Source organism: Pituophis catenifer, unplaced genomic scaffold (genome assembly GCF_029215685.1).
Source record: "Pituophis catenifer annectens isolate HBS135680 unplaced genomic scaffold, rPitCat1.0.hap2 SCAF_1, whole genome shotgun sequence".
NCBI classification, from domain to species: domain Eukaryota; kingdom Metazoa; phylum Chordata; class Lepidosauria; order Squamata; family Colubridae; genus Pituophis; species Pituophis catenifer.
The window spans coordinates 60877607-60949695 of NW_027256881.1; the positions used below are offsets into that span (position 1 = coordinate 60877607).

The window sequence follows — 72089 nt, forward strand, 5'->3', positions numbered from 1 at the left end:
CTGTAAAATCTCCATTCCCACCTCACTCCAGGGGAAGGATATTGTAAAATCCCCATTTCCTCCTGATCATCTGGGACTCAGGAGGCAGAGAATAGACGGGGGTGGGGCCAGTCAGAGATGGTATTTACCGGTTCTCTGAACCACTCAAAATTTCCGCTACTGGTTCTCCAGAACTGGTCAGAACCTGCTGAAAACCACCTCTGTCTTTGAGGTTCTGAAAGCAAAATTAATCTGGGACTTCTTTCAAAAAACTTCATATGTAGAAGAAAATATCTGGAGAAATTTTAATTTTAACCAAAGTTTCCCAATTGTTCCCCCCCCCAAAAAAAGTTTGATAAAACGCATTTTAATAATGAGGTATAAAACTAATCCAATCAAGCCGCAGAAACAAAAAACGACAAAACTGTTTCATCAGCCAAAAAGGTTTAGCTTGGTACCTAAATAAAAATCAGGCGATGTCTCCTGAATCAGTCTAAGGTCATGCCAGAATGAAGGCGCCACCACTGAAAAGACCCATTCTATATTGAGTAAACCATGCTTCATATTCTCAAAATAAGCTATAACTTCCCTTGATCTTGTGTTTTACCTCCAATAACCTTCTATCCACCCCTTTCTTTTGAATTCAGCTCTTATTTTAAACATGCATAAGGTGACATGTAGAAACTTTTTTAGAAAACACTCATAAAAAAGAAGAAAATGCAAAGAAAGACCCAATGGAGAGCCGAAAATTACAGTGTCTGGGTCAGTATTTACAATAATTATAATTATTATAAAGTACAATAGAGTATAGTAACCCATAATTCTCATGGTACTTTCTGACTTTTAGATCTATCTTTAGAAAGCACATAGAAGAACAAGAGGCATAAAAAATATTATGGAATCACTTTACTCCATGTGCCAATGTTAATGGGAGTACCAGGGAAAAGAGAAAAGTTTATGTCTAAAGTGAGAAAATGAGGCCCAGTGCAGTCTTGAGGATGCAGAGCAGATAGGCAGGGCTTGGAGTTGGTTATCTGAACTCAGGCAACAGACTTTCTCACAGTGCTGGAACATTTTCCTGCATTTAGTCTCGTTTGACAATTGTCTGACAAAGACATTTCAGTCTTCTGCTATTTCTTTAACAGAAGGATCACAGACATGAAGGGGAAAAGTGGTACATCTTTTTATTATTATTATTCCAGAAACTTAACACCAACCAGAATTTATCTTCAGGAGCAGTGCACAGGCATTTTTCAGGCTCCTTCCGTGCATATTCTTCCAAGCCACTTGCTGAAACAATAGGTAAAAAAGTTCCTGCGGATTTTACTCTGCTAGTCATTGCCATCTATAGAAGGATGGTGCTCATCTCTGTTTCAAGGCCATTGAGACAGCAATGTCCAATAGACATGTGGCCAGCGTGACCTCACATAGCGCTGTTATTTTCTCACCAAAGTGATACCTATTTATCTACTCGCCTTTGCCTGCTTTCTAACTGGAAGGTTGGCAAGAGCCGGGGCAGGAACGGGAGCTCATTCCATTGCTCGACGCTCAGGTCTTGAACCTGGGCTGTTGGCTTTCCTGTTTTATTATTTCTACAATATCCCATTTTCTCTGACTCCACCAATCTTTGGGTTTTAGTTTTTGTCATATGATTGTATGGTTCATATAATTGTTGTTAGCCACCCAGAATTATTTTAAGATGGGTGGCCATACAAATCTAATAAAATAGATAGATGATAGATAGATAGATAGATAGATAGATAATTAAAAAATAAAAAAATCCCATTATTTTTTCAGCTTTCCGTCTGTTTATCCCATTATTGTTCTGAGGAAACTCGATTTTTTTTAAAAAAAATCTTTTTTCTGCATTGCTGCTTTACTCTTTTTCAGTGTGGGCAAGTGATCTGATGCTTTTAGTCTTGAGCAATGGTTGCGGCCTGAAGTATGTACCTGATTTATTGACTTTTTGTTCTTGAAGATCCTCTTACTTTTGTTAATTGGCAAGGTACTTGTAATCTGTGTCACATGTAACCTGATTTGCCCTCCTTTCCTCATCCCCCCCACATCCCCCTAGATTAAATCCTCCTATATATCAGTCTAGTCACTCTGATACATGAGCTGTAATTCACAAAAACTAATGCCTTTTAATACAAATTTTAGGGCAAAAAGGTGCTGCCAGAATCCTGGTTGTTTTTTTTTACCATCCTATTAGACATCCATCATCTCCTGACTATCTTCCACAACCTCAGATTTACACCTTATCACCCAGTTACAGATTTCTCTGCTGAAATCGTTCTATATTGGCAGGGTTCAATAATTCATTTTCTCATGTTGTAGGAAAGTTATTCAAAAGGTGCCCCTGGCTAGAAGTGATCTGTATCCACTCTACCACAGTATAAAGAGGGCACTCATGATGTATGGCTGCATATTAGGAAGTTTTCCACACCCATAATCCCCAGCCAGTGTTCTGTGCCTGCTCATACAATATGGTTTTGAGAGGAAGCAATCTCCTTCTCACCCTTTTCCCTACATTGAGAAATGCCCTGGGCTTGAACTCTATTCATGAGTTTCAGGATAATTAAATGGCAGAGCCAGTACAGTATCATATATTAAAAAGAGAAAAATGTCCTTCCCATTCTTCTGCATTGCAGGGAAAAGGAGCGAGGTTTTTTCCCCCCATTTCTGCTCCTAGTTTGTCATGTGCTATCAACAGAAACTTTTATTATGTAGAATTGCTTCATGCCAAGAGAAAATTTAACATGCCATTGATAGATGGGAGCAGGGAGTGGAATACAATTGCTCCCAGTTTAAACAGTAATGGAAGAATATTGTCCTGGATTCCAGTACACCCTCATATAGCACCTAATAAAACAGATATAATTTTCTCATTTGCTTGAACTAGAGGTTTTAGACCCACCAATGTCAATTGTATTGAAAGGGTCAAGATAGGGTATGCAGTGGGCACAGTCTATTTCACACATGATCATTTATAAGATCCGTGGTGTGGCACAGTGGTTAAAAGGCAGCACTGCAGGGCTAACTCACTGCTCACTCCAGCAGTTTGATTCTGAGTGGCTCAAGGTCGACTCAGCCTTCCATCCTTCCGAGGTTGGTAAAATGAGGACTCAGATTGTTGGGGGCAATAGGCTGACTCTGTAAACCGCTTAGAGAGGGCTGTAAAGCACTGTGAAGTGGTATATAAGTCTAACTGCTATTGCTAACATGTCTCCAAAATGAGAGAGAGAAAAGGAAGACAGACTTATCTGCAAAGTCAAAACTAGTTTTAAATAGTATTTCATGGCACATGATATTAACGTAAGGACTTGCTGACTCTGTAAACCGCTTAGAGAGGGCTGTAAAGCACTGTGAAGTGGTATATAAGTCTAAGTGCTAGTGCTATTATCCAGTTGGCCTCTCTCCTCCAATGCATGACAATAGAACAAAATAAGTTTTTCCTTTGTGTTTACTAAATGTGAATGCTGAGGTGTCAGTTATTTAAAACAATACATTGAGAAAAGGTGCATAACAGACTAATTATGTCCCTATACAACCGTGATGGCAAACCTATGGCATGTGTGACCAAAGTAGCACACGAAGCCTTGTCGCATGGCATACATGGCCTTGCCTGTTTGTCTTACGGATTTCTGGCGCACATGCGCACACGACGATCAGCTGTCCTTTGCACATGTGGCAGTGCCAAAAACCGGTATGTGCATGCACACCAGCCAGCTGATTGTCAGGTGCACATGCACACCAGAACCTAGAAGTTCGGCTTCTCCGGAGAATGATCCCTTTGCGCGCACGGCAGTGCCAAAAACCGGCCTGTGCATGCGCACCGGCCAGCTGATTGTGCTAGAACCCAGACATTCAGCTTTTCCAGAGTGTGGTCCTGATGAGCCCCCCTGCGTGCGCGTGCGACTTTTCCACCTGACCTTTTCAACACTTGGTGCCGAAAAGGTTTGCCATCACTGCTATATGACATTAAATGATCTACAGGTATACAGGTAGTCCTCAACTTACAACCACAATTGAGCCTAAAATTTAGGTTGCTAAGTGAGAAATTTGTTAAGTGAGTTTCCCCATTTTATGGCTTTTCTCTCCCCATTTGTTAAGTGAATCACGGCAGTTTTTAAATCAGTAACTTTAAGTGAATCTGGTTTCTCCAGTGACTTTGTTTGTCAGAAGGTCGCTAAAAAGGATCAGATGACTTGGAGACACTGCAACTGACTTAAATGTGAGTCAGTTGTCAAGGGTCTGAATGTAACTCACGTGACCATGGGGATGCTGCAACGGTCATAAGCAGAGGTGGGTTCTAGTTATCTTTACTACCGCTTTGCAACGGGATCGCACATGTGCGCTTTCTTTGCTCGCGTATGCACTGAGCTTCTGCGCATGCGCAGATCACCTATGATGACATCTGGGGCAGTGGGCGGAACCTCCCGCCGGTTTTACTACAGGTTCTTGTGAACCGGTCCGAACCGGAAGCAACCCACCACTGGTCATGTGAAAAATGGTCATAAGTCATTTTTTTCACTGCTGTTGTAACTTCAAACAGTCACTAAATGAACTGTTGTAAGACCTATACTTTACTGTTCGGTGGCTGCTCATGGTTGTAAATGGGGTAAGATTCTGTAATGTGCAGGAAAAGGGGGAGAGGTGCTACCTGACATTGCATCAGCAAATTTAGGGAGGCCTGCTATAGCTAATCTGATATCAAATCACAAATTGTGAATTAATTGCACTATTTGAACCTGCATTTCCTTCCTGATGCTTTCCACAACAGTCTAAGAACAGAGAAATTAAATGTCACTCTTTTTTGGAGACTAGTGATCACAGGGAATCACACTAAGAAAACTAAGGATACATTTCTTCTCTTAACCTTTAAATGTATAGTAGCAGTTATCCTGGGTAGAAACCTAATTACCTGTTCGGAGACACATTGCCACCTCTTTTGACAGAACCAATAAAGTTTAATTTTTCCATTTTTCCCCCTACCCCTGGTATAAAATGTGTTTTACAGATAGTCCTCAACTGGTTGCTCAGCTACCACTCAAAGTTATGACAAACCATCCAAAAGCTACTTAAAACCAAGTTCCAGGGTTATGACAGCCAGCCCCACCCCCTTCATGGTCACACAACTGCATTTCAGGCACTCAGCAACTGGTTTGCATTAACAGCCATTTGCAGCATCCCATGGGCATGTGACCGCTACTTACAACATTTTTGAAAACCAGCACTAACTTCCAGTTTTCAACAAAAATGGCCCATAGCAAACTATGAGTTTGCTTAACAACTGCGGTATTTGCTTGACAATTGCCACAAAAAAGTTGTAAAAATGGACCCAATCATGTGGTAAACCCACTTTAGAACCATAACAACCTATGACCATAATGGACAGGCTCCATTATGGTCATAAGTTAAGAACTATCTATATTTATTGCTCTCAATCTTCTTGGAAGCCTTCATTTGAAAAAGAAAAGAGAGGAAATAGAGTTTTGCCCAATCTCTCGCTCTCTGGGTTTACGTTGCTAATTCAGAAATGCTACTAGCATCTGACAGGCAGCCTATGGCCTACAGCCAAATTTCCTATACTCTTGACATTCCAGCTTCATTCCTGCTTTAGGAATTTTTAAAGCACTGATCTGCATTTTCACCGGCAGTTCCTTCTCCATTCCAGCAGGGAGAGCAATATTCTCAAAACGAATCAGTAAAATTCAATAGCTCCGGCCATTTCTTAGGGATAGTGAGGCTCCCATGGGACATTCTGGAAATAGGTTAACATTCCCAATACACTGGGGCAACTGTTATCCCTGTGTTTACCTGACATAAGAATAGATGAAGAGACTTGTAGGATAAAATCACAGCATCCAAAATCCCATTTCTCTTAAATAGATAGTCAGGGACTTCTAGGAAAATCACAGGTATGACATGAGGGCTATAGTCCTCCACTGAATGTTGGTGTTTAGCCATTCCATTTCCATGTCACAGATAATAGCTATGAACATATCTATCTTCTATGATTTTTTTTCCTGATCACATGTGCCATGAATGCACTGTGCAAATGCAAACCTGGATAGCCAATGTAATCATCTTCTCCAATCAGACATCTTCTGATTCTGAAGACTTCAACTCCCAGAATTCCTTGCCAAGGCATGAAAAATGTAGAGAGCTGAGATCTGTACAAGAAGAAAGGAAGTCTAGGTTAGGCAAGGGTATCTTAAACATTTAAAACTATTTTAGCAGTTTTGTAGCTCTAATGCATTTTCTTTTTAAATAATGTGATTTTTACAGACCATTTCTAGTCTTCTTTTTTTTCATAACTGTGTGGGGAAGGACACACATTCTTTTTTTCTAATTTCATTCTTTAGGAGAAATAAAAATACAATTTGCTTATGGTGGGAAAAAACTTTTAATTCTTTTTTAATAATTCATCTCTTCCTTCTGTCTCAAAGGTCAACATCATTTTCTGTTTCTCTCTCTCTTTCCACCCCACCCCCTGTTTCCAAGACCTTGGCTCCTTGTTTAAGGAGCTTGAAATCTCAACAACATCTACATTGTTTTGTTCATGTGTGAGAGAGTTGAAGGCACTTCATATAGCTAAATACTGGGGCAAAGGAGAAGACTAAAAGAACAGCAAAGTTCTACTTGGAGTAGTATATACCTCACTCAGCTACATTCACAGGCCTTACTTATTTATAGATTTCTAATATTTGGCCAGCATGAACTCATTTAGTAAGAGTTAATTAAAAGTGCTTCACCTCAAAGTAGATTGTAATTCTTAGCATTCATCCAGCAAACATTTAACATGCTTTCCTCCATTTGTGTGTGGCACAGATGCATGCCAACATTATTTGCTCTGCCTTTCCTCTAGTAGGGATTAAGCTGGCTCGTAGAGTTGTCCTTTAAAACTGCAATGAGGGACAAATTAAGGGAAGCTATTGGTGGCTGGCTTTCCCTCCCAGTGGCTTTCCTGTTTCATCACAGTGTGGGAAAACAAACAAACAAACCCTGACATTTGCTTTCCTTAATCTTGTGGTGGAGTGAAGTGGGTTTGCCTGATCTGAGAATCAGAGACCAGCCATTTAGCTATTCTTAAACAGAGGTCTAGTGCTTTCTTACAGAAGTGTGCTGAACACGCATTTTAAAAGAAGTCCAGTGCTGTTTTTCAAGAACAATGAATGCATGTTTATAAACAGCCTGCATAAAACTTGGCATTCTTTCAAAATTACCAGAGATTTTGTGAATGGTTCTTTGGGGAATCCAAATGCCATGACAGTCCATAGCACAAAGCAAAAATGGCCACAGAGTGCAGTGCCCAGGGGAGGAGCAAATACACTGTATCCCAAAGAACTAAGAACTAGCCATCGTCATCTTCCCTATGGTTATTGTTGAAGGGCAAGAAATAGCCAAGTTAGGATTGAAAGAGGATAGAAGACACCATTTTAACATTGGGTTATTTTTGCATGTGTGCCTTTGAGTCGGTTTTGGTTCCTGGTGACTGCCTGAACAAGATCTTGCAGTTTTCTTGACAAGGTTTTTGGAAGCTGACAGTGAGTGACTTGCCCAAGGACAGCCAGCTAGCTTCATACCTAAGGCGGGACTAGAAACTAGTTTTTAGTCTCCCAGTTTATAGCTGGTACCTTAATCATACACCAAACTGGCTTCTAACCTCTTAAGTGACTTAACAAAATAATATTTAAAAGGCACAACTCAGATGTAGCTGATTTTCTATTTTCTTCCAGAACCAACTCTATGTACAACCAAAACACTTCAATGTATTTTTTTCATACTGATCTCTCAACTTTTATATTCAATCCACATGCAATCTTGAACTCATCTCTTCTTCTCCTATCACACAAAAAACTTAATTTCCAGTGTAATCAAGTTACATTTACATTTCTCTTCAGATAATTTCACCAGGGGGAATGCGTCATGTATGTTTTTATGAGCTCATCATCATCTAACTGAGATGAATTGTCTAATATGATTCATCTGTAGGTGAGACGTCTACATTGAAACCAGTGTTTCTCCACTTCAGCAGCTTTAAGATATGTGGACTTCAGCTCCCAGAATTCCTGAGACAGCCATGTTGAAGTCAACATTTCCTAGAGTTGCTGAGGTTTGTTGTTAGTTGCGAAGTCATGTCCGACCCATCGCAACCCCATGGACAACATTCCTCCAGGCCTTCCTGTCCACTACCATCTTCTGGAGTCCATTTAAGTTCACACCTACTGCTTCAGTGACTCCATCCAGCCACCTTATTCTCTGTCGTCCCCTTCTTTTTCTTTTGCCCTCAATCTTTCCCAGCATTAGGCTCTTCTCCAGTGAGGTTAAGAACACTCATTTAAACAGATGCTTACATGGATGCCCATGGATGGGACAAATCGTGCAATTCTTCTCTTATGATACCCCTTCGTATAAACAGCACATGAAGGGGGCTTTTAAACTGGAATTTTGCCCACCTATTGTTATTTGGCACACCCCTGCTCAAAAAATCCCCTATTAGCGTTGTTACACATTTCTGAGAAACTATTTGGAATCAGAGCAAAAAAACTGATTATATCCTTTAGTATAGGGATGATTCATCCTTGAAATCTAACCAGATAAAGGGGGAAAAATACTGAAACACTTAGGAGAAATAATCTCATGATGTTGACATACTAATGTCTTCCACATAAAATACAGATTCCAGCCTTCAAGGGCTTTTACTTTCGCTACTTCTCAACACGGAAAGAGTCATGGCCAGAATGAATGATGATGCAAGTCAGTTGATGGGCTGCAAGCCTCTCATAAAAACTGTTAGGGAAATTACAGCAGAGGTCCTTTGAGATTCACCCCAGGAATTAATTATTGGGAAGGGTTGGCTATTTGACAACATTTAATACAGACTGCAATCATACACTGTATAAAGATTCCCTCTTTTTTCTTAAGCCTACCTTCTACCCGTTTTCTTGAATGAGTCAGTGTGTGGAGATTGAAAAACAAATGTATAATCATTTCCCCAATTATTCTCTCTGGACCTATCCCTCCCTCACCCATTTCCAGGAAATCATCTTTTTTTTCTCCACTTTTTTTGACTAATGATTCTGTAAACCCAGCAAATGGTATCTTGGCGCTAAACTGAATAACTAAAATGTTCAAAGCTCCGTGGTCTCATCTGAACCGCAAATGCCCAAATTAAATTCTTTCTTGAAAACTGGGGGTTTTAATAGACATGTAGGCCTAGGAAAATCATTCAGGAAAGCTTGTGAAACCAAACCGTCACTCAGGTAATGCAGAATAAGTAGTTTGCTAGTGACATTGATATAATTATTATAAATGAAGGTTATGCATCACTGAGAACTCAGTTTGCCAAAAATGCCCCTCTTGGGAACTATTATGATTGAAGAATATTGACAGAAAATGCAGCGTGATATTTTGTTCTCAGAAATAAAACCATGTTAAGTACAACTACATTAAAACTCATACAGAAGCCTTAGGGATAAAAGATTTCTCAAAGATCTGAGCTTTTTAAGGTTGAACAAATCTCTTTATTCATGTTACATTCGGCTATATATCTATTTGTAATTTTGTAATGGTCAAAATGTAAATATTCATTTTTGCATAACATTTAATCAAAGGTCTTAGTGTGCTACCCTGATTATACTGTATGTGTGTGTGTTTCCATTTTTGAGTCAACAAGTAGATCGCCAAATTTGAAATTATGCAGTCCAAGTATTAAGTAGGTTCCAATAACTGAAGCAAATATGAATAAGGCTCAATCCATTCACCCTAATATCCTCTCAAATCTCCCCGGATATTCCCTAATTTGTAACTTCATGGTTCTCTTCATGTACCTTTCTGGTTTGACAAATATTTAACAATTGTTTGACCTTTCTTGCACAATAAGATCACAGACCATGAATCTGAATCACCTCATCATGTCATAATATGCTTTCTGCTGTCATTTATTTATTTAATTTATATTTCATCCATTTCACAATAGAGTGGCTTTGGACAGCTGGTAAGATTTAATACATTAATATATTAATACAATATTAATGCATTTTAGAAGACATTTCATACCCAGTAAATCACAGCTGATTTTTCTATCCTTGATATTTTTTCATGTGGTCATTCAAGTAGAAATTGAACCATACCATAGACAAAAAGGAGCATCTCAAGGTGAAGACAACTGAAAGTGCCCATCCCACTGCTTCGGTCATGTGACATATGAGTAAAAGAGACATCTTTGATTATTCAAGAACACAAACAACAAACAAAAGCAGCCATATGTCAGACCAGTCTCTGACAACCTTCAATGCAGGGGTGGGCTGCTGGGGGTTCGCAGAGGTTCAGGAGAACCTCTTGCTAAGATTCTGTGCAGTTCAAAGAACCCCCAAATCCCATTCCTGGCTGGCCCCTCCCCCCCCACCTCTCCCAGGAGTCCCCATGCGGCCCATTTTGGATGCAGGTAAGTGCAAGGCGTGGGCGGAGGCTCGGGGAGGGTGGAGGCTCGGGGAGGCGTGGGCAGAGGCTCGGGAGACAGAGGCCTACTGGAAGTTCAGGAAGGCTGGAAATGGACCCAATTCTGGCCTCCAGAGGGCCTCCGGAACCTGGGGAGGCCATTTTTGCCCTCCCAGAGACTCAAGGAAAGCCTCCGGAGCCCAGGGAGGGCAATAACACCCCCCCTCACTGTGTGCAGGAGGCCGACTAGGCCACGCCCACCATGGCCATGCCCACCCAGCAACTGGGCAGGGAACCCCTCGTTACAATTTTTGAAGCCCAGCCCTGCTTCAATGTTGTAGATAAGTAGACAAGCAACTTTCCCATATGTTCATGTGAGATCCACCCATCCTTGAGCTGTGAAAAAAGGATGCCAGTGTAATATTTGCTGCCCCGAACAATGCAGTCCTTTTGACTCAGCGATCCACAGGTTAGAGGAGACTATCAAAGCTTCCAGAGCTGGGAAGAAGCAGAAATCAACCTTTTAATGCCTGTCATCAGGTCTATAAAACAGCTGATAAGTGGAAGGAAGGATGTTGCACAAGGGGCAGAGATTCCCACTTCACCACCTTACCTCTCTCAGTGATTGACAGTTGTTCTTCTGGCTATCTAAAATTTATTTTCCAATAAATAAACAAACAAACAAACAGATGAGAGGTCCAGGTGGCAGTCCCTCCATATATTTGGAAAGCTTCTTCTCATTTCAATGGCTGACAGGTGTCAGAGCACTTGTGAGATGAAGCAGGGAGGTGCTCTCTCCCACTATGACCCTCAATTGTTTTTCAAGCTACTTTGAAAAACAGTTTCCCCAATAAAGCTGAATTAAAACCATTTAGACAAGCTTAGTAGAAATCCAAAAAGCCATTTAGGAAGCCATCACCTAAAGACTTCCAGCAGTTGCTGGGATTCAAAAATAAGCCTTATATATACAGTAGAAACAATGTTCAACCCTTCTTCTATCTTTTTCCTTCCTATCCTATATAAAAGGCTACAAGAGCCCTTCTGGCCCGTTTCCATCTCTCCTTTGTTTTTGCAAAGGTCAGATTTGCTCTTATCTTGTTTTTTTACTGACTGCAAGAACTAACTCTCACAAATACCTTTAGAAACAGCTATAATACCTTGGCAAACAGCTAAGAAGAATGGGGGAGTACAGCTGCTACATACCATGGGCAACTTATTCTCACTTCAGTTCATACCTGCTTGTGTGAGCTGTTTTTCTAGCTACAGTATTTTGAAACATGGGTTTGGCTTTCTTCTGAAAAACCCATGCTTAAAAGCAGTCCAAGGAATAGCTGAAAAGCGCTGGGGGTGGGCATATTGTGAAAGTTTCTCTTCTACTTTAATTCACTATCTCTCCTTCCCGCTTATCAGCTGCTTAGGCTGTCAGCTCCCCAGAGAGAAATTGTATCATGCTCTCCTTCTATCCCTATCCACTCTTGTCAGGTGGGCTGATATAACATGCTGGGTTGGCTTCCCACTTATTCTTCTGGACTAAAGGATGTCTGGGAAACCCCACAATTTACAGTGCGTTCAGAAAGTATTCAGACCTCCTTGACTTTTCTCAATTTTGTTATGCTGCAACCTGATGCTACAGTTGTTGAAATTCATTTTTTTCATTAATCTACACTTAGTACCAGTGGTGGGTTGCTCCCGGGTCAGTCCGGTTCTATAGAACTGGTAGTAAAACTGGTGGAAGGCTCCGCCCACCCGCCACGACATCATCATGGGTGATCTGCTCATGCGCAGAAGCTCGTGAGCGCATGTGATCCTGCTGTGAACCGGTAGTAAAGGTAAGTGGAACCCACCCACACTTAGTAACCCATAATGACAAAGTGAGAACAGAAGTTTAGAAATGTCTGTAAATGTATTAAAAAGAAAAAGCTGAAATATCACATTGGCATAAGGCCCTTTGCCTCAAAACTTGAACTTTAGCTCAGGTGCCTCCCATTTCTCTTGATCCTTGCTTACTTGTTTTTACACCTTGATTGGAGCTGATCTGTGGTAAATTAAATTGGCTAGACATGATTTGGAAAGGCACATACCTCTGTATAGAAGGCCTCACAGTTGACAATGCATACTGTAGCAGAGCAAAAGCCATGAGGACAAAGGAACCGCCTGCAGCGCTCAGAGACAGGATTATTGCAAGGCATAGATCTGGGGAAGACTACAATAAAATTTCTGCTGCACTGAAGGGTCCTAAGAGCACAGTGGCCTCCATAATTCTCAAATGGAAGAACCAGGACTCTTCCAAGAGCTAGTTGCCTGGTCAAACTGAACAAAGCAGAATGGCAGAAAATCCCCCAATCCAGGTGTGCAAAGCTTGTTGCGTCATACCCAAAAAGACTCGAGGCTGTAATTGATGCCAAAGATGCTTCAAAGATGCTTCACTCAGTACAAAGTAGTGAGTGAAGCATCTGAACACTTATGCCAATGTGATATTTCAGCTTTTTTTTTTCTTTTTAATAAATTTACAGACATTTCTAAAATTCTGTTTTCACTTTGTCATTACAGGGTACTGAGCATAGATTACTGAGAAGCAATGAATTTCAACATCAGGCTGCAGCATAACAAAATTGACAAAAGTGAAGGGGGTCTGAATGCACTGTACCTGGCAGGCCTTCAAATGTGGCTGTCCTACTAGTCTCACCAGTAAGCAGGAGAGGTTCTTTCTGATTGTTTAGTAGATGGGTAAACTAGATTTCCTTCTTAATCTGCTTCTCCTGAAATCAGAGATTTGATGGAGAGTTTACCCCACATCCTGGGCTGGAGGGAAGGAGAAGCACAGTATTGACCTGCTGATGCCTCTCAGCCCACCCAAAAAATAGCTGTTATGTGATGGAAGGACAAGCGCAGTTTGAAAAGCCCAGGTTTTAAGAAAAGATTGGATAACCATTTGTCTGAAATTGTATAGGGTTTCCTGCTTGAGCAGGAGGTTGGACTAGAAGACTGCCAAGGTCACTTCCAACTCTATTATTCTGTTATTAGCTGGATACCCATGCTTCGCTACGAAATTATGTGATTGAGCTTGGTAAATCAACACTTACAGCTTGAAAATTAATGAGTAGTTATGATCGGCCTCCTCTCTCCTCTTCTCTCCCTCAGCCTTGCCCCACAGAACCCTATCCTATCCTATCCCCTTCTCTCCCTCAGCCTTGCTCCACAGATTCCAAACAGGCTGAAGTCTCCCACAGCCCAAAAGAGTGGCCAGACATTGAAGGAGAAGGAACCTGCTCATGGCAACCTGAAGTAGCCAGTGGAAACTAAATGATACCAAGCTCTATAAGCACCATCAAATCTATCCTCCATAAAAGATTCTAGATCTTGTCCATGGCAAACAGTTAAAACTGAGGAGTTGAAACTGCCTCAGCTGCGGCTGGCAATAGACAAAGGCAATGTCAGAACATTAAAACATGGTTAATGAGACATCTTTGGGTGGGTGAGCCCAAACTGAAAGCAGAAATGAAGCTCTTTTAAATTGCTGGTTGATCAGCAGAATTGGGGAAAAGGCATAAGAAAGTCAGAGAGTCACACAGGTAACCTTGTTGATGTGCTTGAATGATACAGAAGCTTTAAGAAAGGGTCTGTGTTCTCCAAGAAGCAACAATAGCTTTTAGTTCTTAAAAGTAACAATCCTATTAATCAAAATGGCAACGATTACATTTACCGTGTATATACTGTTTGCATTCTGTCTCTAGAATTGGCAATGAGTCTCATCTAATTCTCATTAACATAGTATATACCCTAAAAGACTGTGTTCTATTCCCACACTCTCCTTTTTAAAAAAATCACATTCCACTATTTTTTATCACACGATCAGCACAGTAGGTCATACCCAGTAGGTTCTGTCTATTCTGTTTCTATTTGATTTGTGTGAAGTCACATCAGCTTCTCTCTAACAACAATACAATTCCCAATGCAGGCCATTTTTCATTCCTACTGATCTTAATTAGACACTGTACAATACCCACAATTGAAAATGGACAAGAGTAAAGCCCAGAACAGGGATGTTTTCAAATAACGTTCAACAAAATTGTAAAATTAGCTGAAAAGGTAAAGTTTCAGCCATTTAACATTTGCAATATTACCTAATATGGATGTTCCTTCCCAAATTCTGCAATAGCTCATGCAAAGATATAGAAATTGCACAGGATTTATTTAAGGAAAGATTTGGGGATCTTGACATCTGACTGTGGACTCACTGTGATTATTTCCTTCTTCTCTGGATTAAGAATCCCTTTATACAACCCATAAACTGACTCTGTAAACCGCTTAGAAAGGGTTGTAAAGCACTATAAAGCAGTATATAAGTCTAAGTGCTATTGCTATTATATTATGTTAGCTCAAGAGTTTTCAGACTTTACGGTATCATAACCCTCTACCTGATAAATACATTTATACCTTTCCCCATTAATAAAACAATGCTTTCATCAAAGTTAGGATTGGACAAGAAATACAACACTTCCTAAAAAAAGATATTTTTCATAATATTTTCATTGACTTTAACTTACTTAACTTGACTTAAACTTATGTTATCAACACTACTAGTAAATTAATAGTAAATAATAGATAGTAGATTAATAAACTTCACTAACATGTTCACTACTATAGTTATAGCACTGCTATAACTGAAGACTGGTTTTGACAAATGGCTTGACCCACAAGTTCAGCTATCTCTAAGCTTGGTTTGAACTTTGGTCTCTGCTTTATTCTCAGAAATCTGCTGTGGCAATATTGACACACATGCAAAACCCAAGAGTTTCAGTCATTTCAATCATACCTCCGTGATGGCCATTTTGCCTTTTTTCTTTACCACCAGCAATCCTCCCATGGACACTACTGAGTAGGCTTGCCCAGTGGTGGGATTCAAGTAATTTAACAACCGGTTCTCTGCCCTAATGATTTCTTCCAACAACCAGTTTGCCAAACTGCTCAGAAAGTTAACAACTAGTTCTCTCAAAGTGGTGAGAACTGGCTGAATCCCACCACTGGGATGTTAAACAGAAGTGAGTGTCATCATTTCTCTTGCTTGGCCTGCATGACTTTGGTTACCTTTCTTTAATTGTCACTTTCCATTTAAGTTGATTTCCTTGGAGGCCATAACTCCTCAGTTTGGGAACTCTTCTGTTGACTGATGAAAAGAAGTAGCCAATCAACAGTGTAAAAGTAAAATGAGTTCCAAGCCAGGCCAAGACTATCTATCTTTCCATATCCTCACTGCAAAGACAGAAATGCCATAACACTGGGAAAGATTCATGTTTGAAAAAGTTGAAGAGCTATTGCCAATGAGAGGAGAAGAATTAATGGCCTGGTTTAGTATAAGGAAAATTTCTAGCTTTCGGCTCGGAAAGATGGAATATGCTTTTGAATTTTTCAAATTCCTCAAATAGATGATGTTGCCACCTCCATCTCTACAATACTCAGTACATTCTTAAAACTGTATTGTGATTTGAGGTTGGAATGGGACATTGTGTAACGACGTGCAGATGAAAGAATGGATAAGAATATTGTGGTAACATGCACCCCGTGTATGTAGTTACCTTTTCCTGTGCTATGTGTGCAGATCATAATCACATCCTACATTAAATCTTTGCCATCTAGGTCAGAAGTCCTGCAAAAGGACCTGCCTTCATTTCTCTTGTCCTTCAACGATTTTTTTTTTTAATTCAGGAAAGCACTTAAGCTGATTCGTTGAAGTCAATTTAGGCTGATTTAATGATGTTTCTTTCTTTCTAGAGATCCATGTAAACCACCTTGAATGTCCATCACAGAATTTTGTTGTCTTTGATTATAGTTAGTGTAGTTAAAATAACCATTTTGCCTGGTTTCATACAGCACACTACATTCTTATTAGTAAAAGGAAAGCCCTATGGTTATAGAACCATGATGGCAAACCTATGGCACGCGTGCCGGAAGTGGCACAAAAAGCCATCTCTTCAGGCATGTGAGCTGTCGCCCGTTGCTCTTCCAGGTTCCGTCGCGCCAGCCAGCTGGTCTTCACATGCATGGTAGCACTGGAAACCGGAAGAGCAGCCACCCGGTACACATGCACGTGCCGGGATGATAATCTTCCAGTTTCTGGCACGCACATGCGCACCAGCCAGCTGGTATTTGCATGTGCATGCGTGCCAGAAACCAGAAGATCATCTTCCCGGTGCGCATGCGCACACCAGAAACCGGAAGATCATCTTCCTGGTGCGCACATGCATACCAGGTGACTGCTCTTCCGGTTTCCAGCACGCACTCCCGTTTCGGCACTCAATGCCAAAAAGGTTCGCCAACATTGTTATAGAACATGCTGTTCTATAACATGCTAAATTACAAATTAGCCAACCATATTGTAACCTGGTTTAGAGGGTTGTGTATACCTCGCTATCATTTATTACCATCATATCAATCAAAAAGATATTTCTCCAATCTGGAGACTTCCAGGTGATTTTCCCAACTCCTCTAATTCCCAGTCCAGTTACGACCACATTCCACAGCTAATCTTCATTTGCTCTATGTCAGGTTTGCTAATAGGAACCATGTAGACAAAGATCAATCATGTTCTTATTGAAGGATTTCAATTATGAGAGGCAGACATTCAGAGAAGTCAAGAAGTAGCACTCCATCAACCCCAAAAAACAGTAACTTGCATTCAGAATCCAAGGGAGCAGCAGAATATTTCATGGCGACCCCAGCAAATGACAATGATGCCAAAGTGACAATACCAATGCATTGATCATCATCAATCCACAGATATTTTGTGCTTGCATGTACAAGTCCTTGACTTAAAGAGTTCATTTAGTGACTGTTCAAAGTTACAGCGGCAGTGAAAAAGTGATTTATGACCGTTTTTCACACTTACGACCATTGCAGCATCCCCATGATCATATGATCAGAGTTCAGATGCTGGGCAACTGGTTCCTATTTATGATGGTTGTGATGCCATCTTTTGACAAGCAAAGTCAATGGGGAAGCCAGATTCACTTAACCGTGTTACTAACTTAACAACAACGATTCACTTAAAAACTGTGGCAAGAAAAGTTGTAAAATGGGGCAAAACTCACTTAACAAATGTCTCACTTAGCAACATACATTTTTGGACTCACTTGTGGTCATAAATTGAGGACTACCTGTAAATATGTAAGTTGCAGTTTTTGCATCATGATATCACCATCCACATTAAGGCATGGTTAAAGAGAAGCAACGATATCTGGCTATCCAGGAAGAATATAATGGAATGGAATGGAATGGAATGGAATGGAATGGAATAGAATCATTGGAAGGGACCTTGGAGGTCTTCTAGTCCAACCCTCTGCTCAGGCAGGAAATCCTATACCATTTGGACAACAAATGGTTCTCCAATCTTAAACATTTCCAGTGTTGGAACATTCACAACTTCTGGAGGCAAGTTGTTTCACTGATTAATTGTTCTGTCTGGAAATTTCTTTTTAATTCTAGGTTGCTTCTCTCCTAGAACTGAGCAGGAGTGGATCTGAAAACAAAGATCAATAACTGCCATTAATTTCCTCAGACTGACGTTTCTATACAGGAAGTTCCAAGCATTCACCTGAGAGTGGATAACACTAATTATGGCAAAAGTCTAATCCAGAGCAATCATTTACTCCTGACTAAACTGAGAAGAGTACACCAAGGTATCCTTTCCAATAGAATTTCTATATCTCTGGACAATCTCATTTTCAGTCTAATAGCAGTAGTGCTCCTCTGGGCTTGGAAGCTATTCAGTTGTTTTAAAATCACAGTCTAGAGAGGAGGTTCCATGGCTGTCGAAGTGGACTGAAACCCATGCTGATGTTGACCAGTTTGGATTGAAGTATCCCTTAACTTCACCTTCTTTCTTTGATGAGCACTGATGTAAGTCTTACCTGAAGAAACGTCTTTGGAGGCAGAAAGTCTTGCAGAGATGTAAAGATGTTTTCCATGGCTCTGATCAACATCAATCTGATAGAATTTAGATACCCCGTTTCCTTCAAGATGAAGGATACTTAAAAGTGTGTAATGGTCATGTAACTTTGCCATGAGCTGTGGTGGCACAGTGGTTAGAATGCAGTATTGCAGGCTAACTCACTGTTCACTGCCAGAAATCTGAATTTGACTGGCTCAAGTTTGACTCAGCCTTCCATCCTTCCAAGATAGGTAAAATGAGTACCCAGATTGTTGGGGGCAATATGCTGACTCTGTAAACCGCTTAGAGGGGGCTGTAAAGCACTATGAAGTGGTATATAAGTGCACAATGTGTACAACTATCTCTCTCCCCATCTAGTTGAGTGAGAAAAACATGATGGCATATTCACAGAAGGAACAACAAAGCAAGGTGTGTATCAAACCAGCTGCAAAATGTGCCTCTGAATTTAGCCTTCGTTCTGCGCAGTAGAGCGCTGTGTCCTAATATTATAAATACCAAGGCTGACAGGGCTTTATTAATAGTGTGAGAGGTGTTTATTGCTCAGCAACAGTTAGTAGCTCAGAGGTTATTGATATTACATGCCAAGGTCTGAAGACTTTGTTGTTATGGAGTCAGTTCACTCATTTTATTACTTTGTTCATTTGTGAAGAGAAGTCAGCTTTTTCTTTTCTTTGGACTAAAGTGTGAAGGCAGGTGCCAGTCACTGTTGTCTATACAAGAAAGATCACCAGGTGGGTTCATAAACAAGGTGACTCTCTTCATGGTGAATTTTGGAATGCTTTATTTAAAAAGCAGTAACAAAGGTGTTAGGATGGTTGCAACTAACTTTATATGGGCGGCACACCAAACCATAAATTAGCCAACCATATTTTAATTGGGTTGTGCAAACTCAGCCAGGGTACCTAGGTAGTTTACAGCTGCTTGATGTAAACTTATAAAATTAGATTAATTGAATAAACCATGAGACATAATTTACAGTACAGAGAAGGATCAGAAGTGAGGGGGGGGAATTGACCTGTCCTCTTAGGGGTACAAGTGCCAATAGTTGCTAGTCCATAAAGGATACGAACTGTGAGCCATATTATCTCCTGCAGTGGGCAGGAAACAGGAAGCAAAATTGGGTGGCGTCAATATCACCTCATACTCTTTCACATATATCCTTACCCAGCCCATTCTTTCCATTCCCTCATTTCTTCATTTCTCTCTCTTACTTTACCTTTGCTTTCTTTAAGCCTCCTTTACTTAACCCATGGTTTCTCCAGGCTCTTATGAAAAATTTTAACAAGTCTCTACTGAGTGACAAAGGACCATCTTCCCAAATCCTTTGCCAGAAGAGTTTGAAGTTCAGCAGATCTGGAATTGTAGTTTCTTCATTAAGTACACTAGGATTCATTGTAAAGGCCTCTTCAATGTTCTTCAACTTCTTCAACCCCCCATTCAAGACAGCCACTGTGCCTTAAGTGGGGCACTGCTCCTAAGTGATGTTCTATAGGAAGCAACAGAGCAAAATCCTGTAGGCGCTAACTTGCCTTTCCTTTTGGACTGCTATGTTTTGGGCCAATGAGCAGTTATTACCAGCCATGTATTATTAGTTATCTTACTGAGGCACATGTGCACACAGAAGGAAGATGCACACAGACTGACAGTGTTCCTCTCCACCAAAAATGGGAGTTAGGCGATTTCTACATGATAATTTCATAATCTTTCTGTTTTGGCAGCTTACCCAGAAATCTGACTTTCATGGAAGCTAGGAAGAATATGGGTAGTCCTCAACTCACAACATCCCCATGGTCACATGATCAAAATTCAAATGCTTGGCAATTGACTCATATTTATGACAGTTGCAGTGTCATGTGATCCGCTTTTGTGACCTTCTGACAAGTAAAGTCAGTGAGGAAGCAAGATTTACTTAACAACCATGTTACTAACCTAACAACTGCAGTGATTCGCTTAACAAATGTGGCAAGAAAGTGGGGCAAAACTTAACAAATGTCTCACTTAGCAACAGAAATTTTGGGCTGAATTATGGTCATAAATTGAGGACTACCTGTATGCAAGAATAAGTATGAATTGAAGCCGAAGCAGTAAAAATCTAAGTATCAGAAGTATGTTACTATTAATTTCTTTGTACCCATTATTAAATTTTAACCAAAATTTAGTCAAAAGTCAGTCAATGATTACAGTATACAGTATTTGTATCCACTAAGAATACTGGCAACTTGGAGCATATTTATTTCTTGCTGAACAATTTACTAGAAGGCTGCTTATACATTCTTCTCTTATCGCCTTAACTGAAACAGGCAAAGATTTGCCTGTTTCAAAAAAAAATATTTTTAAAAAATAAAATCCAATAGTGATTAAATTGGCCTCTGTTGTAAATGTGTAGCCCAAATGTCCACACACCCTTCAAAGGAATCTCAGTTATCTTCTTTCTCTACTGGCATTCAAAACTATATTCTTTATAGGGCAAGAATTTATTTCTATTTATTTATCACATTTATAAAGCCGCCCATCTCGCATGAAAAAGACTCTGGGTGGCATACATAATTTATGGTAAGATGGAAGAATTGCTTTATCCATCCAGCAATGAGTATTTTCTTTGGGTCTGATTGTGGTCAGAGCTGGATGGAATTGTAAGTGCATCTTAGTCATCTTTTCTGGAACCATATTTACCAAAAGGGTGGAGAATTTGTTTCAGTTACACCACAATCAGTAAATAAATTTCCCTTTCTGGAAGTGATAGCCTTTCATCACGTTTTCTGCTCTTGCTTCAGAGGAAATCCTGCTTGCTCCACAGTGCCAGGTGTATATCTTGCTCTGCAATCTGTTCTCTGGGCCTTGAAATATCTCGCATCCATCCTGTTCTCACAATGCAATTTGCTAAAGTGCTAAATCCCAAGTTATACATGTTTTAATTTTGGTTCACAAGCAATTGCAAAAAGAAAAGAAAAAAATATCGGTATCCCCAACACTAAATACAGAAGAAATTTAAAATGGTGTCTCTGTGCTTAATTTTTTCCCCTTCCATCTATCCTTTTATCCTGTGTGTAGTCATTATATGCAGTTCCCCTTTCCTCTCCCATTTTAGTTCCACTTGTAAGCATGTACATCATGTGTGAAAGTTATTTTACTTACAGTAACTATAGGATGAGCAGAGGTGTCTCTGTTAAATTACACAACAAATAATTATTAGGAAGGTTGCATCAGTGGCTTGAGCCCCTGCAGCCGAAGTACTATAGAACTTGAAAGCTTCCTCATTCTTCCACGTTATAACTGATAATGTTCCAGTTTGGTGTTTAAAAAGGCAACAAAAAGGGTTTAATGTTATATAAAAGCCGAGGACCCAAACAATTGTTTGTCCTCCTGCACTTCCATCTAGACTAGTGTTTTTTGAACTTGACAATTTTAAGATGTGTGGACTTTATGTTCCACACATTTAATTTAATTAATAAATAAAAATAAATGGCAAACCTGGATACTCAGCAGACTAATGCATTGTAATTTAACTCCAGCTGTCTGCAATTAGTAAGTTCAAATCTTGCCAGGCTCAAGGTTGACTCAGCCTTCCATCCTTTCTAAGGTAGGTAAATTGAGGACCCAGTTTGTGGGGGCAATAAGCTGACTTTGTAAAAATATACAAAAGAATGAAGGCTATTGCTTAACGCATTGTAAGCCGCCCTGAGTCTCCGGAGAAGGGCGGCATATAAATCAAATTAAAAAAAAAAAAACACTTCCAAGAAACCTTGTCAAGAAAACTGCAGGGATTTGTCCAGGCAATTTTTAAGAACTGGATATGATTGAATAGAAGAAGGAAAAAAAATATTCTTACTGGAGGAAAAAGTAAAATGGGTCAAGGAAAGAATTTTTACATGGCAACACACCAAGGAAGGTGATAAATTTCTGAATAGGAGAGATGAAGCTTCTCAGGAAGGGCAGAGAAAGGAAATGAATGCCAAAAATTACAAAGACAAGTGGAAAAAAGAAACATGGAAGCACGTAATCCAGAGAAGCAAAAGGATCAGGAGGTAGTGTTAGTGCAGCTCAGCAACTGATATCAGGCTTCATGGAATGAGAGAGAAGATACTCAGATCAGTGGTGCCCCCAGTTCGCACTGGTTCTATAGAACTGGTAGTAAAACCAGCAGGAGGCTCCGCCCAATGACCCTGATGTCATCAAAATGCTTCTGTGCGTGCGCAGAAGAGCGTGCATGCATGCGAGCAAAGCGAGAGCGCACGCACGGCCCTGTTGCAAACCAGTAGTAAAGGTAAGTAGAACCCACCCCTGATTCAGATCCCCTTGAGTCAAAGAAACTGAAAAGCCATTCTGAGAAGGAAAAGACATTTCCCTAATGAGAGGAATGTTGTGGCATTTCCTTAATGAGAGGAACTGAGGCCATCGTTTTCAGACCCAATATATATACTGTGGGAAATTTGTTTCCTCTTAGGTACCTATATAAGGTGTGATGACATATTACCTGTTCAAGCTCACCAGTTATTGTGCCTTCCTATTGATTCATATGGAAATGACTGACACTGCTGGAAAAGATTTTAAACAAGTTGCTTGATTATGAGGCCATGGATAGAAAAATATAGAAACTGAGAGTGCAAATTGTTTTAATCAACTGAGAGTGATAGTATAAGAAGAGAGCCCAAAATCCTGGAAATGAAGAACTGAGTATATATGGTAGCACAAAGACAGTTTGGAGTTCCTCTACCATGGACTGCATAAAGGACTCCTGATAAACGATAGGTTACCTCACATGCAGACTGTTTGACAAGAACTTCCCCAATCTTATCAACTTTGTTAAACTTGAACCAAAGGGGGAGGGCAGGAAAAGCCAAGAATCAAATACACCATCAAGGACTGAAGCTGACAATGCAGCAGACAAAGAGAAAAGCATGAGAATGGAAAGCAGCTTAGAGAATTGCAAAGAAGTACAATAGCAGAAACAAGCAGGGACAATTTGAAATCTTAACAGTGGAAGGCAAATATAATGTTACAGGCATAAATGAAAGTTTATTACACATGATTAGAACACAATCCTAGAGTCTATAACCGTGATGGTGAACCTATGGCATGCGTGCCAGAGGTGGCACGCAACGCCCTCTATGATGGTGCATGAGCTGTCACCCCAATTCAGCTCAGCTGCACATGTGCGCATGCCTCCCGCCAGCCAGATGGTCTTCAGGTCTCTGCCATGCATGCGCGAGGGGTGTATGCATGGGGTGTGCGAGCATGTGAGGGAGGGCAGGGCGCCTGTGGGGCACCCATGCGTGCATGCACAGGGGGCAGGGCTCAGTCCGGTAAAGGTTAGCCATCACTGGTCTATAACTTATTTAATAGGAGTATTTTTAACATAAGGAAGGTTTGGACAGAAATTCATGAATTGAAAATGAAAGTTCTACTGAAATATAAGAACAAAAGTAATAAGTGACATCACTGTAAAGATTATAGTAGGCTGTCTGGAAAAGTAGAAAATATAGACAGAACAAATACTTTTACATCAGATTACCAAGCTTTTAAGGGTATATGCAAATAATGACAATGACAGATTTCAACTGTTCTAACACTATCTGGAAATCTAACTGCAGTCAGAGGTCTAACAAATTCCTGTCTTAGGTTTGTGACAACTTCATTTGTCAGAAGAAGGTAGAGGAAATAACAATGGCACCTGCTGTCTTGGATTTAATTCTTACCAGTAAGGAAGAATGTGTTGAAGAAGTAAACCTTGAGGAAAAGTAACCATGTTATACTTGAGTTCATAATATTAAGATGAAGAGGAACAGAGAAAAGTCAGACTTGTGTTTTTAAATTTGGAAGATTGGGTTTGGATTAAATTGGATTGGAGTTCACCAGATCCAGTGGCTTGAAATCATAGTTAGAATGATATGAAGAGAATAGAATAAAGTGAAAAAGTAGGATTGAGACTAAATTTCAGGAAAACAAAAGATAAGATCTCCTGTTTGAGCAGGGCTGGACTAGAAGACCTCCAAGGTCCCTTCCAACTCTATTCTATTCTATTCTATTCTATTTTATTCTATTCTATTCTATTCTACTCTACTCTACTCTACTCTACTCTACTCTACTCTACTCTACTCTATTTTTTTTTTTTTTTAATTTGATTTATATGCCGCCCTTCTCCGGAGACTCAGGGCGGCTTACAGTGCGTTAAGCAATGCGTTAAGCAATATTTCTATTTCTATTTCTATTTCTATTTCTATTTTATTATAAAAACAGAGATATTGATATAAATACAAAAAGCAGGCTAATTAGAACAATAATATTCCCTATAATGATGTATGGGAGTGAGAATTAGGCACTAAGAAGGGCTGAGAAGAATTGGTGCCTTTGAACTATGGGCTGGTGTACATTATTACATCTTTTAAATAGATAATATTTAAATGGATGGACAGAAAACACTATCCCTGTCTTCAAAAAAGGGAAAGAAAAAGAAAGTACCAAAATTTGTAGACACCTCAAACCAGAGGTGGGTTTCAGCAGGTTCTGACCAGTTCTAGAGAACCAGTAGCAGAAATTTTGAGTAGTTTGGAGAACCGGTAAATACCACCTGGCTGGCCCCGCCCCCATCTATTCTCTGCCTCCCGAGTCCCAGCTGATCAGGAGGAAATGGGGATTTTGCAGTAACCTTCCCCTGGATTGGGGAGAGAATGGAGATTTTACAGTATCCTTTCCCTGCCACACCCACCAAGCCATGCCCACCAAGCCACACCCACAGAACCGGTAGTAAAAAATTTTGAAACCCACCACTGCCTCAAACTGATGTTTATGCCACAACTTCAGGCAGATTATTAACAGCATGGATTGAAGGGATAATTATCAAATTCTCAGATGACAGAGAATGGGGAGGATACTAACATGGTAGAATAGAAAGAGAAGAATCAAAATCAACTAGACATGTTTGAATACTGGGCTAAAACAAACTGCATGAAGTTTAACAACAAATGTAAACTCCTGCAAGACAAGAAAAAAATGAAAAGCATGCATACACAGTGAGAAAAACCTGGTTTAGCAGTTTTTTATATATCTATGAGATCTAGGTGTTTTAGTAGCTCATTCTGAACATAAGTGAACAGTGCGATGACTGCCTTTTCATCTGCCATCTTTTAGAGTTTGTAATGTTGCTCTTCTCCCATCAACATTAGTGGAAGAAGTCTGTCGGCAATCATGATGCTCACTTTCATCAACCACTTGTATCACAAGAAAGCTTTGATTGCTTAATTGTATGGTCAAGTTGATGTTAACTCTTAGCAATCACAAAGATTTTCTCCCAATGGATTTGTCCTCAGCCTCATCCTTCAAGTCTTCCAATAGTTAGAATAGAATAGAATAGAATTCTTTATTGGCCAGGTGTGATTGGACACACAAGGAATTTGTCTTTGGTTGCACCTATTTGGTTGCACCTATTGTCCTTGTAACTGAGTCCACCCTTCTTCTGTTGACCTCTTTCTTGCCATGTTTCCCAACAATATTCTTCAAATAACATCCAAATTATAATATGAGTCTGATTGTGCTTCAAGTAATAACTCTGGCTTAATTTGTTTGACACTTTGTTCTTTTTCTTGACCATCTACAGTATTTTCAGGAGTCTATTTCAATTTCAGAGTTCAAAGCATCAATATTATTTCTATTGTTCTTCTTCAAAGTCCAACTTTCACTTCCATCAAGCATCCCCTTGAAGAGCATTTGGAGGCTCTAACTGGTCCAGAATGTGGCCGCGCGGGTAATTATGTGTGCAACTCGTTGCGCCCATGTAACACCTTTCCTGCGTGAGCTGCACTGGCTCCCAGTGGTCTTCCGGGTGCGATTCAAGATGTTGGTTACCACCTTTAAAGCGCTCCATGGCTCAGGACCTGGGTACCTACGAGACCGCCTTCTGCCACCGATAGCCTCCCACCGACTCCTCAGGGTGCCGTTGGCCAAATTATGTTGGCTGACGACACCCAGGGGGAGAGCCTTCTCTGTGGGAGCCCCTGCCCTTTGGAATGAACTGCCCCCAGACATACGCAAGATCTCTGACCTCTGAGTTTTCCGCTGTGCTCTTAAGACCCTACTCTTCCGACAGGCAGGGCTAGCTTCATAATTGAGTTTTAAATTTGGAATTCTTAAATTTTTGGGTTCTTTTTAGTTAATTGGCCTTAAATGTAATACTTTTAATAATTTTTTAAATTTAAATTGTGATATTTGTATTGTGTTTTTACCTGGCTGTACACTGCCCTGAGTCCTTCGGGAGAGGGGCGGTATAGAAATAAAATTATCCTTATCCTTATCCTTATCACAGGGAAAACCCTAGCGGCTCTCATCATTTCTGTTTCTGCTAGAAAAAGCTATTTCAAACTCTAGTCATTCAATCTTAGTTTCAGAGTAACATGACAATTCAGCAGCACAGCAGCTTACCTGATTTGTGTCAGTGTTCACTTTAGTCATTGCAGGAATGATATTTCTAATACTCTTGGTCAGCCTGATTGATAGCGAGATGCCAAGAACCATAATTCTGTAATTCGGGGACGGCCATATTCCACCCCTGACTTATCAGTTTTTTACCGGATGCATTGTAGGTTGAGAGCTTTCAGATGAATACAGTCCCTCCACTGGGTTCATTTCTAATTTTTAATTTGCTGAGGCAAAACAGCTGAATGGGATAATATGATATGTGACTTGATAAGTTACTCCTGAAAAAACAGGTATTTGTCCTCACATGATCAAGAAGACACCTTGGGATTCTAAGCACATGTAACAAACACATGCATCACTTCCCAGAAGACATCCATCCATCCATCCATCCACCTAATTTTATATGCCACCCATCTTGCTATCCAAAGCGATGCAGGGTAGCTCGATATTCAACCCTTAGCCCAATATCAACAGGGAAGTGAGGGGCACAACATACGTGTTCATCTTCTTCCAAAGCCATAGAAAAAGGTTCCCAGCCATCATCCAGCTAAAGAAATCCTATTTTAGCAGAATTATTTTGTCTATGACATGGAGCAATTGTCTATGAAAGGACATGCACTTTTATTTTACACTGATGTCTGTTTTCCTCTGTGACTCAGCTTTATTCCTGTCTGGAAAGAATTCTATTCTTTTTGTGAAAAATATTTTCCATCTGCAGCTTTGGTGTGTATCTTATGGAAGGTCCAACACTGTACCAATGAATCTACTCCTGCCCCGAGAGAAGACTTTTAGTTCCCTCGACTTTCCAGCACCCCCCAGCCAACTCTGTTCTAGAGTCACCTCAAACCTCAAGTGCAGATTAAAAGCACAAATACAGTTTTGGTACAGGGAGATGCATTTCCACACAGTTAAACCAAAGAGAGTTTCATGAAAGTCATCCGTTAATTTAGTTGTAAGACTTTCTTTTGAATGCCCAATGAGAAGCCTTATTGAAGCTGATACTACTCACACAAATGAATGTATACTTTGCATAGAAGGCATGACGTTATAGCAAGTTACATCTATACAGTGCATTCTCTATGATATGATAGAGAAGTTGACTTTTTTTGTTTGTTTTTTTGGGAAAGGGGTTGCAGAGAACAACCTGTTTTCATCTTGCATTAAGAACATCCTCTTTCTGATAATATATTCGGATGGTTCCTGAGAATGTTTGGGGGTTTTTCCACTCTTACAGCCAATTAGCAAAACCAAAACAGAAAACAGAAAAATAACGTGCAAAGCGGAGAGGGGAGGAGAAAAAAAGAAAACAAGTGTGAATTAAATTCTTTATTACAAAAAAGGAAAAAAAAAACATAGATGGCGTTTTTTTTAAAAGATATTTTTGTCAAAAATAAATATTTCTTATGGAATCTTGAGATTAGCCAGTGTGGCTAGTGATTTTTTTTAGCCACAGTACAGAAAAACAGTAGCACCAATAAATAAAATGATAGTAAAATTTTCTATAATCTGGGGCAGAAGTTTACATATATAAAAAATGTAGTGTCTAATTAATCACACATATACATAAACATATATATATATACACACTTACACATGTATAGCCAAATATATATATATGTAGATGTATAAACTTTGCTTAAAAGGAATGTGTAGGGATGAGTGTTAAGTATTAATTAAATAACTGATCATGCTATTCACTTTCTCAACAATTGGGGAAGATTGGTTGAAACAGAAGAGTTAAAAATTTATACATAACAGTACAAAAAAAAAAGAGGTACAACTTATAAATAGTAAAATTAAATATTAAACAAAGAATACTGAAAAATACCTAGTTTAAATTATTATTACTTTTTAATTTCTAATTTTAAAGGGATATTAAACAAGTATATAGAACGTCACCTCACACAGCATGAATATATACATTTCAGTTATACGTGTGTGCACATGTGCACACGTCCCCACACAGACACACACACATACAAACTGAATGCATACCATATTTCTATCAGCTAGAGGGGGATTTTATAGTGGTTAATAAACACTCGTCAAAGGCTGATTTAAGGCCAGTTTTTCTTGCTTTTCTGTAAACAGACAAGCATTTGGCAGGATTCTGACATGGACCAAGTATAGTACAAAAAAGAAAACAACAACCAGAAAGAGGCACACACACCAGTCCAATGAAGGCAATGAGACACAACTTTCCAGGTACATAGAACAGTGCTCTACATTTGCAGACTCAGCTATGCAATCTCCAACAATGGATTGATAAATGTTCTGACAATGCCAAACAGATGGCCAGATCCAAACAACATTACATGTCTTAGGGAAAGAGAGGGGCTGGAAGGGGAAGACGGGGAAGAAGAAGGGCAAGGAGGATCTCGCACTACTTCGTGGTAGGGAAAAGAGTTGCTTGGATTCTGTCCCCCTCAAACATATAGAGATAGTCATCCTCTTCAGAGTTGATTCATTAACTTCATAGCAACCAGAAACCTACGGATGCATCACATACACACCATACAGCAATAGCCTTCCCATGGCAGCAATGCTGATCTGGACTTAAAATAGCTGGATGGAATGCTGCCTGGTGATAGCCCAACAAAGTTCAATGCAGTAAGAAAAATGGGAATCCTGTCCTTGCAGCTTCAGTGATGTCCAGCAGCGTCAATTCTCCTAACGTATTTGATCTGGGACTGCAGAATGTTTAACAGAGAACAGTACCCAGTGGCCGTCAGCCAGTATCATTTTGCATTTCCCAGCAAAGGAAGCTGAAGCCATGTCATCTTTGGACAAGTCAAATTGCTTCAGACATTCATAAGAGTGTATTGCTGCCTTTAAAAACCTGCCTTATCACCTTCTGTCCAAATACCTATTAAATGCCTGGTGACTTAGATGCTTTGGTGTTTCAAGTGTTTATATGCAAGGCACTGAAAATTGTAGCTTGATTCCCCAAGAACAATTACTGATTGCTAAAACTGAATCTCAACGAATCAGATTGGCTGGTCCAAGTCCCATATTCTAAGGCAGTGTTTCTCAATCCTGACAACTTTAAAAGGTATTACTTCAACTGCCATAATCCCCCATGGCTGAGGAATTCTGGGAGTTAAAAGTCCACATATTTTGAAGTTGCCAATTTGAGAAACATTGTTCAAAGGACATCTTCAAACCAGAGTTAAATGGAATCTTGCCAATTGCCTGGTATCAAAGCTTTGTCTGCTGTCTCTGAAAGTCACGTATATACTGACTTGGTTACAAACAGTTGTTGTTGTTTTTTTAAAAAAAAAAAACTTGTTTTGGACCTATATGCAAAAAAGAAAACCATCACTCCTCCCTCTTTCATTAGATTTACACTGGTTTAGATTTTGGTGATGAATCAAAATCCAAGCATGTTAAAATGCTATTAACTCTGGGACTTAGATCAGACTCTGTACACCTGAACTCAAATCTTTTTGCATAGAAGCACTTAAGGCTATTCAATTAGGTTCCAAAACTGTTACCGGAATAACCCAGCAATCAACCATTCAAGAAACTAACAGAAAAAGCTTGAGATAGCCTTCCCCAATCTGCTACCTTCCAGAACTATCCAATGGCAATTCCGACTTTCCTCAGCCTATCTGCCTTGCTGATTTGGATTATTGGCTCTGAAGTCTAACAGCTATGGAAGAGCTTGGATTGGGGAGGCTAACTAAAAGCTTACATGGCTGGTCTGTATAGGTCAATGGGGAAACTGGATAAAACAATCGCACTTTGTAAGGTCTACAGTGGGCACTCCAAAAGTAAAGGTCAAAGTCAAGGTGAATTATCTAATTTGGGAATAGGTATGGCTTTAGGGACAGAGGGAAGCATGGTGGTTTTGCCTTCCTTCTTGAATCTGCTTCATAGCAGTGTTGATTAATTAATTATTTCAGCTCTTGCAGTGAATAACTGGACAACACATTTAGAACCACCCCAAAATCACATTGCTCCTTTCATCCCCCATATTCTCTTCAATTTAACTGTAGAATCTTCTTAAGTAGGGAAGTCATGAAGGTTGTTTTAGAATGTCACACAAGGTCCCTCTTTAATTCAAAAGTTCTTCTGTCAACACTGGGAGCAGAGTAACTCTGGAATTCAATGTATAGTCCCATTGACCTTTCATGCAAGTCATATCTGGATGGCTGGACCGAATTATCCAGATATTATTGATAATGGGGAAACTCTATGCTAATTTTTGTAGTGGTAATAAGTCCTACATCACAAGTCTAGCAAAGAACACTATGTCTTAATATATTCATGGTACAAGACTGAGAATAACACATTTACAATGCTAAAGAGTAAGCTCTCACCAGTTTTTCCCTCTAATGTAACAAGCCAATTTTAAACTTATTAGGCACAAAAAATAAAACCACCCCTATTCAGTTGCATGTACCGGTATGTACCCCCTCACTCACACACACTCACGCATCCTGCCTATTGCGCATATATACTTAAATTAATATCCCTTTCCAGAGAAGTTCCAGAAGTATCTTCAGTGGCAGCTCTGTGCATGATGGTTGACAGTGCTGGTTCAACTGCCTGGCTCTCTGTTAGTCCCCCTTCTTTCCTCCGTCTCCTTCTGCCAATATGACATCCATTATTTAAGTAGCCAACCAACAGGGATGGCAGGATTCCAGGGACGCCTCCTTGAGTTGACAAGTCCAAACATCAGCCATTTCCCATCATTAAGGCCAAAACACGTTATCTGTGGCAAAATGTTCCTGCAGCAAGTCAATACAAAAATATACACCAATGACCCAGTGAAGCCAGCAGGTTGTGAGCCAGACTCAGAAGAGATTTTCGAGAAGGAAGGGAAAGGGAATTTGATTGAATCATCAGTTCCAGCATTTAAGAGTTATTTCCTTGACCTTTTGACCCACAGTATTCCAAGGTGCCATTTTGGGAATCCCCTGCCATCTCTTCTCGTACAAATGTTTCACCACACGGGAGTGGGGCAGGAGAGTGGGGAGAGGAAGTGAGACCAGCAGGCTTTAGAGGGTCAGGAAGAGTATGAAGAATATATTGAGCAGTATTGACTGGAGTCCAGTCGTAGTTTCTTTCTTATGTCCCAAATAGCCCACTTGTGTCCACAGCAGTTGAGTATATCCAGTGAAGACACCAATAATGTTAGCAATGTTTTAGAAATTCAGTATATATACATATGCACATACATATTCATATACATATACATATACTTCATGTGTATTGGGAGTCCCAAGCATATATCACTCCACTCTCCCTGGCTCTATATCTTAGCAGCATGAGAAGGAAAGTTTTTTTTTTCTGTAAAACCAGGTCAAAACCAAAAGGTGAATCCTGCGCGGGTCCTCAGGGAATGTTCCTTCCAGAGTCCATCGTCCATACTCAAAAGTGCTGTGCGCTGCTGATCCTTCATTTTTAGTGTTCATTTGGATTAGTGTTTGTTTTCTGTTTCTGACCAGGTGAGATGTCAGGCTCCAGAACCGAGGCTGCGCCTGCACTCCCTTTCTTCTCTGCTGCTCACCGCCTTGGTTTTTCACATCTGTGAAGGAGAGGAGAGAAGGGAGGAGAGGTTATGTCACTGCATGCGGGATTCTCCGACAATAACATGGCAGGTGAGAAGGAGCCTCTTGCGTTAAAAAGATCAGCGAAAGTGTTTTGCCACAGAATAAATCAAAATCCTGTAACAGGGACCAACAGCAAAGAAAAAGAAAAAGCCACAGCATTTCCTCCAGTTTTCTCCCCGCAGATAAGAATACTATTAAGAACACTACTTCATCTCCAAAGTTATTTTTTATATCCTGGCATATCTCTCTCGTACCTGTACAGAAACAATCTACCCTGTTTTACCACACTAACCTCTTCTGCTGTGTTTTTAAAGAGGTGCAGCCAAAGCAAGACGGGGTGCCCCGTGCCAGCAAAAGGGGGAGAAAACAAAGCGCTTAATCCCGCTGCTTGCAGAGGCGGAGATTAGTGCCTAAACACAGCAGCAACCATAGCAGCTGTGTAGAAGCCAGGAAACGAAGAATCAGCTGTGCCTTTGAGGTCCAGATTTCCTCCCTGTAGTGAAGAGTTCATTTGAAGCAGCTGAGCAGCTGCCAAAACCAAAACAATCCAACCTATCCTCTGGCACTATTCGAGGGCAACCTGTATGCTGGCCTTGGTTCTAAGCTGGGGCAATTTCTTAATTAGCCATTCCCCCGCCCCCCTTCTTCTTCCCCTGGGAATAGCATGGCACTTACTTCAAACTTCTCATTGGTTAATTTGAGGGGGAACTATAAAGGTCAAGGTCAGACAACTGTCTGGTTTCTCTCCAGGGGCTACTTCTGTACGGTGAACTGTAACTTAAGAAGAGCTGGCTCTCTTCTTACTGCGGCACTAGGCATCCACACTCAGATTACAGATCTTCACATCTTTCCTCTACACACACAGCCATGTCTCAAGTCTTTGCCCAGTCAGAGAACTGAGCTTCGTGATACATACGTATAAAGCCCAAAGCCATCAGCCTGGCTCTAGGTGAGCGTTTCTGATGTAGTAGGAAAGGTAGAACCTCATGCACTATTCTCAAGAGTCACAGCAACCATACTGGTGGGATGACCTTTGCAGCCACAAAGCAGGTTAACTCAGATGACAGTATGCCATCTGCATGACACCAGGTAGGGTATCCATCTGGGATAGATATCCTGGTTTTTACTTGGACCACTTGAGCTCCAGCCAGGCTCTTCACTTTTCTGAATATACAGAAATAATATAGAGAAGGAAAGGGGCTAATCACACACTCTTCTTTAAAAAAACCACACATTCTAGAGTAAAAGAGAAGTGCAGGAAAGAATGCATGTCTGGATTTATGACTCAGTCCCAGATAGATTTAATCAGGTCTGCTACAGAGCTTAAAAAGGTGGATTGGGACAAGATATTTGCTTTGAGGCAAAAAAAAAAAAAAGACTGGCAATCTCATTAAACAGCCACTTGCATTAAACAAGGACTTGCATAAAGGTCTTGGAGGACTTCTCCTGAGCGCTAGCCATGTGGGAGGAGCCACCTTGATCCCTAAGAGATGTATTCTAGATTATCTATCATCACCCTACAGTTCAACTCTGCCAGAACAAGGGAAGTTTTAAACTTTAGGCAGATTACACCATCTCTTTCCCTCTTGCCCAACTGGCCAAGCAGAAGAAAAGAAGGATACTAGAATCCTGGCACCAGAAGCCAGCAGAAGCTCATTCCTTTCTCTATCTCTCTCTCTAGATGTGTGTTGAATGAATATGTCTGAGAGAGTAGTATGTGGGGTTTATTTTCTGTTTTTTTCATTCTTCAGGACACAAACCTGCAAGTGCGCTCGTTTAACTCAAGCTGCTTCGACTTGCAACGTGAGTCTGTGAATTTGCAGGAACATTTACAGGTCAAGGGATCTTGTTTGTACAAGTGCTTTCTCCTTTCTGAGCAAGGTTCACAGTGACTGCAAAAAGGCAAAAGGAAAGAGGTCTAAGCTACAGCGCTTTAGCGGGAAGAAATGTACACATGCAACACCCTACACATTGAAGCAACCCTTGCCCCCACCCCTTGCCCCCCACTCCCAACACTGCACGCCTAGAGCACTGCTGGGAGCAGGGGGGCAGACACTCCCAAAGGCATTCCAACACTTACTTGCAATAGCTTTTTAAAAGGCAGAAATGGGCTCTCTGTAACGGCCTAATCCACAAATCCTGCATTAGTCCAATTTGCAGTGGAAAGGAGAGCCTCCTTATTGTTAACTGAGGTCTCTGAGCCAATAGCAAAATAATAATACTCAAGGGCAACTCTTTCTACAGAGAAGCCCCTGTCTTAAAAAAAAGAGAGAGAGAGAGAGAGAGAAACAGGCTTCAGAACCCAGCTGCTCCTATTCAAATTGTGTCGTTTTCCATACGGATTGAATCAAAACAGCAGCTCTTGAAATCCCTCACCCGCATCACCCCGCCACCTAAGAATGACTGGAAATGCAGGATTTGGTGAATTGAGATGTAGAAAAGGCAGAGAAAGAGAAAAGGCACCCAATTCTGGCAGAGAGAGAAAGAGAGAGCACTCCCCAAACTTTCCCAGAATCCTCTAGCTCCCTTCTGGTAATGGTTAGTAGTTGCCATCAGTCTCCATACATACACACACAGGCAAACATGCATGAAAGACAAGTATGAAGCTCTTGCTGCCACAACAACAGGATTGTAAGTGACAGCCAAGAGGAAATTAAGGAAGTGGGTTGGGGAAAATCATGTAAGAGCATTTTAGAGGGAAAGCAAGAGTGAAAATAAGAGAAATTTGCCTATCCTTTTAGGTCACTGTGTCTTTCAAAGACCAGAATAATCCCAAGCAAGAAAAAACAAAAGGATCACAGCTTTTATATGCTCCCCAATGTCCCCAAACTTATAGTGCCACCACAAGAACAAGTGATTTGGAGATGCGAGTGAAAATTGTTTGCGCCTTTGATTGTTTAATTAGATGTAATGCAAGCAAGGAGTATTGATTTGAGGGGTGAATAGAAAGAAATGGGTAAAGGGCAGAGTCTAAAAGCACATGATGCAAAAAACGTACAAATTCTGTGGTTTATACCGGCCTCTCTTGCGCTTTCTTTTTTGACCCTTCCCCTTTCCTCGCTTTGATTTTCTGGAAGAAAAACAAAACAAGCAAGAGAGAGAGAGAGAGAGAGAGAGAGAGAAAGTGCACAGGGGGAGGAAAGAGGAGGAAAAAGAGGGAGAAGCTACCATATGCACTTAGGTAAAGTATAAGCATCTAAACTGTGGAAGTCTTTGGAGTTGAGACATTTCTGCTTTCTTGCTGTGAGTTGTTGTTTTTTTAAGATGGGTGGTCCTATAAATCTTTTAAATACATTTGTTTCTACACTTCACACAACTCTATCAAAAGTTGAAACCTGACAAGACTCTCAACTTCCTTTCCAGTTACAGATAGGCATGTCTCACTTCAAATATGACCCAGCCTACAACTCCTACAGCCTGCTCATTTCCTGAAGAAATTGAAATGCCTTATTTTGGCTCCAGTACCGGCCCAAAAAGCCACTTCACTGGTCCCCAGATAGAATGGGCTCTCCATCCTCAGTGATGAAGAAAAAGATGAGCAGCGCTTAACAATGTGCAAACATGGCTCCGTTTGCACCGGCTTGTTTTATGGTTTTCATTTTGACATGCACAATCTTTACCCTCAGCAAATTATTTCTGAGAATTCCCACTGGAACCATCAGAAAGCATCATTAGGCTGTTCACCTACAGGCAGGTAACAGTGAAAAATGGAGAGGTAATTCTGCATTCTATGAAATAGGAGGTAAACTATTAATATGCAGTTCAACATCAATTGCTCTGGTCTTACTTGGAACATTAGGTAATTATGGCCTTTCTGAACCCATTACTATAGGGCAGAGATGGGCAACTGTGGCCCTTTACAACCTGTGGACTTCAACTCCCAGAATTCCTGAGATAGCTTGGCTATCTCAGGAATTCTGGGAGTTGAAGTCCACAGGTTGTAAAAGGGCCACAGTTGCCCACCCCTGCTATAAGGATTATCACTAATAAGCAAAATCTCTATGAGCTACTACATACAGGCAGATGAACTCTAATCCCTCCTACTTCTGAAGCCCTTGCTGGTACCAGAGGTTTAAAATAGAGCCAATTTAGGTAAGGCAATGAGATAAGGTTGTTAGGTAAGGCAACAAGGCTAACCTAACTATCATTCCTTGGAAGATGACAATATTTTTTTAACAGAGAATGTGCTAATACTAGAGAAAGTAATGTATAGGTTTGGTTGTCCACCCTTTCATTAAAAATGGTGATCCTAAGAAACCAGCTCTACTGCACAATCTACCAGTTCATCCGATTTAATATTGTCTACACTATACACCAGAGTCTCTGGTAGGTTTTCAGGCAAGTGATATTCTCAGCTCTGCCTGGAAAAACCTTGGGACCTTCTGCAAAGCAAATTCCTACCCACACGTTAAGGTCTTCCTATGTACTTTTGATTGTGTGTACAGGTCTAAAACAGCAATCTCAGCCAAGGAGAAAATCAGGTGAAACTTAGTACCTACTGCTCCAGTAGTAAACTCTGGGAGAAATGCACACAGAAAAATGCAATATTCTTGGGACAATATCTAATACAAAAAAGTACTTTCTTCCAAGAAACAGTTTATTTAAACTTTGGAAGAAAGAGATGCTGTAATAAAGGAGGAAGTCCCTGAGGTTAATGGACAGGATGTGACCTGGATCTTGTTCAAGCCTCTTGGTTGGCATCAGTTTTTCTCTCCTAACCACAAGCAAAGTAAGCATCACAAGAATACAGAACTACTAGCAGGGCAGAGAAAGCATGTTTACTTCAGGAAACTTTCACAAAGTTTTACATTCATTTATGCCACATTCATCCAGAGGCACACCATGAAAAAGGCATCAAGCATAAGAGGAATTTTAGCTTAACCCAAACCAGAGGAAACCCGATACCGATATGGAGATTTGCAAAGCAAAGTAAGCCACCTGAAGGAGTGGAAAGCTATAGTCCCATAGGGAAGACTGTGGCCACGGTGCTCACTCAATCACAACACTTTTACATCTCTGAGTCACTCTGCCATTCAGCTGAATAACATGTGCACCAGAAGAGTAAGCCAAGCTAGCAGTATTTCCCTGGGCAATCCACTGATGGCTCCACAATGTGAATTCATGAGAATTCAATTAAGCTAGGACATGTATGAGAACAGCACAACTAATTAAAAATATCCTCCCCAAACCCCATTCTCTCTCTTTCTCCCCCAGCTTCCAAGCCAAATTCCAGACCACGAACCATCTTAATATACCCTTCACAGTGCATGAATGCATTTATTTCTAAGCTAGAAATTGAAAAAATATATCTATATTTGATTAGGCTGGCTAATGTATAGAGAAGAAATCTATAAGTTGTGTAATAATACTACACAAATCTCAAGGTAGATGTCAGTTTCACATTACAAAATCAGCTACTTCCATTCCCACAACACAACTCATCTACAGTCAGCACAATGCAGTATTTCCAGATGCTTTGAACTACTATCTTGTTGGCCCCAGACTGCAATACCTATAGCCTGGGATAGATAACCCAAAAGCACTACAGAAGGCACCATGCTGGGGAGTGCTGGCAATAAAATGAATATAACTCTCTCTATTCCACCTTTCATGATTGATATGCAAAGTTAATTCACATCAGAACACTACCCACCCTTTGATTGGGTGTGTGTGGCTTTTGGTTCATGAAAAGGCAAACTCCCTTGTTCTAAGTGAGATAGCAGAGCCCCCATGCACAGCCTTAATGTTAGGCATCTATGAAAGTTGCTGTGAACATCAGCAAGTTTTCATCAAAGCAGCAAAGAGAGGGGAGGGCAATGGTGACCAAATGCATGTGGAAGGAAAGTTTCAGCTAGAATCCATTTGAAAAGGGATAAAAGCTTTTGGTTAATTCCATGCTGTTCCTGACGTATTTTTTTTATAAGTAAACAGTTTCAAAATGGCCTCAAGGCATAAGGGAATCACAGCTGTCAAAGCTACATGTGTGACTGTAGCTAAGAGGAATGGATTCAAGGTATAATTCTTTAGATGATTTAAAAAAAAAACACACACACACACACAGAAACAACCAGTTCTTATTTGTAGTGATCTGGGAAAGAAAGGAGGGAGATCACCAACACCAATTTAGGGGAGGGATATAATCTAGGTCACTTACTTTTCTTGTCTAATTCTGACTTCTTTCTTTTGTCTATAATGGAAGAAAAGAAGAGCAGGATTAAAAGAGAACCAGCAATAAATACAAAGATCCCATCCATGCTTTTACCACCCCACTTTCAGCAGCAAACATAATAAAGGATGATCTTTCTGCCTTCCAGCACTGCCTGTCTCAGCCTTCCAAATGTTCCAGACTACCAATTCCATTATCCTTGTCAACTGGCAATGTTATCTGGGGATAATGGCAGCACAAGCTTAAAACGCCATAGGACCATCAGGTTGGTGAAGGTTGGCCTTAATTATGACAGCCAAGGGCAGAAAAAGAAGCACATTTCTTTCTGATCAAATTAAAACACTGTTCAGATATTATGCCCAAATATATGCATTAAAAAGTCATACTTTTTGTCCTTGCCGCCAATATCCCTTTGCCCAACATTGACTGAATAGCAAAATGTGAAGGGAAATTTTGTAGACATTGACATGGAAATGAATATAATTTGACGTCAGAGCTCTGCCTTATACGGATCTATTTATTATTAGATTTATATCCCACTGTTATTTTGTACAACTCAAGGCAAAATATACAATATTTCTGCCTTCTATTTTTCCTAACAATAAACCTGTACAGTGAGGTGGGCTGCAGAAGTGACTGGCCCAAAGTCACTGAACTCACTTTCATGCCTGAGGAAGATTAGAACTTGCAATCTCTGGGATTCTAGTCCAGGCATTTTAGCCACTACACCAAAGTAGCTCTCTTGATTGTAATCATGTTCTCATGATCAGGTAAACTTATACAACAAAGGTTGGGGGTTAAGGGTTCAGAGCACATAGGGACATAAGGCACAACCCAACCACCTGTTTACTCAGTTGGAGCAGAACAGCAATACAATGTTTCTCAACCAGCTGCTGGTTCTCAATTGCACCTACCCAAAGAATGTACCAAGCAGCCAGTGAAATTTCCATGACAGAGACTGAGAGCATGTAAGCACACAGATTTATTTTGTGACCTAGATGCAGACCCATAAGGAATGCTTCTCCTGCTGAAGCAATGTTGATGCAACTGAGGTTTCTTAAGATAAAAAGTTAAAGCCCTCCTGTTACTGAACAGTGGACTTACATCATCTGTCAATCAAGATAGATGAAATCACCAAGCCAATGGCTAGTAAGGAAAAACCCTTCCCAATAAAAAAGGAGACCACAAGATTTTGGGTGGATAGATGGATACAACTGGTACAATGGCATAATTCTTCTCCAAATGCAATCAGAAAAGCTCTCCGTCCTCACCTGCATTCACATTTACTGTGCTGCTGGAAGCTCATCGGGTGTATATGCTGGCTCTGAAAGTGTTTGAGTTTCATGATCTAGAAGGAAAAAATGCGGGCAGAAGGGAGAAAGAAAAAAGAGGAACAGTGAGTCACGTTTACAAGCGGATAACTTTCAACAGCCATCTCACAAAACAAATAAGCAAAACAATGCTAAAACAGAGGGGGCAAAATCAAGGCTACATGAGTTAGCATCCTTAAGCTGCCACCCTAACCCCATGTTACCCTCTAAGCCAGTATTTCTTAAACTTGGCAACTTTAGGATATGTAGACTTCAACTACCAAAATTCCCCAGCCAGCCATGCTGGGAGTCAAAATCCATACATTTTGTTAAAAGTGTGAGAAACACTGCTCTAAACTCATGGGACCCAGTTTTGAGCAGGAAAGTATAGGGAAATGCTCAAAAGCAATAAGAAATGCCAAATTCTGATATGAATGACCATGCCAAAAAGGACGATTTAGCAATCGTCTTCGTTTAGCAATCACAATTGGGTTTAGCAAATAGGGTTATTAATCAAATCAGTCATCAGGTGAAACCCTGACTGTGTTTATGATCTTCAGTTTTCCTTTGCTTTCCAAACTTGCAATCTGGATTGGTTATTAAGTCACTTTTTCATTCCTATAATACCTACAAACAATCACTTAATGAGGCAGTAACTCAACAAGAACTACTTTGTAAATGGGCCTCATGCCCACAAGTTTAAAAGTTTGTTTGGGTTTTTTGCCCTGCTCTCCAAAACAGATTTCCTTACCAAGTGGTCTTGGCTACCTCACACAGATCCTTTGATATATAGATTCTAAAATCTGGATGTTATTTAAAGAGAAGAAAGCAAGGCATATATAGAATAACAGATCTGAGGCAAGTAACATGGCTATTTGGTTTATCAAGCTAACTACCAAAGTTTTTTAAAGTGTTTGGAAAGTGTAGCAAACATAGCTACCTGAAACCTGAAATGTAGGTTGTTATTACATGGGTATGCGATCTCTATATCTCTCTGTGCATACATGTGTATATAGTAGTACAGTCATAAAGTGGTCTCTGAATTTTCAGGGGGACTTCTATTCAGGTTCAAATGAATGTGTACAAAGCACATCCCCTCAGTTTACTAGCCTTCCCTTTGGAGAACATAGAGGAGCATCATGGTAGCCACGGCCATGTTTATAGTTCTTGAAATAACAACGGCCATCAGGGCAATTTTTTTTCTGTTCTATTGGGGGGGGGGGCTGTTTTTGTTTTTAATTTTTGGCTGCGCTATTTGTAATCTCTGAAGCACTTCTGACCTACTCATATTGCCCAGGGACAAGGTGACCTAGTCATGTTGCTCTGGTCACATTAAAAGTAGGTAAAAGCTAGGTACATCTAGCCTATCAAAAAGAAGGATGGGGGAAGGACATGATAACTGTCTTTAGTATTTGAGGGGCTGTCACAAAGAAGAGGATATTGATTTATTCTCTAAGGGCAGGGAGTAATGGGTGTAAAAGAGAGATGCAACCTAGAAGGAGAATTTTCCCAACAGTGAGAACAATTAATCAGTGGAATACCTTACCTCCTAGTGTTGTGCATATCACTGGAAGTTTTCAAAACTAGATTGGACAACCATTTGATTGAGCTGGCATAAGGCTCCTACCTTGAGTTGGGAGTTAAGACTAGAAGACCTCTGATGTCCCTTACAGTCCTATAATTCTATGATTTATCTTTCTCTATTCTTTCCACATCCAACAGATACAAATGGTTACTGATATATTAGGAGCTGGGAGTGGTCCCAGACCACCAGTTGATCCTTCCCAAAATTATAGAAATCATTCATAGTGGAATTTATTAAAGAAAACAAGGCAAAATTGCAGGCCAAAAGACTCTTCCTCATTGTTAAGTCGACTTAATTAATTTAATTTAATTAATCATATTTCTATGCCGCCCAACTCCCAAGGGACTCTGGGCTGCTCTTCACTGTTAAACCATAGTCTCACCTCCATGGTGACATTGTACACCTCCGTAGGCACACATTCTAGCGCTTCATCATTACAGCATCCTGCACATCTCATCAGGGGCACACAGGACGGTTTGAAGATGTATTCCACCTCATCAGGATACTCCTGGAAAATATCTACCATGGTCTCAATTGACCTGCAGGCACTGCGCTCAAAGACCTTCATAAATGAGATAACTAGAAAATAAAAGAGAGAGAGAAAGGAAAAGGAGGGATTAGTTAAACTTATTCTGTGAAGTCTTAACATTAACATTACAATGTAGTATAGACATAGACTTAAGGCATAAGGACCACTGACTTTGCTCCCTTCTACTGGATTCTTATCTAACAGGCTCACCAAAATACAGACTCTCAGTAAATGCATTAGCCTACTTAAAATGTACTTAAGGCCTAAGAAGGCAGACTATAGGGATTGTGGATGAGCAAGATATGACGAATCACTGACAAGCTTAGCATCTGTCTCGTCTGAATGTTAACTAGCTAGACACTGAATGCATTTGCAAGATGAAAATAAAACTGATTCATAAGGCCACAAGTCTCACGGCCTAGTGGCAGCTTGTTAGAGAAGCTTTACCTTGAAGTGAATGAAAAGGGAACCTGGTCGTTTCAGAAACCCAGAGGCTCCAACACAGTGTCCCCTCACATGTAAAATAACGCAGCTCCTAGTTGATGTTAGCCTAACAGATTCTCTCAAAGGCACAGCTGTTGAGCAGGACCAGATACAATTTCCTCATAAAATTTTCTACAGTGGGAATATCACATTTTCCAGGGCTCATCACACAGTGCCATGTAGCTGGAAAATATACTTCTTCCTTTAACTTCTGGTCCTATGCTACTGCCAAGACTATGTGGAAAGTAGCCGGAGAAGAAGTAGAAACTCATTCTTGACTGTAGTGCACCACTCATGTAGTTTTCAGCACAAAAATCAAGGAACTTGACGGGAGGGAAGGTTCCCCCTCCCTTCCATAAACCCACGCCGTAACGTTTCCCAACCCCCTCCAAAATGTTTTATTTTTAGTTTTACTCCAGCACAGAAATGCCCCTCATTTATGTTTCTAAACTACAAGGAACAAACAATCACCTCATTCCCCCCAAAAGTGTTGCCACAATTCTGTGCTATGCACTCTGGTTGGCTGGCAAAACATTTTCATAATTTCATATTTACCCAAAGGGCCTCATCATTTGCTTCAATTACTGTAGAATTAGATGTGCAGTAATTCTGGACTGGATTGAGGCTACAATCCAATTGAAACTAAAGTTCAAAAGAACTTCAGTGCCCCTTATTTAGTCCAGATATTTACTATTAAGTTTTGATGTTAGAAAGGTGTTTAGAATGAAACGAGGGAGGTTCTACCTAGGAAATTATGTATTTTATTCCAGTTCAGTCATCAACATTTAGCTCAGCCTCCATCAGTTACCAGCCAGCATGGCTAATGGCTGGAAATTCCAGCTGTCATGTCCAAAACATCTGGACAGCCTACAGTTAGGGTTGAGAAAGTCTGATCCAAATATACAGGAAAAGTCACATGAAATTGGAATTCACGCCACTCCAATTTTTTTATGCAACATAGGGAGAAAAAAAGAATGCAACGTCCCCAGCCCTAACAAATTTATACATACACACAAACACACAATTCTACCATGACCAGGCTAAAGCTAATGGTTCATTGCAAAACAGAGGACAGGAGACAGAGACACATGGCTCAATGCAAGAGTACAAAATCTATCTTCCAAACCGAATATGAGATCTTTTCAGCAAAACATGGGCTTCTGCCTGTTCCTCCAACAAGCACATTAGAAGCAGCTAAGGGAGTTCTTACAGAAGCAGGAGATACTGCTTGACCTAAGTGCCTTTATTTTTTCTCTTCCTTCCAAGGCCTGCAGTGTCTGTGTTGATAACCCAGTGTGATAACAAGCACAAATTGCTTGCATCATGGAAAAAACAGAAACCAGTAAGCGTTTTGAACAGTCCTGAACCTGTGACAAACCAGCATAAAGGTTGCTCCACTGAAGCGCAGGCACGTGCTGGGGGTGGGGAGAGGGAAGAGAGAGAGAGAGAGACAAGAGGGCTGCCTGGTGAGCTCAGGGCTCTTGGTAATTGCGGAAAGTTAATTCTTGGTCATGTGGGTCTGAGAGGGCCACCATCTGAGGAGGAGCTTGCCTGGGATTTTTATTGGCTGCCCAGCCTAAGTGCCTATTTAAAGAGACAGTTGCTCAGAGAGAGAAAATGTGTAGTGACGGGTGGTCTCCAGCTCAAAAGGAGCACTTCCATCCACCGCAACCTTATGTCCAAGCCCGAACACCAGTATCAGCCTCTCAGGCCTTCTGGGATTAGTGCAAGCCAACTCCTCCTTGTTCCCCTTCAGGTTGACCTTAATCTTAAAATGCAGCTATCTATAAACGGGAGAATTAAACAATTTAGTGTCTGGAAAACTTGTCGGCACATAGCCAGACATGTAACGCCTTACTGATTATTCACTTCTTTCTGAGCATCAAGAGCACAAGAAACTTTGTCATAATAACACTGAGTTGAAAACATTATTAGTTACCTCCTCGTGCTTCTGCATTCAGAAAAAAGCTAATAAACAGAGACAAAGACGGAGCATCTCAAACAACTTGCCTCTCGTGCCCTGAAACAAATTCAACAAGTTTTTCCATGTGCAGGTAGTCCTCGACTTACGACCATTAGTAAACTCCATTGCTGGCACACTCCATTAAGATAATAATTCTAGCAGAAAGCATTATTCTTCTATTTCATTTGGAAGTAACATTCCTAAATTAACTTGCCAATCTGGTAGCAAAAGAACCCTACAAAAGCAGATTCGATACAGACACATCAACAGGAAAAAAAGGTAAGAAATTGCTTTGTTGCTTTCCATCCTTTCATGTGAATGATATTCAAAGAAGAAAAATGGTGCAAAATAATGAAGAGAGATGTGAGATTTTAAGAGACTAGTACACTGATACACAAGCAGAAAGGCTTGGTTGCTGGCCTTCTCATTTGCAGTTTAACGTGTAATAATGTGAAGTCTTAAATAGTCAAACTTGATCATTTGCATCTTTAAAGCTTCACTGTGAGTTCCCCTGATAAGCTACCCTACGGTTCTACAGAAACCCCAGATCTTTATTATCTCGTTGTGCAAAGTTACTGCAGCAACTGTCTTGCAGTTGCTTGCTAATCACATCTCTTGATATTCAATTATGTCAATCGGATCAGGACTCAGTAAGCAAGCCTGGTTTTATCTGGCTACCAGTTGACTAGGTGACATAACGCCTAACCTTTAAGCAGAAGGAAAAATGTAATTATGATAACCTGCAAAACCCTTGCTGGCCTTTTCTGAAATTCAACATTCCGCAGAGTTCGTATCAGTCCCTGAGCTCAAAGAAATCCAAACAACTCGTTTGTGACAGAGTAACACCACAAAATACAAGCCGGTGCTTGAATGTCATTCATGCATTTGCAGCTCGAGATAAAGGGCCCAAGCAGTTTTAAAGATCAACCTGCCATACAATGGTTTTCTCACATACGCAGAAAAAGGAACAACCATGTATTCATTTTCAGGGCAAAAAAAATAAATAAATGTTAAAACCAGAACAGCCATCAGATTACAATATAAGGGTGTGCTCTTACAAAGTTATGCTCCCGTAAGACTCTGACAACACTCCTCTCCAAGTTCACCAGGCCAAAAACCTGATTGCAATTGAAACTAACCTTGGTAAGAGAAAAGGCTGCCCCCTGCTGCTGTCTAACTCTAAGAACAGCAGCAAGTGCCACTCCCTGAATGCCCCAAACTAAAGGGATTCCACAGCAGAATTTCACCCTATGGAAAGCAAGTTGACTGCTATGAATCTCCGAGTTAGGTGACCATCTACTGCCTAAAGCTTCAAAGGCTGTGAGGATTGATACTAAGCTTAAACCAGTGCTCCCTGCATTGTGAACCTCTTATCAGTAGTTTAGAAACTGCCATTATTCCCTGAATCCCTCTCAATTTCTTTACTTGTAGTATGTCTGATTTCTACATCTCCTCCTTTCCTTCCTTCTTGCCACATATTTTGCAAAGTACTGCATAAGATTTGACCGTTACTGAATATTTTCGCAAACTGTCTTTGCTGAGGAATTTCTTTATGAGAAATCTCTTGCAAGACCCAAGTCTAATAAGCATTTGGCCAAAAGACAAATTGCATTTAGACCCACACTGCCAAAATCAGAGTATCCTGGCTCCACATATAACAGAACTTTTTGTAGCAACCTGATAGCTTCCCAACTGCAGCTTCCATAATCCCCATCCAGTGTGATGGATCCATTTCCACAGATGCAGATCCCACAGGAGCCGGGCTGGAGATGGCTGGTCTAAATTTTTAGAAGCACAATGGAGCTTCCATTCTATTCAATTTTTGACATATTCAAATACAAGATCCAACAATACAGCAAGTGCAGTTGGTTATAATGGCCTATTTGCAAAAATGCTCCCAGACTCAACCTTAAAGTCCAGGTGATTCTTCTAAACACACCAACAGCAAATGCTGTGCATATTGATGCAAAAGAAATCACCATCCTTACAGTAGGGCATATTCCCATGTAAGAGTATAGCACTGTGGCTTTTAAAAAGGTGGATCAACCTTCTCATAATTGTTTCTGGAAAGTTATCTGTTCAGTTGGCCAATGCCATGTTCCTTGCAAACTTACTCACTGATAGTTTGATAACTTTTTTGTGTGTCTGAGCAAAACAACATGGGTCAAAGGTCTGCCAGCAAAAAGATGAGAGACAAGAAATTTTCAGAGTGACTTCACTTTGAATATCATGGTAAATTCTTCCAACTATTATTCCCAGAGTTGCTGAGATGCCTGATCTTAGTTTTAAGTAAGGTTTAAAAAAGACTAAAATGCCAACATTCCAATCCAATATATTGTCCCTGACAACCTTCTTCAGCTGGATATTCTCCATGTAGAGGTTGAACTCCTGCCATTCACGGCCTGTGTGATCTGCAGCTGTACTCTTAACACATCTGGGTTGATAAGGTTGTTCTTTGAAGTTTAATAAAAACATGGTGTTATCTCATTTCTCCTTTAAAGCAAAATACTGTTGTGCATAACTGCAGCTGCTTGATAAAAAAAAAAATCCTGGGAAATCTTGAAACCAAAGACGTCAAACCTGGCAACTAAGAATCCCCCATTGTCTTCATTTAAACATTTTCAGTGTAGTCATGCTGGAAATCTTTAGTCTACTTCACTCCAGTTAGTGATGTCACTTCCATTGTTTCTGTCCACAGAATTACAGTCCAACACCACCTTCATCCCACACCCTCACATATATTCATTTTTCAAATGTTAGCAACGTAAGCGAGGATTCCCTTCCCAGCAGTCCAGCTAACGCCAGTTCATCTCCTCCTCCTCAAACCATTAACACATTCAGCTTCTTGAAGGGACCCTTATTATATACTCATCAAAGGAGAGAGAGAGAGAGAGAGAGAGAGAGAGAGAGAGAGAGAGAGAGAGGGAGGGAGGGAGGGAGGGAGGGAGAGAGAGAGAGAGAGAGAGAGCACTTACCTTCACCTTGCTGCCTGTCTCCATCCCCCTGGGCAGGAGCAGCCTGCAACACCTGCAAAACCAACAGAGAACTAATCAGAACACAAATCCGGTGCCCTCACCCTACAAACCCTGAAGCTCTTTTTCGATCTTAGTCACTTTGCAGGTTTTAGTAATAAAGATCAGAATCTGTTGCACTTTGAAGAATACAAAAGCAAACCAAAAATGGCACATGCCAATTATATTCTAACACCCATTTATCTGCAGAAAATCCAGAAAGAAAATGCACCTGAATTGTGAACCAAAACATTTGTTGGAAATATGGAACTTATTGTGAGACTTTTTGCTTCTGTTTCTATAGTGGTGGTCTACGAAATATACTGTACATGGCCAGATTCCACGTCCATCTGCTTTTAAAAGTGTTGCATACCATGCCAGCATTCCCACTTTGATTCTCTCTACCTGGAAAGTGCCAAGTTGGCAAACCATGGCTTACCTGTTGCCTAAAAGGTTAAATAATCATTGACTTTTGAAATTGCATTTTAGCTGTCTTACTACATTTAAGTTGCTTTTATGATTCAGTGCTAACGGAACTATTTTATGGGGGGAAATACTACAGAAAGATATCACAGACCTTTCAGGGCCTAAAAGGGAGCTAAAATATACAGAGACGTGGGAAATACAGGCTTTACTCTAGCAAACACTGAATTGTCATTTTCTAAGTATGTAAGAAAAGTAGATCTAAGCTATTATCGTACTCTAGACAAGGAAGATCCCCTGGGGTACAAACATGAGAAACCAAGATCTCTACTCAGTAAGAACCAATGCAGCTTTATGCCTGCTTTCTATACTTGGGACAAAAAGAACTCAAAAAGTTGTCTCAGACAGCAGTCTCACTTTTCTAGGCAGCAGAATGATCTGCTTTAAGGCATTTATTATTATTAAGATCAAAATCTACAACACAAACCTGAACAGGGGAGGTGACTGGCAAACGAGAAAAACAATGTTGGTGACCTTCTAAAAATGACACGACAAGGAATCCGAATGTCAGTGTTTCAGATCTCTGGGGTATTTAGCCAAGGTCATTAGCCCAGTTACAGCAGAAAGGAAGAACCAGCAGGCCCTGCTGATTTGCAAATTATGGAGTCGGAATCAGCCAGTGGATTTCAAGAGCAATCCAGCTGGTTCACTAGGCTGTCAGCAAAAGGTAACAGAGGCTAAGAATGCAATGCTGCATGTCTAATTGTTGCACTGTCTACATAGGTCCCCTTCTAAACTGATACCTCCTACCTGACTTGGGACTACAATTCCAAGAACTCCCAGCCCACGTGGCCAATGACTAGGAACTCTTGGAATTGGGGAGGATTGATCTACGGGGATGGCCCAACAGATAGAATCACTTGGATTTGCAAAGAAGGGTGTCTGGCAGCACACAGGTGACAATCTTCCTTTTTAAGCTGACCAAGATTTTTCTATCTCTGAGTGAAGGTTACAGCAACTTTACAAACAAGGTGGGGGAAGTCGAAGCTTAATCACCAAGGCCTTCATGGGCCAGCAAGCTGCTACAATCAGTTCCGAGCACAGCCTCCGTTGCGTCTGAAGACGCTTCAGACAGGCAGCTCTCTGGTGAGGTGGCAAGTTGCCACAGCTCCTTGTCAAGGCAGGTGTCCGCCCATTTCTCTAGCATCGCGTAGAGCACGTAGTCTTTATGAGCCAGCAGGCCGTGGCAGGCTGTCCTGGGATTCCTCCATCTGCAGGATGGGACTGTGGCAAACACTCTGCCCGCAAGTGCCCTGACTGAGCGGCCAAGCATGCAGCCCTGCCATAACTTGGTCAGGGCTCTGGGGAAGGAAACACCTCTGGCTTTAATTCTTCAAAGCCCTGCTTAGGTCCTGCAGCATCAGCTAGAAACTTGTTCCATACTTCTGACCTAAAGTTGCCCCTTGCTGCTGCTTCACCTTCTCCAAAATAGCTTTCTCCTTCTCTCTCTCTCAAAGCGGGGTGGGGGGTGTTGTGAAGATCTTTTAGGAAAGAGATCTGAAAAATCACTAGAAGAGATCCCAGATAGCAAATAGGGGACTTGGTATGGTCTGTGTCCATCTTCCTCCTCCCTGCTTTTTTTTTTTCCTCTTTCAAATTACCTATCAAGGCTGGATTACTATTTGATTAGCAAAAACTGGAAGCAGCATATTCACCAATCAGACAAGGAAAAGGAACCCCATCAAGCCATCACGTACAATCTATTCACACCATTGCTCATGCCATTTGCCTTTGAATCTAGGAGCTATTTATACAGCAGAGTCACCTTGAATCCATTTGAGAAATCTGAAGGTTCTCCTCTGCTCCCTACGCTGATGAATTACATTTCCTCTGGCCAATGCTGACAGGCTGCTAACCCAAGTATCAGGGCTTTAAATGAAGGGTCTAAACATTCTCCGTTCCCATCAAAGGAAGGACAAAATAAACTTTTTTTCTCAAGGGACAAGTGCCCTTTTGAAGGTCACATTGCTTGTACCCATCTCTTTTCCCTGGCCTGAGGTTTTACTCATTGTTTCCCTCGTTAAGACACTTAATTGTCTCCTGTTAAGATTTTTCAGCAGCACAGACAATAGGAGAAATATCTCCTTTAAGGCTTGAGCAACAGCAAGTTGGCAGGGAGCTGGCAATTCTATTCTTATATCCTACTTATTCCTATATGAAGCAAGGAAAAGGTTAACTCAATAAATTGCTTCTACACACACACATACGCACACACTTCCTATTCTTTCACATCAAAACCATTCTTTCTCTAGCTTTCTCCTTCCCCTCCCCCTAATCTCAGCAGCCTCATTAAAAGAGCTTTGTAACTGTTTTGGACTGGAGCAAACAATCCAGCCACTTTGGGAGGGCCCCTGGGACTAGAGTTAAAAACCCCTGCCATCTTAGGTGCTGGGAGTGGGGGGGAACCTCCTCTAGTATTTTTTTTTTTTTTTTGCCTAAAATGCTGGTTCCTCCCCCCCCTCCTCCCCCTGCTATGCACTCAAAGGAGAAAGGAAGTGCAATGGCCCAATAAGGAAGGGATTTCTGACACGGCACAAATAAGACGGAAAACGAGTTCAAAAATGACTAGGCTACATCGAAGAGGGCTACAGCACCCACTTTGTATTGGGAAGAGATATTACTGAGAGTTTTCCACCTTTGGCTGCATAGTTAAAAGGAGGAAGGTGACCCACTGCCTGCCCTCAGAAACAGCAGCAGGAACCCCAATGTGGCCTGAGCAAAAGGCTGATGGCTGTGAGATCATTAGCAGTCTGGTCACACGCTCTTGTTTCCACCCTTACTGTTTGATCTTTGCTCAGTCCGACCAGAAAGATGTCTTGAGAGAGAGCCCCAGGACTTGCTCACTGCAACAAACTTAGTATCGCCACTGATTACATCAGATAATAATAAAAGGGGACTAAGTATTGCCAGTGTAGCAAAACGAAAGGCAGGCAGATTTTGGTTTGGATCTTCAGTCTTTTCACCCATGGGTCTTCTCATCATTCACACATGCTTCACTCCAAGAGTAACACTTTCAAAAGTGATTAATCACTTGGTGGGGGGGGCTGCACCATTATTACAGCCAACAGATGAACTGTAAGAGGAAACCAATGCCCTGCATTTCCTTCACCTGACTTATGAGCTCACAACTTACATTAAGCTACACTGCGGTTTGTTTGGCTTTGACTGATTGCTTTTTTGAATCCAGCCATTATGGTGTGCCAACCATGGATCAAAACTTCACATAATATATCAAACAAGTTAACTATGGCTTTATTCAACAAGTCAAGACTGGATATTTTATTTATTTATCAAATTTATGTAGCTGCCCATTTCACCAAAAGCAACTCTGGGCAGTGAACAGCAATCCAATAAATAAAACAATTAGTTCCTAATAGTATTATGTAATAATTAATAAAAGCATTAGTTATGAAATCAGTTTATATTATATTAATACAAATTAATAGTCCCTAATAACTTTTATTATAAATGCTATCTCACTTTCAGCAAAAGATTACACTTGTCTTCCACACTCCCTTAAGGTGCCATACTGCCTAGAATAACTTAATTCTCTTCCCACCAATAGTTTTTTCCTTCCACGTTTCCAATATAGGTTAAGCTGTTTCAAAACTATTGGGGTCAAAAAGTGCAAATGCATTAATTGTCTACTCCCCAGAGATTCATACTTCATATACTGTATCTGCTTTGGATTGGTAATATATAAGACTATGGCACCAAGCAACTTACCTAAGTGATTGTCTTGTCCTAAGAGTTGAAGATCATCTCTTTACTTAATATTTCTGATCATTCTACCTATTCTCCCTCTGTGTACTTTTTTTTATATATTCTATTTTTACTTGTCTTCACAGTAGTTCATGCATAAATCAATTTTCTTAATCTAGTGGCATCCAGGCATGCTGGATGAAATCTCCTATCCCTGGGTAGATTGTTTAGGATGACGGAATCTGTAAAACCAGGCTGGGTAGGTTTGGTAAAACCGTATAACCTGAGGATCGTTTTAAAAAGCAAGCATGGCCATCTCAGATTAACCCATTCACAAGTTTTTCCCAAAGAACATCTCCTGTCCTGAACAGATGAATGTGCTGCTGTGCTGTCACTTGCATAAAAGCTGGACTTGAACAGCTTGGAACGCTTGTGACATCTAACCAGACTGATCTGAAATGGCAGATATCTTACATCTGTGGCTGGGGGAAAAAAAGTTATAACTATTTCTACACTCTCGTTTAGCATGACACCACCAGGTGATTTATTGGCTAGAGATGACAAGACTTTTGGTCCAAGATTTCTGAAAAGTGGCAAAGGACAACATGCCTGCATTTGAAATGAAGGCTTTAAGACTTCACTTCTCCCCCCTAAAAACAACCATGGGAAATTAACCCGCATCCCCTTTCTTTCTTGTGAATCAACTACCTAACAGCAAACAGGAGCTAAACCCAAGCAAAGGCTACAACCATCCATCTTACTGAATTCCTTTAAGGAGCAAGTCAAAAGCTCCTGCTAGTGGGGTCTTCGGGTAATGGCCTTTACCGTACTTTTATAATAAGGAAACGAATAAAGATGAGAGGGGTTTAGAAGTGGGGGGGAGAGAAACGGTATAGAGCAGGAACTCTTATTTATGGAAACTCAGCAGGGTCGTTCCGTCTGAAAATCAATCTGGAAGAGCCACAGAATTCATTTGGCGGTCTTTGATCTCTGTTTGCTTTTGCAAGGCAGGAATTTTGAACTCCGGTCAGTAAACCTGCCTAACTAACTAAAGCAAACAAGCCAAAAACACCGCTTTTGCAATGTCAGGAGGAGCGGGGGGGGGGAGGGAGAGAGAGAGAGAGAGAGCAGCGCGCGCGCTGCTTGCTGCTGCTACAAGAAGTCAGCCTATATGCTCCGATCAATGACGATGCAGAGACGTGCCTCCTCCGTAGGGCGTCCTTCAAAAAAAAAAAAAAAAAAAAACCAGGTTTCCAAACTACCCAGCTCTCCAGACAGGAAGAGAAAGGAAACCTACACGGAACGGTCTAACTAAGCTAAGGCAACGTGCAAGAAGGAAGCCAGATCTGCCGGGGTGGGCAAACAAGCTTCTGATCTACTTCTCCTTTTTTTTTTTTTCCAGCCCTGCGATCGCACGCGCAGGCCCCACGCGGGTGGTGCGGTCACAGGCTTTAAAACGCCATAACGTGTATAGTCGCTCGCCCTCGGCTCAAAAGAAGAAAAAAAGGGGGTGGGGGAGGAGGTCGGTGGCCGGTCTTTTGTCGGCAGCCCCGAAGAGCGCCGAGGCGAGATAGGCGCGTTGCCCCCTCACAAGGTCAACCAAGCACACGCGGGCTGTAAGCGCGGGGCAACCCGGCCGTGGGTGCCTGTCTGGCGCCTTTGCGGATCCGCTCTCCTCCGACGCGTGTGGGCTCCCCTTTGGGCCCCGCGATCCCCTCGCGCTCGTCACGCACGTTCAAGCGTAACATGCGGCGAACAGGCCATGCGGAGGAAGAGGAGGAGGAAGGCTTCCCCGCTGCCCCAGATCCTCCCACCCGCCCCCTTCCTTTTTTTTCTTTCTTTTTCTTTTTCTTTTTTTTTTTTACCTTGGCGTTGTGGAAATAGAGCAGCGCCGCCAACCCCCAATGGATCCAAGTGAGCAGAAAGTTCATGATTCCAGGAGCGAGGGGTTGTCTAAGCCCTTCTTCTTTGCTCGGCGGTCGCTCTGATCAAGCTGAGGGGTTGAAGGGGGGGGGAGGGGGGAGAATTTAGACTCTGGTTTCACCCGTCCATAAGCTCGGCTCTCCCCAGAGGCCCCAGAGACGCAGTTTTGCCCTCGGTTTTGCCGCGCGCTCGCTCAAGGTCTTCGGCTCAGCTCGGTTCCGATCCGATCCGCCGGTTCCGCTTCTCCAGAACAATTCCCTCCCGGCAGCACGGCGAATAGTAGCCGATTTTCCTCTTCCACGCACACTCTAGCCCTCGGTGGCAAGAAGGCACCCACACGCGAGCGCGCTCGCTCTCACCACCAACACAAGCACCGGGGTGGGGGAGAAAAGAAAAAAAAATGAAAGAAAGAAAGAAAAAAAACAACCGAGACGAAGAAGAAAAGTTTGCCAAAACTTTCAGTGCATTTTTTCCCCCTCTTTCCAAGGTCTCGGATCTTACAGCTGCTATGACTCGCTGCTTCCCAGCTGAAGTTGGATGGTTTGGGTTTGTTTGAACAGCAAGCTTTTTTTTTTAGGAAGAACTCTTCATTCAGCCTGGTTCGATTCGGGCCCCTTCTTCTTGGCTTTTTTTAAAAAATATACCAAAAAAAAAAAACCGGGGGAAATTCTTCACCCCCTTTTTTTTTCTTCACCAAAGAGGGCAAAATCCAAGTTCCTTAAAGCAAAGAAATTTCTCGGCAGATCAAGGGAAGGGGAATAAATAAAGGGCGAATTAGAAGAATGAATCGCAGATCCTTAAAGCGTAAGAAAGACGGAAGGGAGAGAAGGAAGAACTCTGGATCTCGCTTCTCTGCCCGATCTCGCTTACTATTATTATTATTTTAAACCGAGAGAGCGTCTTCACTTTTATGTCAATGAACGTCTCCGGTCTCGCTCGCTCTCTGTCTCTCTCTCTCTCTCTCCCGAATGTTAGGCGGAGTAGTAGAAGTCCAGCCTGCTCCGGGTAGCGCTGTCTCTCGTTCTCTAAGCTATGGCACTCACAGCTTTTCAGGGTTCGTAGTCCCTCCTCCGCCTCCTCCCTCCCTCTCGTCACTCCTCCTACCTCAGTACCTCTCAATTAAAACCTCTTGTCGTCGCCGTCCCCCGCACCCCACCCCCGGACACACACAAAAGGTTTCGTAGGTTTATAATGATGAGAATAAGACAGGAATGTATTTTCTTCTCTATATGCTCTCTTTCTCTGGAGAACGAATGGGCAGCAAATGGAGAAAAATCCAGGATCTTCTGGGTGGGTGTATTCCATTTGAACCGTCTTTAGCCCGGTCCATAATTTCAGGGCAGCAATCTGTAAAAATGAACCTGATCAATCACAGATGGCTTCTTGGCAGAACTAAGACTCGCGCGCTCTCCTCCCCCCCCCCCCCCACAATTAATGATATTTGCTGTAAAAAAATGAGTAATGGAGAAGGAAAGGGATTGGAAGTTAATTTTAGATACCTGTTTTTCTTTTCTGAAAACTCCAAGTGGCATGAATGGCCGCCCTCCCCTAATTTTATCCCCTATAAAATATCCCTTATCCTTAGACCCCTGAAATGGGTTGATTGAGAGTAGCTAGCCCAAACTTATCCTGAGGTCAAATGTAAACTTGAACTTGGTTATCCCAGTCCAAGTCTAAAATTCTGACAACTCAGACCACGCTCTCTGAATTCTGATAGGCCTCCTTATTTCTTTTTTTTTTCTTCTGATTTTACAACTGCATGGGGGGGAGTCACTCTGTCAAGCCCCCTCCCTCACTTTTGGCTTCAGAAAAGACATAAAGGGCTCAGGGGAGCTGGGTGGGACTACGCTGTTGCACTCATCACAAGAAACAGCTTTATTCTGAGAAGGACACAAATAAAACTCTTATTCTACTTTGTGGATACAAATAAATCTCCATATATATTTTGGCCAAATATGACAATCACCATTCCCTCTACCCCCCCCCCCTCTTACTAGATTCTCTAAGCCACCTTTGGTTTTGCAAAGCCATAAGCAATTTTTCACTCCTGAGGAAATAATTTTATTCTATTTGCCAAAAATGTTATTTTAAAATAAAAATCCTGGAAATAAATAACTTTCACATGTTCCAGCTTCATCTGAAGAAAATTAGTACTTGAGGGAAAATGGGGAAGGGGGGTGGGACAAGATTGCTGGTGTATGTGAGGGAAATATCATTAGAAAGCAGTCTGCACTAGGCATTTGACCGTGGAAGGAAAAAGGACAGAGCTCTCACTATGGTTGTAGCACAACCTGGTGGTAGCAATTTGAAATTTGAGAAAATATCCTGTTCTTTCTGAGCAGGTACGAGAAAGTGGAGGGAAGGAAACTCCACTAATTTTTTTCCCCCACTGCTCCAGTCAAAAATTTCCAGGTAGGAAAAAGTGAAATTCACATGCAATTGGCAATACAAACGTCCAACTAAGTCACTGTACTAAAATGCCATCTCACAAGCCCCAGCATCCTATACAGCACGGGTGTCAAACTCACTGAGTCACATTGCCGTCACATGATGTATCGTGATGTTTTCTCCCTTTATGAAGCTGGGGTCGGCATGGCCTGCACGTGATGCATCTGGGCCGTGGGCCACTAGTATGACACCCCTGTGTAGAGTCACCCAAACATTCTCCTGCAGACATATAACAAGACTAGGAACAAGGTTATATTGCTAGCTGCTTGTAGTGAGTGATGCTACAAAGTTACTGGGAACTTTCTATATTAGGTTTGGAAAATAACCGATTAATTGATGACTTAGCAGTTACTATAATGTTTCATGTATGTCATTTCCGCCCCCACCCCACTTCCATGACATTAAGAACGTATTAGTTGCTGGCAGTCTGGAAGGAGGTTGAGCATCTGCATCCAAGGTCTTTGGGAGCTACATGTGGATTCCAGTTGAGCATCTTAACTAGGTATTTTATAGCCTTATTTACCCACCTGTGGATTTACTTGGCCATCTCCTGACTCACTACTCTGGTAGTGTTAAGTGATGCATGAAGAAAGGGAGGCTCTTCACCACCACAACTCTACCAGGCCAGGTATAACAGCTGCAAACCAACACTTGTCAGATGCCAAGTGGAAAGCTTGCATCTTTCCTTGCATCTAAAGTAGTGGCCAAAATTGTGGAAACCTTTTGGGAAAAGTGTATTTTTGAGGTTTGATGGTTAATAACACCACTTTTTTTGGGGGGGGAGTTTCTAGATAATCATATTCTGCTGCTGGAATGGCCTGGGAATAGTGCAGACCTTAACCCAACTGAAAAATCTATGGAAATCTACGAAAAAATGACTAAAGAAACTTGTTAGTCAGAAGCGACCCAGCAATAAAACCCAGTTAATAGAAGGAATCATTCAATCTTGGTTTCACATTATAACAGCTGCAGAACTAAAAGACTTGGTTCACTCCATGGGAAGACATTGTAAGGCGTAATTCATGCTAAAGGTTACCCAACTAAGTATTAACTGACATGGTGATAATTTTTGTATATCTTGTTTTTTCTACGTGTTACACTTTTCTTCTTTATACTGTAACTGTTATTCTAATAGCAAATCCTTCATAAAAGTTATTGCATTACGTTCTTGATTAAATTATCTTTCCATTGATATATAATTTTATGGTACTACTCAAAAAAAAAAAGTGATGTTATTAGCTAGTTTTAGAAAATACACTTTTCCCAAAAGGTATCCACAATTTTGGCCACTACTGTATACCTTTCTCTCCCTTAGCTCAGCTGGACTTGACTTTTTCTCCAGCCTAGTTTAGCATCTCAAGCAGAGAGGATTCCTGTTTCTCATGCAAGGGTGCCTTGTATTTGAGAGAAATACGGTGTAGTGCTAGATGTCAAACAAGAGAGCGTGACTTGTTATGAGCACAATTAATAGGCACAGTCTTTTGTTATGTAAATGGAAGCTAAAGGCAGCCTGAACTGCCTCCCGCATGCAGTGAAGAGAAATACTTTAAATGCAGGGCTTGTGCTATGCCACCTGTAACCCCTTTATGAAAAATTAAAATAATGGAAATATCAGTCTTTTAAGATCTGTTTTGTCCTATAAACACTTGTGTCCTTTTAATTGTTTTAAAAGTTTTGTCGATGTTATTCATTTGCTTTTTTAATCCTTTCCCCCCCCCAAAAAAAGCGTTCCCAAAGTTCTCTGCCTGTGACCTGAAAAAGGACACTGGCACTTTCTATACCTATAAATCCCATTCTGTTGATTCTCTGATGTTGCTGTTTACATTTCAAATAAACCTACAGTTGATATCAGCAGAAACCTCCCTTGAAATATAAACCGCAACTTTGGAAGAAATGTCCACCTGAATTGCAGCAGTAAGGAGACAAATGTAATTTCTTCCTCCCACCCCTACTGTCATGGTGCTAAGGAATTCTAGTTCATTTGCTATGCATCCCTGCTGTTAACATAGCCTTCCCATACTCTGGCTTCCAGATGTGTTGGCTTTCAGCTTCTATGTTTCTAGCAAACCCTTTCCCTACTACTGACTTTGAAGTGCCATCTAGGCATTCTTGAGACGTAACGAAACTATGCCAGTATCAAATTTGCTATAGCCATTGTTGTTCTGTATCCTATCCCTACTGGCTTTAAGTAAAGGGTCGTTTCTTGAGTTCTTTCCAAGGCAACAAAGCCTAGTAGATTTTGTACATCTTGAAGATGGCTTGCACAGTTTTAGAATAAAGGGAGGGGGAATTCAACTTTTAACACCCGTATATCCAAGGATGATTTAAGCCAGTGTCAATAATAAGTTTGAGGTGAGATGAAGGTAATGTTGTGGAGCTACAGCAGAAAGAAGGTTGTTGCCAGGGCATGTTGCTACGCTTAAGTACAAGTGATGAAAGGTCTTTGGTAGCATTTAGTTTAACTTCCATACATGTTGTAAACAGTGGCTGTTCCTTTTCAACATTGCTTTGCCAACACTCCCTCTGGTGTGATAGAAGTAGAAATACACTCAGCAATTGCTGCCTTTACAGGCAGCATCAGTGAGAGGATTTAGATGTAATCCTATGGAAAATCAGGAATGAAGCCCAACTGAATTTGATGTGTTTGACTTCTGAATAAATATGCAGAGGACTGAAGATACAACACCAACGTTAGGGGTGAAATTTACACATCATATTGTTGCCTGTCTTTGCACATCATATTATGCATTGCTAAGATGACTATTCTGTCTAATATTTGTTTAGTAGCCATCCTGTCCAGGCATTCTAGAAAAAGCTCATTTTTAAATCGAAAATACACTCATGCTTTTAGTATTTATTATGTAGGACAGAAATGAAATATTATTTAAATATTATGTTTGGCAATAGCTTTTGGTTTGCTGCTTCTTACACCAGAGGATGACAGCTACTTTTAATTCCTTAAGGGTAGGGGCTGGGGGGAAGGATTAATCAGCACCAGTGCTTTGTGGAGGTGCTGAAATACAAGTTACAAATCAGGGTGGCTGGGAAGGAGTTTGTGAAAGGAGAAATGTAACATAAATTTACATTTCCTTACCCAAGTGCCCTCTCCATATTATGGACTACAAATCCTATCATCCCTACCCTACCTATCATCCCTACAAATCCTATTATCCCTAGCCCTGGACCAGAAAATGTGTGATGCCTGGCAAGGCAGCCTTGGACTTAAAATATTCCTCTTCAATTTTCCACCAGATTTTTTTTTTAATGGCTGGAAAAAACATCATGCTATATTTTTTTTTCAGCCATCAACTCATAAAAGCCCAGCTTCATCTTCATTAATATTCAGGAAGCACGAAGTAAAATAAGTTTTAAGGGCAAATAAATCTTGAGATAGTTAAAAGGATTCAAAACTGAGAGCCTTTTGTTACTCCATATAAGTTGCAGCCCTTACTCCTCCCGGCACTGACAGCTAGTGAGTCCATAGTTGATAAGGTATGCATTAAATTTGAACTCCTAATGCTGAGCTTAATCAGACAGATTTAGAATTGTCTATAGTGGAAAAAAAATTGTACAAATCTCTCTAAAATAAACGATATTCCTGGGCAAGTGACTCAGAGAGTCATACATATTTTAAAATGATTCCATTTCCCTTTTAATTCTGTATTTAACTCTTGGAAACAGAGTCACAGGAACCACTCCAGACCATGTCTAGTAGCTCCAATATAGTTCAAACTGGGAATTGAATTAGTAGTTATTACCTTAAACCAGAAGTTCCCTTTTTCAGGACAATCCTTTCTTATACAAAATTACAGGGATGTAAAGGGAACTTATCAAAGATACAGTAATTTTTATTTTTACTGGGTTTTTTTTTTTAAGGCCGACAAGAATCCAAACAGGGTTAGAATATGCTGTGTCCTTTTGACCTCAATATTTTTGTAGTCCAAATCTGCTAGATCTAGCAGTGTGAGGGGCCTACAGTAACAGAAGTAGCAACTGCAGTGCTCAAACCTTCTTGGGAATAGCATCACTTGTGATATGATATAGTCTCTCTGCCTGAAGAATTGGACTGGGGAAGGGCTGGTCTGATGACTTCAGTTATTTAGTTATTAGTTTTACAGTAGCTACGCTATTATAGGGCTGTTACACTACGGTACAAAAGTGAGAAACACCGCAAATTGTTCACAAGAAAGATAAGCTAGTTTCTTTAAAAACTTTATTGCCTTCCCAATATCTTCCATCTTAAAGCTCCTTTCCCTTCCTCTCTCTCCCTTAGATCTCCTTGATCATGGGGAACCTGGGAATGCAAATCAATATAAGCATGTCTTACCAGGGGTGTCAAAGTAGTGACCCATGGGCCAGATGCGTCACACGAAGGCTACGCCCACCCCATCTCCGCGAAGGGGGAAAATGTCTTAAAATGTCATGTGACGGCAACATGATGCCAGAAGTTTGACACCTGTGCTTAAAGTATTTCATTAAAAGCAAAAACTGTAATTTCTATTCAGTGAATGTTACTGCAATCCTTTGGTTCCGTATTTTTAAAACAGCTAAGCAATTATTTCATACCTGTTGGGGATCTACTTGAACTAAGGTAGCAACCAATAATCAGGTTACCCGAGATCTCATTCCACCCTCTTATGTGGGGCCAGAATGCTGCTGTCCCTCCTGTTCTGGGGCTTCTTTATTTGGCTCCTACCTAGTATTCATGCAAAATACCAATGGTGCTGATCCATCTTGCCCTGCATATGGGCGCACCAATTATTTGGGTTCCCAATGGTGGCTCATGAGCCTGTGCATTTGATCTAGCTACTAGATCAGGATGAGCTGGTCTGCCCCCATACAAGAAGGACCACATTGTGGCTCAGAAGCATTTCCCACTTGGCTCTGATCCTCCGAATTCCCAAATTACACTTGAACCCAGTTCCTCAAAAGTTTAAATAAGCATTTTAAAAAATCTTATTTTTCTTCGATGCCCCTCCCAGCTTGTGAAGCCTTCAACTTTTTTTTTAACCTATTTACTATACTAATGCACTGTATTTTGTACCGTGATTTTATAACTGATTGTGTTATAATAGTTATTATATGGTCACTCATGTCATTGCCATAACTCTGGTTGGCTAAGAATACAAAAGCCAACATAGAAAAAACCCAACAACAAAATTGGAAAAAAAGAGCTTTGAGCTCATTAAAAACATGGGATGAGCAGACACAATCAAAGTTAGGCAGTTCCTTAAAAACCCTGGTCCTGGGCCAGGTAGGCTTTTACAGGTAAGAATCAGCACTTTGAATTGCACCCAGAAACCTACTAGGAGCCTGTGCAGCTCACTGAGCAGTAGTGATTTTATTCCACATTTGCAATGCACTTAATTTATAGAAGCATGATGAATAAATGTGCTACCACTAGACAATGTTCACAAGTTCTAAGGAATACACACATAAGCTTCCAGATCCAACCAAAAATTGAACCAGTTAGGAGAAAGAGGTGCATACTTGTTAAAAGTAGATTTTAAAAAATGAATTTGTTTTTTATTTATAGATAGCTCTTCAGATACAAGATCAGCCATCCTGATTTCAGTATCAGTTTCTTACCCTTCGAAGACCATATTTTCACTGTTTCTATTTGTTCTCCACAATTAGTATGTTAGCATCACTTGGATATGTGGGGGGTGGGGGGAGAGAAGAGGAGAGCATGGGACAAACAAAGAATATTAGTCAGCTTCCTCACTTGCCATCTATTCAGGCTACCAACATGCCCAGGCAACTATTCTGCCATGTTTCTGTGATGCTGCTTTCATCTCATTCTCAACCTGTATGTGAGAAAGGCTTAAGCGATTCTTAGTTGTTCCAAACTTAAAACAGTGGTTTTACCCCTTCAGCAACATTTTTTTTTAAAAAGCTGATGCACTTTTGTCAGCTCTTCTATTGGCAGTTCCATCCATAGATCTGGAGACAGCTGACATCTATAGATTACTTCAGACTGTTGCAGGCCCATTGCTGGCCCTTGGATTCTTAGCACTGTTGTCTACCACCACATTTTCCCCCTGTCCGGAGCTTGCCAGGCAGCAGATTTGTGGACTGGTGGAATTTCATGGTCATACAGTAGAACCATCTCTGTCAAAATTCAGACTTTGAGAGAATCAGCACTCCACATTTTACTGCGCAGATCCTCCAGCCATTGTTTTGACTGTAGCTTTAGCAAATTTTTAAAATGGTAAAAACACTATCAAAATAAGCTCACTGAGCAGCCAATCTGCAGCTGGGTGGGGGATTTGTACCATAATGTGGGGGGAGCCTCCTTTACTGTGAGTCTCCGCTAGCTGCCGATCAGCTGTTGGGTGAACTTGTTTTGCATCTCAAACAGTTGATTGGCAGCTTGGGAACTATGCGGTAGAGCAGACAATGGCATTAAAACCACTTTTTCAATTAGCTACTGCTTAGAGTTTAATTGGAGGAAATGTCAGCAACACCAATTCATAGCTGCTTTATTGCTGTATAATATATTTAGAACATGTGTGGTAATCATTTTGAATGGACATTTGGAGAGAGGGAGATGGGGGGATGGAGCATAAATCAATTTACATTTGGAATTAAATTTATGAGACCAGTTAGTGGCAAGATGCCAGGCTACTGCATTTTTCTCAGGGCAACAGTCTGATTCAGTCCACTTGGAAAAATGAACTACATTTCCATACATTTCTTCCCCTTCCTGTCTATGTTGGGAAATCAAGGCTGGATGGCTGGCTCCCATGTGGACTGATCTACCAGTACCTGCTTTTTTTCTTTTAGGGATTGTTCCCTCTTCACTAGTTCTCAGGTCTTTACTTTGTTGTCCCAGATGTTTACATTCATGGATACCTTCCCACAATAGCAATTGCAATAGAACAGTGATGGCTAACCTTTTTGCTGTCACGTGCCCAAAATGGGGTGAGCGCGGGGGGTTTGCAGGCGGGTGTGCCCACACCCATAATCCAATGCATCCCGCACATGCGCACATGACCCCCGCCCACTCCCCCAGCTTTTGGCAAACGATGGAACACTGGGCCCGTTTTTCACCCTCCCCAGGCTCCAGAGGCTTTCTAGGAGCCTGGAGAGGGCAAAAACTGCCTTCCCGACCCCCCCAGAGGCCCTCCGGAGGCTGGAAATAGCCTGTTTCCCAATGTCCGGTGGGCCCAGAAGGGCTGAAAATCAGGTGGCCAGCGCACACTTGCGTGTTGGAGCTCAGCTAGGGCAACGCTTGTGTGCCCACAGATATGGCTCTGCGTGCCACCATTTTCTATGAGATTCATCTGGCCCCCTCCTGATTGTGTTTAAAAGTACCTTGAAAATCTGGCTCTGCCCCCAAGTTTGGGTTAGAGGAAAGGCTAGGTTGCTAGGGATTTTGCTATTTACAGTGGTTTTATTTGTTGGTTCTTCTGGTTATTTGGGAGTTTTCTTTTATTCTTGGTTTTATTTTATGCTGCTCAGAATTGCTATAGAATTGGGTGACCTCACACATTTAATAAAATAATTTAATAAAAATACTAGAATTGCTGCGGTGTTGCTACAATAATCAAAGCCATCTGTTCTTCAGATTAAAAGACACAATTGTAACATCAGTTGTTTTCTTTGAAAAGGCAGCTTCTGCAGAGAGATGGTTTTTAGCCTGTTCATCTCCTAGCTTCTCCTAATACCATTTGTTCAATTCTTCTCTTGGAACCGCGCTTTCAACCTATAGCATGAATTGGCCAGCCAGATATTTCATATTGACACTGAGCAGGTAGAAGCAAAATTATCAGCATCTGCAGTGTGTTAACTTCAGCAGCTCTGTACAAATAGCAATAGCACTTAGACTTATATACCGCTTCATAGTGCTTTATAGCCCTCTCTAAGCGATTTACAGAGTCAGCATATTGCCCCCAACAATCTGAATCCTCATCTTTACTTGGAAGAGTAGAAGCTGTCAATATATTCTGGTTAACCCATGAATAGGTAGATAATATTTCAACCTTAAGCCAGTTGCTTTGGACTTTAGATACATAATGTCAAAGAAGCATATCAAGGTGTCTATTTTCCCCTTTTCCTTCATGTTTTAAGATTACATTGTATGAATCTAACAACCACAAAACAGTTTGTGGTTGTTAGATTCCACATCATGAACTATATTGATAAATTCACTTGTTTTGCCACTTGAGGTTCAGTAGTTGCTAAATTCTAGCAATTTGATCCTGCTCTCTGCAATTTCCCTTGAGGACAGCTAATATACACCTAGACCTACTCCATAAATGGTCACTCCTCCCTCTTCCTGTCTTTGGTCTTCATGGTTGAGATATATATATATATATATGATCATCATTTTGAAAATGAGGTTTTGTTAAGTACAGCTAGTACAGCAGTACAGCAAAAGTTTCAGTTTTTCCATTGTTTTTGAAAGCAGCTTTCAAATCACTTTAGCTTTTGTGTGGCGTTGACATCTTACATTCTACAGCACCTGACTACTTATTTGGCCTTTAAACAGTTGATTTATTAATTAATACACTGCCAGCCCAATCTCTCTAATAGCCAGTCTTGGTTGACCAACATTTGCTGTCTTTCAGAAATGCACATCTTTCACAGACCATAACTTTTCTTTCTCTTCAACAGTTTTGCCACACTACTTAATTATACAATGCTTCCACCATATTATATTAATGAACTGGCATATAAATCAGCTTTGGATAAAAAAGTCAAATAATTTAATGCTTGTAATATAGACATCCTATATTGTAATTAATATTAATAGAATACTTTTTTCTTTGTTAACACCCTAAGTTATCTGAATGTCAATATTCTTCAGTTAATATTGTATAAATACAAGGTACAAAGACTTATAACAACATAATGAAAAGGGAGGAAAGGAACTGGAGAGCTATGTAAAGGGTTGCTGCTTAAAACAACTAGTATGGACACTTTTTTTTTCAAATTCTGTTCATGGGAATTAAGACAGTAATAAATTCTAAAGCAAAGGGGGATTTTATAGAGATAGTCAATTGTTTTTCTTGTCTTATTTTGAGTAGTGTTTATTGCTATTCTTTTAAAAATATAATACTTATCATTAGTAAAATCCCAGATTTTACTGATGTAGCAAATCAGGGAGAAACAAGAAACCTCTGTTTGGATGGTTCTAGAATATTTACTCAAAAGTCATAGCTGTAACAGGTTCTAGCACATCTGGGATTAATAACATAAGTTTTCAGATTAGAAGGAATAGGGAAACTCATAGCTCTGATAAATTAGTAGCAAGATTAGAATTTGTTTACCATCAGTCGTGAACCTCTGAAGTATAATTCCCTGTGATTTATTTTATTAGTCTATATCCATCTGATTAACTATTCTAGAGAGTAATTTAGCATTTTCTTAGCATCTCTAGGACAGTGAAAAGGAAAAATAAAGACACTTCCTTCCAAATTTCTAACTGACTCTCCCAAGAGATGTCAAATAGCATGGGAGATCAGCTAGAGTCTTGAACAGTTTGTGACAAGTAATGTACAAGTGACTTTCCAACAAAGCTTCTTTCACTTTCAACAGTGATGAAAAAGTAACTTTGCAACTAATCCTCACTTTTACGACTTTCACTTTACAAGTCTATAAAGCAAAGGGAAAGATTGTCTGAAGATGAAGGCCTGGGCTCCATAAAGGTGGAGTGGGTAAGGGTTAAACGTAACTTTTAAAAGAATTTTATAGCTTGTGAATGAAGCAGAAGGAGGTCTCCTTCCTAGAGTATTTTGTGTTGTGTTGTGTTGTGTTGTATTGTGTTTTGTTTTCATGTGGAGGATCCATTCTTTTTTAAAATCAACCAAGTGTTGATCCATTGGTTTTGATAGGAATTAACCAATCAGCTTGTCACCAAGCCTGATGTTGTGGGCTGGGAGAGAGAGTGACAGACCTACAGTCATCCAACCAGCTTTCGTTCCTAAAGTGGGGCTAGAACTAAGGTGGTTTCTAACCTACAACCTTAACCTCTAGACTAGATTGGGTCACATGTCTTCTATGTGTCTGATAAACAGAACTTCAAAACTTCAGGTCTTAATTTATAAATACATTTAGTGGAGCAGTAACTCATTTAAGTTTTTTGAACAGATTAAATTAGATTATATGGTCTTGGGGGGGGATTATGTGGAAGGTGTAACTCTTAAATTTATAGCTAATTTTGTCATGCTACCACTATTTCTCCGCTAAGTTTGTTTCCGTTCCTTTTTTTACAATCACCCTATTCAAATGTAGTAATTCTTATGTTTCTCTTTTCCTCAAAGAATTTTTTTTTTTTATTTGATTTATATGCCACCCTTCTCCGGAGACTCAGGGCGGCTTACAATGTGCTCAGCAATAGCCTTCATCCTTTTGTATATTTATACAAAGTCATTTTATTTCAGCATTAACATTCTTGCCCACCAGTGACCTCAACCCATATACTCCTTATTGTGGGTGAGAATTTATAAATTGGTGGTGGTTTGTTCTCCAGGCTTGTTGTTTAATTTTTGCATGCTTCCTCACCAGGCTAGGTAATATAATCAGCGGAACTTCAGTTGAAATGTCCTGTTTCAGTTCTCTCCTGCTTTTATAGGTCTTACGTGATCAGTTGGTCATACCATATGAGTCATATAGCGAGGTTACCCTGACTGGTCACATGGCTGAATTTATAAGGTCTGATTTCCCCACTCCCAAAAATGGGCCTGTGGATTTCTAGCACCCATCCACCAAATAAACATGAAGTCCAGCTTCCAGCTTATTAAGCTCCAGCTTTCTGAATGGTGGCTAGGGGAAAGATCATTGATCACCTCACTAGGATTTATTAATCCAGCAGAAGAGAGTGGATTTAAAAGAAATCAGAGGGAAGAAACAAACAAGCCAAAATCATTTGAATGAATACACAATTTAAGCCACGGTTTTAAACAGCATGTAAGGGAAAGCCAAGTTGTCTTTAGAAATTTTACAAATTACATACAGGATGGAGGATGAAAATGAATATACTAGATTCCTTCACATTTTTTCCTCTTTCATCCTTTGTACTCAGGTACAAACATGTTCAGGTAGAAATCCTACAGTGGAAGTTGTCAATGGGAGACTGCTCCTCCTTCTTTACACCACACAAAGTGCCATCTTCCTGATGTTGGAAAGAGGAGGGAATAATACTGCTCTAATAATTCTGCTCTCTCACATGTTGTAAATACCTAAATGAAGCTAATGCTTGCAAAAGCTACTATGGATACAAAGAGACTCCAATGTATGGCAGATGCAATTTCTTTTTGGCTCATATCTGCTATATGTTCAGGTAGCTTCCTTTAGTACTGCCTTGTTTAGCAGTTATTACTACTAATAATAATTACTACTATATTTTTATCCTACCATTTTTTAAATCTACAACCCAAGGTGGAAAAGATACAAATTCTTCTTCCTCTTCCTCTTTCTTTCAGAAGAACCCCGTGAAGTGGGTTGGGCTGAGAGAGAGGGACTGGCCCAAAGTCACTCAGACAGCTTTACCTTCAGCTATTTCTATATTTTTTAAATATCCTCAATCACAAATCAAGAACAGCACGCTAAAAAGTATATATTAAAATAGTAAATATAAACAATAGAAATCTTAACGCATTGCAAGCACTAAGGATCACTGGAACAAGCCAATTGTGAATGATTATTAGAATGGCTGTGGAATAGGAGCTGTCTAAATCTTCAGGGACCCCCCTTGAAAAAGTTTAGGATTGTTTATGTTCTATTTTATGATAAGCTCAGAAAAAGTTTCATATTATATTTTTATTCCAGAAATGACAGAATACAGCAATATTTCAAAGTAGTATGTTCATAATAGCTAGACATGTCTACAACATTTAAATAGCCACAGAAATATTAATAGCTTAACCAAAGTAATACATATTAATACATATTTCCTGTAATTAAATAATCTACATAATGCCTAAAGAGGTATTGAAATAATGCAGAAATAATTACAGTATCCCACATTAAATGTAATCTCGGCAGGAAGTTACAAAACCCCCACTAGAGCATTTTTTAGGTTTCTAAAATAGCAATAACTGCTCACAGTTGGAGCAAACAATGTTCCACCATTCCAAGGAACCAGAAGTGAAACAAATAGAAAGTTGGAGTTTTATTTTACTTCAGCACATACACAGACACAACCCTACCATAACCCTACCTGAATGGTAGCATGGAAAGAAATCTTTGTAGCTGATTTCATAAGACTGTTTGATTTGGGCTATTGCCAATGTCATCATGTGAATTTGAATATTGTGGTTGTTAACTATAGTTTATGACAAAGGCAAGCAATCTATTTGTGGCCAGGCAGGCTGTGCCTTTTACAAATTAACCTTTTCATCATCCAGAGTGTGTGAAACATGGTAATGAACAATGGAGAAGATTGGGACAGAAATGTCATCTTTTTTTCTGATTTGTTGGACATCTACATTTTTTTTTTAAAAAAAAAAAGGTCTTTCATGGAAATGCTAAGTCGCTCAACCCTGGTTTTTGACTTACAATGCTTGAACCCCATTATTATGCTTTAAAATCATGTCATGGATTCAGACATCGTGGCAAGAACACAATATTATTTGATTAAAGCTGCCAGATCTGGGCTGCTGGATTGTGGAAGACTCTAAAATGTAATTACTCCAGAAGTTAAAGACTGCTCAGGTCTTGCTTCTGGCATTTAGTGGTCTTCTGAAGTCTTGCAGGCAAGATCTGGATAGATCTCATTTGACATGTTGTGTAAACCTTTCCATTGTGGTTTACAAACCATGGTTTGTGTCAATAAAATCATAACATTTAAATCCATAATATTTAATACAATCACAAGGAACAAGATCTGTTTTAAGTACATATAATTTGTATCTCAGAGCTCTGTTTTCATACTGTTTGATGTTAATGAATCTATTTCTTGAGATACTCTAGAAGATTTTACTATAAAATAACTACATATTTATTAGTTGTGGTTTGAAACTTCACTACTGACAAGTGAATGAGCCTTTGACATTAAGGCCCATTTAATCTTAGTATGGTGCAGATGAAGGGGACAGTTCATGCTAGGTTTTTTCTTAGCTCGATGCTATTTTCTTTTAGTTGGCTGGTCCACTGCTAGAGATGAGCAGCAGTATGAGGTCAAAGTCAACTATAACATTTGCTAATTGAGAAGAATCCAACTCAACACCAGAGAGAATAAAATGGCTAGGACACCAACAATTGAATCTTTAAGAATCCTATTTAGGTTTCAGATATTGAATATTGTTTGTATATATCTGTAATTCATAGGAGCTCTGTTCCAGGATAAAGCTGCAGATTTACAAAACCATAAATAATGAAAACCTGAGTCTATGTGTATGGGGAGTTTAGGTCTAGAGCCTGTCATTATCCTCTTCCTCTCGCAATCACTTCTATCTTTTTCTTCTCATTAAAGGTTATCTGCACAATGCATCTGTATTTGCTGCTCATTCTCCTTACTTGCTTTTATTTTTTATTTTATTTATTTTGTCAAGTACATATTAGATAATATATGTATATAAGTATAAGCATGAATTGAATACATAAAATGAATACAATTAAAGGGAACATTAGGACAGGGACGGTAGGCACGCTGGTGCTCTTATGCATGCCCCTTACAGACCTCTTAGGAACAGGGTGAGGTCAGCAGTAGACAGTCTTAGGTTAAAGTTTTGGGGGTTTTAGGATGACACCACAGAGTCTGGTAGTGCATTCCAGGCATTAACAACTCTGTTACTGAAGTCATATTTTCTGCAATCGAGTTTGGAGCAGTTCACTTTAAGTTTGTATCTATTGTGTGCTCGTGTATTGTTGTGGTTGAAGCTGAAGTAGTCATTGACAGGTAGGACATTGTAGCAGATGATTTTATGAGCTATGCTTAGGTCATACCGAAGGCGGCATAGTTCGCTTACTATGAATATCTCTAGATCAGTCCACTTACAAGCCTCCACATGGCTTCCTTATAGCAGCTGGCCTTCTATAGCCAGTGCTATTAGACCCACTGGGCATTAGTGCTGCCAACATACAGTCTGTGGCCCTCTCTGATCACTGGGAGTAGTCTTTGAGAAGCATTATCCAACTGCATGATAATGAAGTCCCTCCACTGAGATCAAGGAAGAGCCATGCAAGTGGAGAAGCCAATGTGATCCATGTGGTTCAAATAAGGTGACTTTCTCAATCACCAGCCGAGGAACACTCTGAAAAGAAAGGTTAGCTGCTGTGAGGAAGTCACATAAAGCCTCTTGACCAAGCTAGCCCAGTGAGATTGGCTGCGAATTAATTAGAAACAACAGCAAATTCAAGTACATTATGTAGACAGCCCAGCTCTTAGAAATCCTGTCCACTTCTCAATTTATGGCAACTTTCCTATATGCCACCTCTAAGCATCACATGAAGTTGAAGCTATGCTAAATGTATTTGACATCACTTGTTGAACACATGGTGATTTAAATAATGTGGTATGTGTATCTTGGAAAAGAAAAACTGCATTTATACAGAACAATTGCTGGTTGTCTGTTCTATCCCTCTGGCCCCCAGCCCATCTTTTTCTGGACTTTCATATAATTATTCCAAGCAATTGCTCATAGGTACAAAAGTAACCTTAAAGCTTAGGTCTTCTCTTTATAGCTCTGTTTCTTCAGTCTTCCCTGCCATATTAAAAAAAAAAAAGAAGAAAGCAAATAGTCATTATAAAAACTAATCTTATCTGATTACTGCCCTGCACTTCAAAAAAATAAAGTCTTCACACACCACTGAGCGTAACTGTATTCTCTTGTGTTTGCCTTCTCTGTGCTTCAGGCTTTCATTCCCCAGAGGATTCAAGCATATCACACCAAATGCTAGATGAGATGGAAGACAAGTCCAGCAGGATAGAAGTAAATTATCTGCTCAGGACAGCCAATCTGTGAAATCTACTCAAATTCCAGAAGATAAGGATCATTAATAATTTTCTCCTCAGAGTGGTTGGCCCTGGCCTCTTCAGCAACCCTTTGTTCCCAGGAAGATAGCTGCTGCAAGTTGTGAATTAAAAGAAAATGTTTGGCATCATCTAGAAGAGGGAAATCCTGTGAGACCATTCCTGTCAAATCCACACTATTTGAAGGAAAAACGGAAAACAAAGAAGCAATCCCTTGATACAATTCAGATAAATATGGGGGAGGGGGGAATCATTCATCTCGTGAAATATCAGATGCCACCCAAGGTCTGAAATTTCTGTTACGAGTGACATAGTTCTTACTACCTTCAGTGTCTTTATAGCTGAGTTTGGCCTTACCCAACACAGCTATAAAGACACTGAAGTGTCTATAAAGACACTTGCCCATGTCTCCAGTAGACACCTTGTAGTAGTTTTATGTAGTGTGACAGAATAGTATGTCCTTCTTCATGTCAGAATTTCTTACTGACAATTCTCACTCAGGGTAAGTTTCTAATGAGGCTGAACCTTCCTTCATCCTGAGTTTTTTCTTAATCCATGTGTTCAGGCACACAAGAGACCCAACAGCAGAGAGAAGAAATTAACATTTTCCACAAATGTATGTGACACTGACCAATGGTTTTAAGAGTGGATTTAGATACTGGATAGGAGGAGTTGGGTACTTGGAAGTCCAAAAGATTTATTCAAGCAAGAATAACTGAGGAAAGGAATAGGGGAGCGACTTAGTTTCTCTGGATTTCCAGCATCAATTCATGAGAATCACCAGGCTAGTATACTGATCAAAATGATTTCTTTTGTATACATTGCACAGCTAGTGCTACTGTGAGCCAGGTCTTAACTTTCCACTGCAAAAAGGATCCTTTGTAGCTGATAAATAATCCTGGTGTCTGTGAACAGATTCTGTTTTCCAGATTTTTTTAAAAGAAAAAAAACCTAAGAAAGCATCTGGATATACTCCAAAAGCTGTAACAACACCCCTGACATGTTGCATTATGTATATATAGGGAGAAAAAAAGGGAAATTTCATAAAAGTGTATAAAATGTTGCATGATGAGATGAAAAAGTATCCTCTAGAAAACAAACCATCTGCTAGTCCAATTGTGGGAAATTTGGGACAAATATTTATTCAATGGCACCTAATAAAATTGCAAGGTTTATATCATAAAATAGACTCTATTACATACACAGTTGCACACATGATCTTT

At 40.5% G+C, this 72089-nt stretch overlaps 1 protein-coding gene across 4 annotated transcripts; it reads right to left on the reverse strand.

Annotated features, from left to right (window-relative positions):
- Positions 1–28103: 28103 nt before the first annotated feature.
- VEGFA (vascular endothelial growth factor A) lies at positions 28104–54505 on the reverse strand. Of its 4 annotated transcripts, none has more exons than XM_070932481.1 (8): positions 53441–54505; positions 47355–47406; positions 41787–41983; positions 39781–39857; positions 38498–38530; positions 35360–35413; positions 34104–34235; positions 28104–32318 (listed from the first exon to the last, which is right to left on the reverse strand). In XM_070932481.1, exons 1-8 carry the CDS (start codon positions 53504–53506, stop codon positions 32297–32299), a joined length of 633 nt encoding a protein of 210 aa, XP_070788582.1. In that variant the 5' UTR covers positions 53507–54505; the 3' UTR covers positions 28104–32296. The 4 variants fall into 4 exon arrangements, with proteins under 4 accessions (XP_070788582.1, XP_070788581.1, XP_070788585.1 ...); XM_070932480.1 differs by having other exon boundaries at positions 35342–35413; XM_070932484.1 differs by lacking the exon at positions 53441–54505 and adding an exon at positions 51600–52016 and having other exon boundaries at positions 35342–35413.
- Between the last annotated feature and the right edge of the window lie 17584 nt (positions 54506–72089).

Excerpts from the sequence above, each read along its gene's own strand:
- VEGFA (XM_070932480.1), bottom strand. The coding sequence starts at position 53,506 with ATGAACTTTCTGCTCACTTGGATCCATTGGGGGTTGGCGGCGCTGCTC. Across the intron at positions 41,984-47,354 it reads AGACAGGCAGCAAGGTGAAG|TTATCTCATTTATGAAGGTC; the intron begins GTAAGTGCTCTC and ends TTTATTTTCTAG. Across the intron at positions 32,319-34,103 it reads TTAAACGAGCGCACTTGCAG|ATGTGAAAAACCAAGGCGGT; the intron begins GTTTGTGTCCTG and ends TCTCCTTCACAG.